This window comes from Actinia tenebrosa, unplaced genomic scaffold (genome assembly GCF_029948245.1).
Source record: "Actinia tenebrosa isolate PJP-AT-01 unplaced genomic scaffold, QUT_ActTen_1.0 PGA_scaffold7__59_contigs__length_16204524, whole genome shotgun sequence".
Classification (NCBI taxonomy): Eukaryota; Metazoa; Cnidaria; class Anthozoa; order Actiniaria; family Actiniidae; genus Actinia; species Actinia tenebrosa.
In genome coordinates this window covers 6,714,520-6,786,608 of record NW_028292584.1, presented here as the reverse complement: position 1 = coordinate 6,786,608, position 72,089 = coordinate 6,714,520, and the positions used below count along the sequence as shown (strand labels likewise).

Genomic DNA, 72,089 nt, shown 5'->3' with positions numbered 1-72,089 from the left:
GCGCGGGTAATACCCGCTGCCGACGCATACATTTAGAGGGGCCTGAAACGCAGGTAATACCCGTGCAATTCGATGCTTAGTGATTCGGATTTCGCGAGTCCCCCTTACTGCTGCTAGAGGTAGCCCTAGCAGTATGGCCACCCTATCTTAAGAGACCGTTTACATGAAGGTAGGGTGACCCTGGTGCCAGGGACAAGTCTTTTTCCTTACCCAGGGGACACCAAAAACAAGAGGTAGCCCTAGCAGTATGGCCCCCTTATCTTAAGAGACCGTTCACATGAAGGTAGGGTGACCCTGGTGCACGGGACAACAGAGACTAAACGGTTATAGTTTTGGCATTATGTATAGTCTCCTTGTATTCTCTTGAACGGGTTCGCTGCGCTACGTGTTCCATCAGTCTTTGAAGACTACGGATGTCTAAACCTAAGGAACTTAAGCTGCTAGGGAACCTTTGCGACGGATGTCTCGACACTTAAAACGTCATTGTCGGGTTCGGCAAAACTTAGAACATGTAAACTGAGGCCAAAAGGTATTCTCGGGAAATGACAATTATCCTCTATTATGTATTCATTCGATATATGAAACGTGTTAAAAGCCTCCATGCTTTCTGTCAATGCACAATGTATGAACATTCTATGAGTCGTATCACTAAATACATCTAATTGACGTACTTCCCATTTACCATTTCAGTCTCAGCTCCTGTAGAGCGTTTTCACGTGACGTCACAGCGGCATTATGGGGTACCAAAACAATACATTTTCTATTCTCCGGGAATTAAACTCTATTTTTATGCAAAAACTGTGTAGAAAATTTCTATTGTTTATGGCTGCCTTCTCACGTGAGTGAAAACAAACGCTCTATGTTCTATATTTTTCAACCTGACTGATTTTGCAGTTGGTGCGTGCTTGTAATCACGACTGATTCACTCAGTCACCGCGCGCGTCTGTAAATGGTTCTTATTTATCGAGTTTATGATTATCCGCTCTGAGCCACTAGAACTTGAAATTAAAAGTCGGGTTGATGCAAAGAAATTTTAGCAGAGATAGAGATCTCTGCCAGGAAAGCAGCTGTAAATATTTTTAGTAATGGGAAGATTTGGTTGGGTAATAAAGATTGGAGAGATCATATTAATACATAGATCGACTGTAATATACTTCAAGTCGTAGGCTATAGAGTTAATTTGGATTAAAAAAGAAAGAAAAAAAGAAAAAAAAAAAAAAAAAAAAAAAAGAAAAAAGTAAATACGAAGCGGGCATAAAAAAACTTTCCACGGCGATAATATCCCACTCTATTTTATTCCTGCGCCGGCACCCGGGCTACTTTTTTTTATTGCACCTCTTCAGTGGAATACTCAACTGAGTCACTAGACGGAACACAAAATATAACAAGGAATTATACTTAGTTCGTCGGCTATCCTGAAGGTATTGTTTATGCTGTATATCAAGATAATATCAATATACATTCAACTTATGGTAAAGGTATTAGAAAATTCATGGTTGAGCAACGACGTCGACTTTTAGTTCTAGAATCAAAACGAATTTTAGAGAATTTAGAAAATTTACGTTTGAGCAAGAACTAGGGAATCTTACTTGTCCCAGAGTCAAAATTGATCTTAGGGAATTGTTTTTCCATGCCCAGCATATAAATATCGAGTACTGGTTTTCAATGATAAAGTCAGTAAATCTACTTTTATAATCTTTTCTTTTTCTTATCTTTTTTCTTTCTTTTTTTTTCTTCTCGCGTTCCTACTTTATCGAATGCCCGATTATGGCGTTTTGCTTTGAGACAGTTTGAGTTTTCAGTGTACTGCATTATCATGATGTGAATGGCATTAACGTGTGTCTGTTAGCCCAATACACAGCGAAATGACGATTATCCTTGTAGTACATTTAAGAGGGAATTAGTGTGTGACTTGTTACTCATGGTGTTGTGCATACTATTGCTAAGTGTTAATGGCCAACAATATAGCTATAGTAAGAGAAGGAAGATATAACATTTGATATTCACTGATATTTTTTCTATCTATCTTTCCTTCTTTCTTTTTTCTTTCTTATTTATTCTATATTCATATCCTGAATCCTTGTCGTAATATTTATAGCCTTGCATTCAATAACCTGGCTATTGAGATCCAATTTCCTTCGTTCTTTTCGAATCTTTTCATCTTAATTTTGATCTGGAAAGTAGCCGGAACCTTTGATGTCTTTTGCATTCTTCTCAAACAGTTGGAAGTTTAGTTCATGTGGTGTTTGAGAGACTGTATTGAATTCACTAGCACCAATTTTTTATTTCTGAACACCTGTTATCGCGCTTACCAAGATGATTCGCGATTTTCTTTCTTATTCAAATTTGCATCTTATGAAAACAGTAAGGCAGTTGCTGCTAATGAACTGCACGAAAGAAAGTGTGCAAGGGATTCTGGTAATGGCGTCAAATGAAGTTAACGTGCAAACGCCGTATATAAATGCCTTTATGTTTTCTCTAGCACTTTGAATCAGTCCAACGTCTTATTATACCATTTCACCATCTCTTTACATATTCCTTTACCTGCATCTGGGATTGTGGAATCGGACCGATCTTGTCGTTTGAGAACGTGTCAAACTGTATACGTAGTAAGTTTTGACTGAATATCGAAGTATTTTTAACATGTCAAATTGCTAATCCTCAATATGTCAAGCTTTAGCACTAACAAATGGTTTATTCTGGGCCAATATTGGATTAGTCGATGTTGGATCTTACTTACAATCTTAGCACTTTTTGTGGTATGTTTTATAGTTGTAAAAAGCTAAATTCTAATCTGAGATTAGGGGATCAAAAAGCTCTATTTTGATATATATATATATATGTATTATATTATGTAAGCTTGATAAGAATTCCGCAGGCCATAGGCTCCCGGGCACGTATAAATTAACATCTAGGAATCAGTCGAGCTGGCATTATTAACTTGTAAGTAGTTTTCTTTTTTTTATTGATTTTGTCCCTTTTTATAAGGCTCATTATTTGTAAATTGTTTGCATTGGAAAAAATTGCCCATACATTTGGAATATAAATGCTCTTTTCGTTCTTTTTTCTCTCTTTCCAAACCAAAAGGTTGTTACGTTCTTAAAAGTAAAGTTATATAGCACAAGTAAACTGCGTGACAAAACATCCTAAATAACCCGTAAATCTTCTGGTTTTTTTTTTTTGTGCTAACTAGTAGTTAGCGTGTTTTCGAGGCTACGAAACCTCAGAAACCATAAGAGGCGAATGTATAGGCCAACAGATAGTATGAGCTTATAAAATCAGCAAAAATACGGTTTTAAATTTTAGTAAATTCCTATGAATTATATACCAAAATATCAAGGAAAGCCCGGGGTTTTCAAATCCACTTCTGTTTTTTTGACAGGTTCTGTTTTATTTCAAGGAGAGACGATTTTCTAGCTTGGTTATGTCATGCATTTTCTCTTGTAAAATACGTCCAATAGCGTACATTCAACTCAAAAGTACAGTGTTTTTTTTCAATAGAATTCAATCTAAACCATATAATACAGTCCGTGAATAGTTGAATTAACTGAATCCACTTCTTTTTTTGTCTAGATAGTCATTATTTTGAGAAAAGATCCAAAAACCGTGTTTTTGAGACATAATTTGTATGGGCTCACATGAGGGGTCGTGAGTTTGAAATCGTAGCTGACCAAATGTTAACAGATTTTTTCTGATGGTAGCGAATCGTGCAATCTTCTGTATAATCGTGGAAATATTCGTCAACTAGAATTAAATACACATGTTGGAGTGATAATGTGTTTGAAAGCTCGACCATTTACGTAGTTGGAGACTACATATTAAGGTGCCTATCACCCTTCTGACAATATTCTCAGTATTGATTCTACATGGGGTAAGATGTTGAATAACCCGAAAAAATTACATAGTTTGAGTGCTGCTTCTTGAAGTTATGAAGGTTTTTCCATGTCATATGAGGCATTTATGGTTATTTGTTGTTCCTCGTAATTCGAAACACCGGCTTCTATGGGAAAACTAACTTGCAATCATTTCTATAAGAGCAATGGGGAAAACAATGACGTATTTCAAATTGAATTTATCTGTACCAGTAGTGTTTTGTATATTAAATGATTACTCCCCATACGTCACAGCATTAGCATATGACATGGAAAAACCTTCATAACTTCAAGAAGCCGCACTCAAACTATGTAATTTTTTCGGGTTATTCAACATCTTACCCCATGTAGAATCAATACTGAGAATATTGTCAGAAGGGTGATAGGCACTTTAACTCTTGCTTGTCTAGACCACAGAAACTCACGAAGTAATCCTGTTCAACTAATGGGAACATATTTTCACTGAGTTTGCTTCTGTTTTAGAGGCATTTTAGAATTTTTTTTCCCTGAAACCAAAACACTCGGTTTTTGCCAGAAGTCTGTCTGTTGAAAACTTAGGTCTAGGGCAAACGTCGAACTTTCCATGCATCGAACTCATTAAAAACAATGGATATCAGGTGATAATGAGGCGGCATTCTTTGATGAAATTAAGTTCGGTGCATGGAAAGTTCGACTTTTGCCCTAGGCCTTAAAGTATTTAAACAACGAATGAGAGAAAAAAACACGTTTCGGAAAAAAAAGCTTTTGTACTAAAAGGAAACCATTGCATTTTCCTTTAAATTTTCCTGAATAATCTTTTAATCCTCAATATTCTAGACAAACAGTCTAAAAGCCTGTATCTTTATAATACTAGGATTTGTTTAATTTTGTACTCAAAGTAAATGATAACTCGACTTAGCGATCATTTATCAAAAAACATCCTCACCAACCGAGTCTTTCCACCGACCAATCAAATTCGGCCTCAAATCCTATCACGTGACGTTGAACCTTCAATTCGAGTTTTAGCATGATAGTTTTAAGTATTTCAGTGGCTTTTGGCCAATCAAGGAACTGTTAGGAAATGATATAGTAACATGTTTCCTGTTTACTAGTAAAACTATTAAATAGCTTTTAGCTCCTGGTTACTAGAATGATTTATGTGTAATAGAGTGCTCACACTAAATCCGTGAAACAAATACTAATTTTTAGCACTAAATAGTGATAACTAAACAATAGAAAACCAAGGATTCTGTATAAAATAGTACTAATTAGTACTATTTAATGTTCACGGTTTAGTGCGTGCACTCTATTACTTGGCTATTACTGTCGTTCTACTCTAACCCCGTAAACACTCGAGTTTGACAACCAATCAGATTACGAATCCAAAACAATAGAATTCGAGATACATGTATTGAAAGTCTATAAAAGCTATTCAAGGAGATGAAATGATGAAGGAGAAAGAAAAAATAGAATAATGGAGTTTGAGTTACATGTATTGAAAGTCTATAAAAGCTATTCAAGGAGATGAAATGGTGAAAGAGAGTTAAAGAAAAAATAAAAGTATATTTACACAAATGAAAATTAAATAAAATAAACTTGAGTGTTCACGTCTAGAGTAGAACGGCATTAACGATAGCGTGGCCAGTTTTAAGGTATTTGTAGGGAATTTGGACCCCCCCCCCCCCTTTGCATGTTACCTCAAATTGTGCACGGAATTAAATAAACCTAGTTTTCAAAAAAAAAATATTTAGAAAACAAACAATTTCTAAATGGATCTTCGAAAACTACGTTTATTTGCTTATTCAGTCACAGAAAATGTTTATTCCCACGGCAAAATATAATTGTAAAAGGTAGAGAAAATTTGAAATAGCGCGTAAAGGAGTCTATAGGGGACCACTGCAAATCCCGTCCTGACACCTTAAACGTTTGCCTTTCACCATTGTGAGTCCTACGTTCGATTCCTATCGACGAAGTTTTTTTGTTTGATGTGTTGTTCTCTCCCTTGCCACGAGGGTTTTGCTTCGGGTGCTCCAGTTTTCCTCCGGCCTTTCTTGAAAACCAATAACTTGTGAGTCGAGAGTTTTGTCCCGAATGCGAGGATAGAGTGTATCTATCGTATACAGTAGCCTTGGAGCGGTTTTCGTATGAGTGAGAAACGATACGGCAAATTTGTAGTCAGTAACGTAAGTTTTCCCACTCATACCAAAACCGCTCTAAAGGTGCTGACACTCGGTGCAACATTGCATGCAACAGGTCTGTTGCAGCGTGTGTCTACCCCTGAAACTTGTTGCATGCAACAAATCTGAAGTTGAATCGCGCTCTACTCTTGCGAGCAACAAATTTTATCGTGTGAACATGGCTGCAACATTACCTGTAACATTTTGAAATTTCCAGCCAATCAGCTTGCACCAAATTTATAGCTGCTGACCAAATATCTTAGCATAGCAGGCTGACACAAGTGATGTTGCATGATTTTGTTGCAATGCGTGTCACCCCGATTCAAATTTGTTGCTTGCAATGTTGCGTGCAATTTTGCGCGCAATGTTGCACCGTGTGTCAGCACCTTAAGAGTCCCTCGTAGTAATGGTGATTTCCCAACGACTTCCCGTAGTATAACGTAAAATGAAACTGGTTTTTATATTTGTCTGTCTTTTTTTATTCACCGATAAAGTATGATCCAGTGTTAATTCCCCCTCCCCCATATTTATTGACTATCACCGTCATTCCCTAATCGGGGGTGATTTCCAAACGACTTCCAATAATATGAATATAAAACGAGCCTGGGTTAAGAGCATGAGAAAGAGCATGAATTGGGGTACTATCGTCGTGTACGGATTAACGAAGTACGTCATAGGTTTCCGAACACACGAGTGGGACTTAGAAATTTTGGTTCTCCTCACTTAGAAAAAAAATCAAGTGAAGACACCAAGAATCGGACTCGGTACCTTCGGCACCAAAGAACTACTACAATGCCAACCCCAACCCTAACCCTAAACCTAACCCCTAGACCACGAAGTGAATTCGGTTGGGTGGTCTCATTTTTTAGTCATATTTAAACGATGTATCATCAGCGCGAGCACATAAATATTTATTATAGTTTAATTTATGCTATCGTAGGGTACGATTACTAGCCGATTACTTGAAATTTGAATTTGAATAGAATTCCCCTGACAATTCCCGTACACGACGATACAACCTGAATTGGTTGTTAAATATTCAGCCCTAATTTATTCAATTTACTCAATTTTTTCAACCATATTTACAGCAATCACCGTCATCCCTTGAGGGTGATTTGCCAACGACTTCCTGTTATGTAAAATGAAGCCCTGTTTTAATATATGCCTATTAAAAAAACAAAAAATTGATGTTAATATTTTTCAATGTTTTCACTCATAGTTACTGAAATCACCGTCACCGAGCAAGCAATGAGCGATGTCTACGGATTTGGCTCTTGAGTAGTGTTGGGCTGTAACGTACTTTTGGGTGATAAAGGAGGTATAACATTTTCTAGTTCCCCAAACGTTTCTACGCAAAAAGCACGTGTAAGTTGATTATGTATGAGAGCCAAACGTTCGTTAGCCCCTGTATAGTGTTAAGTGTCACGACTTTCGTGAACCAGGGACGATTTCTTTTGACTAAAACATTATTGAAGGATGATATGATGTAGCTAGACCTTGATGAAATTGGGCTTATCATTAATATTGAGGCTAACTTCGATCTTGTCCAAGTCAGTTCCATGTCAGAAAAGTATCGGGAAAGCTAAGGGCTAAGATTTTTTGTTGTTTCTTAATTCTACTATTAATTTTAGCTATATACACTAGTAACGATAACTAGATAGGAAAACAAAAGGAGAGGAGAGGAGAGGAGAGGAGAGAAGAGACTGATATAAAAGCGTATATAATTTTGAACTTATGCATGCACACATAAACTATATATCATATATATTTGGCTTCCATTCTAATGGTTTCTCACAGAGGATTATATTTTTCTCAGCAACTAATGCACAATTATCCAATCCTTGAACATTTTCTAGCTCGACAATTTTAGCTCTAGAGCAGCGTAACCAGTTTACTTTTCTGGACGTGAGGGCACAAGGGAAAAGAGAGGAGGAGACAGCCAATACATTTTTCGTTTCCAACTTGTGTACTTCCTAAGAACGCGCGCGCTCATTGGTTAATTGGAGGTGAATATTGTACGATATTCACCTCTGAATCTCGGAATATTGAGTCGGCATCAAAATGGCATCTGCCGACGATCGTTTTGCAGGAAATTGAAAAAATGAAAGTAAATGCCATTCCTATCAATACTAAAAAGGCAAAGAAGTATGGCCTAAAAAAATTTGCTAAAAGTTTTCTGTGAATTTGTCACGCAAACTAAAAGTTTCTGTTTGTTACTTTTTATTTGAATTATTGAATATAAAAATAAGCTACTCTGTACAGAAATTGGTATATGCTAAAACAATTATTCGCCGAAGGCGAAGTGAATATCGGGGAATATTTACCTCGCCGCTCGAAGACTCGCGTCTCGGTAATATTCCCCGATATTCACTTCGCCTTCGGTGAATAATTGCTAATTAGCATCCCTTGTTATACCACCAACATGTCTGTTATGTTTTTGACAGTTGACTTTTTTTAGGAAGGTTTACAAACTATCAATACTAGTTTTGGTTTGTCGATGCATGTCGCACCTAAATTAAGAATATATCCCGAATTCGACGGAATTAAAGGTCTATTAGGTTTAGCTTCGATCGATAAATATTCTAAGCGTATGCCCGATAACAGGCCCTTTGCAGTTAACAGTCACGTGTCTGTACTGGAGAGCAAACTTTTTGTTTTTCGTTTATTTAAACTGGTGATACTTGAGCTACTTGTAAAGAACTGAATGAAACGATGTGTAACCAGTCTGTTACGAAATGCAGTTTTATTACGATCTCTCGAAACAGGTTGTAGAAAGTTTGTTTGCTCAACAGTATATTGGAGATTGTTCCGGGTTTGTTGGAGCATAGAACTATGGTTGGAGCGATGTTTTTATATGATCATATCCTTGGCATCATATACACTTATTTCAACATAGTTAGTCACCTGTCAAAAGCTACAAAGCTGAGACCGACAAGGATTATGGGTAGATACATTTTACATGTTTTAACCGCTTGATATAACTGTTGATGGGCTTGAGATCTTCTACCAGTTTCAGCCTCACCTCCTCTGAGCATCCTCAACTGCTGCAGTTTGTGTCGAAACCTTTACTTGTTGGATATGAAATATTTCCCATGATTCTCAGCGATCACTGCTTTCTAGGTTTTTGGTGACTAACTTTATTGAAATAAGTATATATATTCGTGTATAAAATATTTGAAATATAACGCGCGTGCTGATTGGTTTTCTAAAGTACATGTATCAGAGGACAGAGACACGCTCGCACAAAATCGTTCATGAGATATTCTATGAAAGCAATATGTCTCTGTACTTAGATATAAACACTCTGAAATCTGTAGATCACTCAAGTAAGAGAAGCAATTGGCTACGCCTTTGTTACTAAGCTTGCTTTTCTCGTATCGATATCGTACTCCAAAGCTCCCAGCGTGTTTTTATCACGGTACAGAGACATGCGCGCACGTCCTATATTTCTTAAATATTATTTTCATTAAACATATTCTCTTAGTTAATCATGAACCATGTTAAGAACGGTTTCTATATTTAGTCTTTACCCTAATTGGATGATTGAAATTGCATATTTGCGGAAATTGGTCAAGTTTCTAAACGGTTTATTAACCTCGTTATTATCTGTTTGCTACAGTTAATTATTTTCCGTTGTCTCGGTTTGTTTACACGAACATACGCTAGGGAAATAACGAATATATTTTCCGTGGAAGTATAGCAGAATGATAAACTGACTGTCTATCTATCTCAGGCTAACACTTTACAAAAGCATCGATCATTTCGTTCGAACTCGTTAAATAATTATTATGGCGCACTCTGAACTTACCTTGTGAGAGTTTTTTTTGGAAAAAATAGATTATTTCACGTTTCCATTTGACTTTTTCACTCAGTTGCACACTTATTATTTCAAGACGCAGCAGGAACACTGATAACACTGAATTCTGGACATTTTCAACTGACGGGGTGAGTACTTCATAAGAGTTCAGTCCTGACTTATCAGCCAAGTAATGTTTAATACAGGGTTTGATCAGCCCAGAGGTTGTTTCAGGGTTCTATCTGTGAGTTAGCCGTGCCCTGACTTACATCAGCCCAGAGGTTGTTTCAGGGTTTGATCTGTGAGTTAGCCGTGCCCTGACTTTGATCAGCCCAGAGGTTGTTTCAGGGCTTGATCTGTGAGTTAGTCATGCTCTGACTTTGATCATGCAGCAAGGAGGTTGTTTCAGGGCTTGATCTGTGAGTTAGCCGTGTTCTGATTTTGATCAGCCCAGAGATTGTTTCAGGGTTCAATTTGTGAGTGACCATGCCCTCGAACTGTTTGTAGCTCGTTGATGAATAATCAGAGGTCTCATTTTGCATTTAAGAACATTTACGTTTCAATTTCTTAAAAAAATATTTTGTAATAATGTTTCAATTTTCTATCGCTCGCTTTAAAATACATAATTTATTTCTTCCTTTGCAAGAGTTTCCAGCTTTAACGAATGAAAACTAATTAAACCATGCACTGGACACCTACTAGGATAGGAAGGTGTAAATTATATCGCTTCTTTTTATTTTATATTTTATTTGCCTAGGAGAGAGAAGATGATTAAAAAAAAAAACAATTGGTTGTTGACCCAGTGTATTTCCTGGAAATTTCCTGGACATTCTTCACAGGCTTTGAAGAGCTCTAGGAAACTTGATATTGATATTTTTTATATCATAGCTATAATAAGTAATTGATGGGTTGCAAGCATTCCCAATAGAGTTCAAAGACAAAAACATGGCGGCCATTGTGGTACCGTTAACAATGGATGCTAATGAGAAATCTTTTGTTAAATGGTACCAACATAGCCGCGATGACGTAACGTGCAAACGAAGAATAGAAAGTCACATGATTGTTGTCCGCCATCTTGGCTGCAATGTACTTCAAATACTTTATGACGCAGTTTGTGTCATAGATATTATATAGCCTACACTTGCGGATGGCGTTTTTAAAGTAAAGTACTGTGGTACTTCTACTGAGCGGACATCACACTATTTACATTGGTATGCCCATAAAAAGGCTTTAAAATGCTCGTCGTATCAGCTCCAAATCGCGTACAGAGGCAAATAGCAGCCTAGAGCGAAACATTAGAGCGGCAAGAACACACAATTGTTAAATTAAATACAAAAGGCTTTTCTATTCTTGAGAATAAAAGGATAAGAAACGTGGTGGCTGACTTAATGGTTGACATGATAACAAACCAGAACCAAACCTTTTGTTTTGAGGCCTCATTAGATACAAAAGTTAATCACCTTGAGCCGTTGCGTTAGTCGTTTATCGGTAAAAGACTTATATGGACGCTCTTGGGCATTGCTCGATCGCGCGCATCCTTTCTACGCATGAATTTAGAGCACGCGTTGTCATCCGGTAATGACGTCATTCCAATGTTTCGATTAGCAAAAATATCAAAACTTCTTTAATCTCTTGTAGCTCGGCTAAAACCCCCATTTTGCCCATTTCATTTTCTTATTTTATTCTTAGAATGATATACTTTCATCATGCAAAATTTAAAAAAAAAATCTGACGATGGGATCGTTTTCCCATGAACGTCCTCAAGACATTGAAAAACAAATAGTTCTAGATGTGTTTTTTTTTTTTGGTACGTGCTGCATCGTTTGAAAACGCTGTGCTTTCATCAAGTAGCAAAGTGCTTTTTATAAATACTTTATCAGAATAAACAACCCAAGCACACCGTTTAGTATCTGGACAATCATCCACTTTACAATGCCGGAAATAATCAGGATATCTTTCGAGTTACTTAAACAAGAAAATTAATTTCCATAACTTGAACCTTTATTTCATTGTAAGGTCTTAAAGGGTTTCACATTTTCTTCTGGTTCTCTGGATTTCCTCCACTCACAATAATATAATAAACTCAGTCCTAAATTCCAATTCGATCACGGAATGAGGGCCGCAGGTTTGTTAACCACAAGTGCCACCCTCGTACAACAAGATCCACAATACGTGAGTGTCATATATTCATAGATTATAAAAAGGTTGAATCGTTTTTTCTTTAGACATAACACATACTGACATATTTTTTGAGTTTACGGCGGTCGCCCTTTAATAGAAATCTATACTAATATAAAGTTGAATCCCGTGGATAGCCTAGCTTGGGATCAATTAGTTAAGATGGTTAACCAATTAGTTAGAGCAACTGTTACTATAATATTAAATATCTAATAGTCCAAGTCAAGGTGTTCCTGAATCATTGGCCTCAAAGCTTAAATCCCACTCAGTGTATCTCAGTTTAGCTCAGTGTTTCCTTGGAGGTAAAATCGTATCGCTTCAAGTTCTATATCATCGAGGATATCTGGACAAATCTTCTTACGAGGAGTGATATGAGGTAAGAAAAAAGGCTTTTTTCGTACAAATAACAATTGAAATAGAATAGCAGTTCCATACAAGTCTACTGAACGATTTTATTACAAAAAAATGATTCCGTCATAAATATCGAATTTATGCACACAGATATATATTTACAGACAAAAACCGAGATTGGGCTGCCTGTGCTATTACAGTTTGTTAGGCCTCTCCTGTGCTTCGAGTGTTTTTTCAAAGTTTTAAGGTTTTCCTCCCGCCGCAAAACCTACCACTAGAATATTCTAATTCAATCTATGAGTTAGTCGTGCCCTTGTTTTTCATTTTTATTCGTATCAAGTTAATAAATTCCTACTTGATAATTTAGTATCTTGCTAATTTCATTTGACGACGTTATCGCAATTAGGTGTATCCTTAATTTATTATCTAGGAATTCAGTGTGTATCTATATATATATATATTTAATGGAGGCGAACGTTTTCTCTCTAATTGTTTCTTGCCTTTAGTTAAGTTTCATTCGCCATAAGTGTTTAAGAACCTTTGTCGAGCCAAAACGTTTCATTCGCCATAAGTGTTTAAGAACCTTTGTCGAGAAAATACACACACTTCAGTCAATCTCTTGTGCCTTTTTGTAACCACTTGCTTGCATTACCTCAATGGCACTTGAACACTTTAAAAACTGACAGTACTCTTCATAGATACATCCAGAGTTACAATCAAGGGCATAATGTTGCCACACACAGAAACAGACACATAATGGCTTTGTGAACAGTAGGAATACGAGGGGAGGAGGGGTGGGGGCGGGATGACATACGTTTTCTCCTTCAATGGATAAGCCGGCTTTTCCCAAAAAAATTTTTATGACACCGAAAACGTTTGAATGTCCGATGTCCCTTCATCTTTAAGTAGATCGAAAAAATAATTACGTAATAATTATAAACTTATTCTTTTGCACAAAGAATATATTTTCTTTTTTGATCGCTGCTTCTTCATCGTGTCTTGGACATGTGACATGTTGTTCGATCTCTGGGCTATTAACCGTGCCCTTACTATGATCAGCCTAGAGTATGTTTCAGGGTATCGATAGAATTTGAAGGCTGCTACCTCTGATTCTCCAGTTTCTAATTCTCTGTTGCTCAGCTAGGGTCAGCCTTGTATAAAGTATTCATGCGTTCCAGTGAAGGTCAGGGGAATTTGAAAGTGTTCTGTTAATTACATGCTTTGTTGAAGTCGTGCATTCGTTTTTTTTAAATACCTTTTGGTGATCGATTGTGAAAAAAAAAAAAGAAAAAAAAAAGAAAAAAAGAAAAAACATTAAAAAAAACCCATAAAAAAAAAAAAAAAAAGAAAAAAAAGAATAGAATAGAAGACCTTATTTAAACAGGGTAGGAAATTCAACCACGAAGCTGATGATCCATAGAGGCCCTGCAAATGAGACCAACCACAAGTAAATGAGTCCGTAATAAATCAAATTCATTATTATTATCATATTATTCATTACTATTAAATTCATTATTGTAGTAGTGAAGGAACCCAGATATATTTGATACATTTGAGAAAGGTCTACCAATCTGAGAAAGCGGCCTAAGATATAAAAAAAAAAAAAAAAAAGAAAAAGAAAAAGAAAAAAAATTAAAAAAGAAAGGTTGATCAATATTCGTTTAATTTGACACTCGTAGCATTTGACCTCACTATTTGACCCTTTTCTGAATTCCCCCTCAAGCTTATTCAGTTTTCTTTTACCTTGTAACACTCGAGAAAGTACGTTGTTATCAAGATGAAGATATGATCAAAACAAACAGTCGTGAAAGTTGAATTATTTATATTTTCTAAACGTTTAGTGACTAAATCAAAAAAAAGACGTCCATGACAAAAAGCGTTCACAATCTTGGGAATAGAGTTTTCAGCGCTCTGTCTTTTTTTATTTATTTTATTTATTTATTTTATTTTTATCTTTATTTTTATTTCTCCTTTAAAAAGGAAAATTATGCAATTAACAAAACTTACAAGCTTAACATAACATATGATAGTATCTTTAACCTCTCTTGGCGGGACTATTTTTAACTGGCTTTTCATATTAAACAACAAAATGTGTTCTTCCTATGAAGCGTGCTACCTTGCACGAGTACAATTTGACCAACGGCATGGCTATTTCAAAAACAAAAAAAAAAAAAAAAAAGGTCGAAGGGGCAACATTTGTTCATTGATTAATCCAAAATACAATGAAAAATAAAACAATAGATAAAAATGTTACAGTATGTATAAACCACACTAAAAATAAAGATGGAATATTCAGTGAAATGGATGGAAGGAACTGTGGAGTGATCCAGCTGAGTGATGAATTTTGTTTTAGCTAATCACAGGGCGTTTAGCTGTTTTGCGCCGTTCCTCATTCCCAGACTACAGTAACAACAGTCTATCACATACTGAGAAATTTAAAGTGCCTATCACCCTTCTGACAATATTCTCAGTACTGATTCTACATGGGGTAAGATGTTGAATAACCCGAAAAAATTACATAGTTTGAGTGCGGCTTCTTGAAGTTATGAAGGTTTTTCCATGTCATATGCTAATACTGTGATGTATGAGGAGTAATCATTTAATATACAAAACACTACTGGTACAGATAAATTCAATTTGAAATACGTCATGATTGTTTTGCCCATTGCTCTTATAGAAATGATTGCAAGCTAGTTTTCCCATAGAAGCCGGTGTTCCGAATTACGAGGAACAACAAATAACCATAAATGCCTCCTCATACGTCACAGCATTAGCATATGACATGGAAAAACCTTCATAACTTCAAGAAGCCGCACTCAAACTATGTAATTTTTTCGGGTTATTCAACATCTTACCCCATGTAGAATCAATACTGAGAATATTGTCAGAAGGGTGATAGGCACTTTAAGCAAAAGGGGGGTGACTACTCACCCCTTTTACCACCCCTGGATCCACCTCTGCAAGTGATATTGCACACGCACAACACACACATGCAAAACACACCCTACCCGGCCTTGGAAGGGATTACAAATGCATTGAAGAGATGAAATTATAATTGAAGACATTTGATTTTTTTTTTTCTCGTAAGAACTATCCGAGACTGGAACATTCTTCCTTCAAATATAGCTCTGATCCCTTCTATAGATAAGTTTTAGGATGAAATTGTAAAATATTTCCATTTTAGATATTATTTACTTATCTTTTAATTAGACAACAGGTGTCGAAGGCGCACTCAATTGCCTCCGGGTGATTGTCTCCGGCCGCAGCATACACCTTAATATTGGTGGGATGCTTCAGTCGGTTTGGTATGGTTTGGTGGGGTTTATAGTTTTTTTTATTACTATATATAGCTTATTATACAGTTGGTGTGATGCCTTAAGGCTTTACCGACTCAATAAAGATGATGAAGAGATTGAGCTAATGGCATAAAAAATATTTTGCATTTTTATAGCGTTTAGTAGGAAACAATAGGGGAGAAGGAATAAAGAAGAAAGAAGTGAATGAATGAAAGAATGAATGAATCAATGAACGAATGAACGAATGAACGAATGAACGACCGAATGAATGAACAAACAAATTAACGAACGAACAAATAAACAAATGAATGGACGAATGAGTGAACGAATGAGTGAAACTTTATGAATGAATAAATAAACGAAAGAGTGACTAATGTTAAGGGAAATGAAAATTAAAATATTTTTTTCCTTGATCATGTTAAGCATCAAGCCAATCCTCACTAAGTCAGCCTATATATCAATTCATCAATTTTGTGATATTGAAAAATATTCTCGAACGTAATATAATTTTATATAGATTTAGGGCGTTCATATTAACTCGTTCATTGTAATATAGCGGTTACGTTGACGATATCTGATTCTTCAAGGGTTTTCTTCAGGTTTTCAAGTTTCGTCCATCAAATTCTAATCCCATTTTACTAGATTATAATTGGATTCTTTGAGAGAAGAGCCACTTATTTTAACTTGTACTGAAGCCTTGATATTTATTTATTTATACTAACATGTAGTCGAACACGGAATCGGCCAATTATTCCAGTGATTCGTTCAATATAGCTTGTGATTTGTTATTTTTTTATCGCGTTTGTTCATCTCGTGTTATTTTATTTTATCCAACCGACAGTTTTATTATTTTGAATTGCAATATTTAATTTTAACGAATTACTGTCGGTTTAACACGACATGTCTCACTTATACTGGTGCACGATTTAGAAATTAGAATTAGTTAAAATTACAAACGCGTAGAAAAACTTATAACCGTGTCATACTTGAACGCGTGCTAACGGGTAAGTGTGTGATTTATTATTTCATTAGATGTGGTTGTCATCGTCTTCACTAGAAGGAAACGACCTGTAGCGAAAAGATGTTTCTTATAATGAGTCGAAGTACACGTTTAAACATGGCGACCTGACCGAGGGTTTATTGAAGCCACGATGTATGGCATGCTACTTGAAAGCATCCAGCATTACTTAAAAGAAATCTACGGTGAAGAGGTTTGGAATAAGATCCGTTCTTTAGCAGGTGTCGAGAATCGAGTTTTTGTCACGCATCATCGTTACAGTGATGATTTATTCCTCAAACTCGCTGATGGCGCTGTTGAAGTCGTCGGAAAACAAAACGGATGGAAGAAGAAGGATTTCATGAAATTTTTCGGAAACTGCTTCGTGAAATTTTTCTCCAATTATGGCTATGACCGCATTGTGCGAGTGACTGGAAGAAATCTTGGGGCTTTCTTAAACAGCATCGACAACATACACGAACAGATGAGGTTTGGGTACCCGAAAATGGAGTCTCCTAGTTTTTACTGTGAGGATGAAACGAGTTCAGGACTATCACTTCATTATTTATCAAAGCGGAAAGGATTTAAATACTATGTCATTGGCCAAATAGAACAAGTCGTTCGCGAGTTTTTCCCAATGGAAATTGAGATAACAGTAATTGGACATCAACAAACAGCGCACAACTCACATGTTATCTATCGTTTAAATTTCGACAACCAGTCATCGAAGCCTTTTATTCCTAAAGCACTGTCCCCTCCTGGGAAGACTATTCCCAAATGGCTCTCTCTGGATACTTTCTTCGAGATTTTCCCGTTTGGTTTTGTTATTTCTCGTAATATGAAGATAAGCATGGCGGGTTCGTATATTTTAACCATACTTGGAGACTCTGTACTTGGAATGGATGTATGTGAGGTGTTTGCTCTTAGAAGACCAAAGGTTGAATTCACATGGGAAAACGTAAGTGTGGGGACTGCATGATTTATTCAAAGTTATGAAGAATGATGTGGGCTGATATTTGTTTGTGATAGCCGAAGTGATTGAGATTGGGAGTGTCACGCTTGATAGATTAACTAAATTAAATAGACCTCTTTTAACCTGCGTAGCGGCCCAAAGGGAAGGGTATTGGGGACTGGGGAGAGGAAGAGGAGGGGGACTGGGGAGAGGAAGGAAGAAGAGGGAGGGCCTGCAATGAACCCCCTCCATTTTTCCTACCGCCCCCTAATTAATATACAAACTCTCAACCAATCAAATGAAAGAAACAAGGCATGTTTATTTTGATTTTGGGTTGCGCTTTATTTGAGGGATGCCAAACCTAAGATTATTTGATTTTACTTTGCCTTTATTTACTGCAGTTAACGTTATGGCTTGCTTTATACAATATGCAGTTTTCACAGTATTCATAACCAACCATTGAAAACCTTTTCGAAAATAGCTGCAATAGTTATTCGTAAGAAAGCTTTTTAAAAACCACATGAAACATTCACATTATATTAATGCTTGTCTATCTATGTTTTGAATATGTACCTATGGGTAATTTCCGACGGTAAAAACAAAAGAACATGTGAACAAAAGCATGAGTAAAGAGTAGATCATGCATGATGTACAAAATTTGTTTTGGCTTGGCATTTTCATTAAAAAATCAATATTTATCCTAATGTTGTTACAGCTGCAGAAAATTGATCTCTGCCGCTTAGCTCAAACACAGTAACCAAGGCGGTGTCTTCAAACAGCGGTTGGTTTGTGATATTAGGATTGAATTTCCGCTTTCTGAAATTGAGGAAAAGCGGTCACAGCAACACAAGGAATATTCTTTATTCTTGGGGTGCATGTTACGTCATAGACGCCATCTTGGTTGACGATAACGAAGCATTTCTGTTGGTTTGGGGTCATAGAATGATTGAATTTTGGTTGAGAAAACCTGTTCTGAAATTTAGGAAATGCGGTTGCCATACAAAGAATACAACGAATAGCTTTTATTCTTTGGGTGCATGTAACGTGATAGCCGCCATCTTGGTTGACGATAACGAAGCATTTCTGTTGGTTTGGGGTCATAGAATGATTGAATTTTGGTTGAGAAAACCTGTTCTGAAATTTAGGAAATGCGGTTGCCATACAAAGAATACAACGAATAGCTTTTATTCTTGGGGTGCATGTTACACCATAGCCACCATGTTGGTTGACAATAACAAAGCATTCCTCATTAACTTGTCTCGTTAATCCCAAATGGAAATGTTGTCACTCACTAAGATTAATAGAATCATAAATAAGATTCAAAGGGAAAATTTTGAAGATTGACTTAATTGTCATGGTTATGATGTTGAAAATGATGACAATGTTGGTGGTGGTGATGATGGTGATGATGGTGATGGTGGTGGTGATGGTGATGGTGATGGTGATGGTGATGCTGATGGTGATGGTGGTGGTGATGGTGATGGTGATGGTGATGGTGATGGTGGTGGTGATGATGATGATTGGGATATGATGATGATGTTGATGATGATGGGGATATGATGATGATGTAATGATGATGATGCTGATGGTGGTGATGATACCGTTGATGACGTTGATTATGATGATGTCGATGAGTAATTAAAGATAACAATGACATTAATGCTTATTATTATTTATATTTTATGGGGAAAATAAAATTGATAACTTATAACTGGGAAATTGTTTTCATATTTTACAGCTACAAAGGAATCCAGTCGTCTTCGAATTAATCTCCAAAATCCCAACCAAACCTGCATCATCAACAACTTTTTGCAAAGAATGTCAAAGCCCATCCTTAAAAGAATACCCCAAATGTACCTTCATGAAACCCAACTGTGACGTCATCGACAGTGGTTACCATAGTGATTATAAAGGTTCAACTTGTCGGACAAAAACTGCCACATTAAATGGTGTTAATGTGCACTGTAATGGTGTGAAGAAGTGGAATGGTTTTACAAGTGCCGGCACTGAGACGACAGACGACGAAAATCAAAACGAAGTTGGAAAAAGTTATGAAGGTTTGGCCAATAAGGACCTTGTAAAAACAAAAAATGGTTTTAATTGTTTGTTAAAATCGAATGATAAGACAGGATTGTGGAGAAGCAAGGCAAGATGGGATCTTCATACAGCAAGCAAGTCTAGTCTTGGATCATCAGATACAGAAGGTGACGAAACGAGCGCCAAACGACAGCGCAGTCTTCACCTCAAGGGAGAAATGAAGTATATCTCTTCCTGGGGGAAGGTGCTTTTTGTGTGTTCACCTTTGTAAGTACGTATACATCTCTTCCTGGGGGAAGGTGCTTTTTGTGTGTTCACCTTTGTAAGTACGTATACATCTCTTCCTGGGGGAAGGTGCTTTTTGTGTGTTCACCTTTGTAAGTACGTATACATCTCTTCCTGGGGGAAGGTGCTTTTTGTGTGTTCACCTTTGTAAGTACGTATACAATATTATTAATCTATTTCTTTAAATCCTATTTTTCCATTTCCCACTTCATTCATTCGTCCCCTTTCATATTTCATTTATTCTTAATTCTTTTAGTATTTCGCATGTCATTCTTCGTTACGTATTTCTTTATTAATAGAATGAATGGATGAAACCCTTATTTAAAAATAAATAAAGCCAGGGTTAGTCCCTTCAGAACTAATAAAAGGTCTGCTATCCATGGAAGCCCTGGCAATACAATTTATCCATCGTTTTACATGAGAAAGAATTCAATTCCCAAGCGCAAAGGAACTTTATCGTTTACCATCTAACCACAGGAAGTCCAAGCTGGATTATGGCTCCGGCACGTAATGGTGCAAAACCTCTATACTCGTCAAAGAACTTTTACATATAGTGTTGCCTGTTTTTTTCAGAATAAGTGACCTGGACGAGATGGTAGAGTTAGGTCTCTACATGAGTGACCTGGGTATTTATGACAGATCTCAAGAGATGGTGTTATCTGGTATCAAACCATTACCACAACTAGAGTATGCGCGTGATCAGGTAAAAGAATAATCTCCTTCACAATTCCCTGCGCCATCTTGAAAGGTAGCCGTGCCTTTGCATCGAAGCGAGAAGAACAGTGAGCTTGCAATGACAGAGACATCAGGGTGCATAATGGTTAAAGGTGTTAAAAAGTTCTCTATCATTGCAAGCTCACCGTTCGTGTAGCAATGGCGCAGGGAACTGCGAAAGGGACTAGCTATTACTCTAGAGAAGAATCGTATTATCAATTTTAAAAGAATAGTACTTACACCTATTTTTAAGAAGGTTGTCGGAACTAAAGAGGATAGCACTGACGGAGGGAGGGGGATAAAGTGTGCACCGCTGTTCAAGTTCTTTCTATCCTTTGTAGATCGAGCTTTCAAACCCTTAAAATGAAGCATGATAGAGACAGGGGAATAAAGTGCTCACTGCTCTTCGATTAAAAAGGAGCACTGATGGAGAGAGGGGAATAAAGCGCGCACCTCTCTTCGAGTTCTCTCTATCCCTGGTAGATCGAGCTTTGAATACCCTTAAAAAGGAGCACTGATAGAGAGAGGGAAATAAAGTGCGCACCTCTCTTCGAGTTCTCTCTATCCCTGGTAGATCGAGCTTTGAATACCCTTAAAAAGGAGCACTGATAGAGAGAGGAGAATAAAGTGCGCACCGCTCTTCAAATTCTTTCCATCCCTCTTGCTCTGCATAGCTAGATAATATAATATTGATTATCTTTATTTCTATAAAGCGCAAATGTTCATGTGCGCTGTTTACAAAAAGTGTATGTTAATGTCTTAATATATGTATTTCTACCTTCAGCTAATAGACAAAAGTGCAAAATTGGAAGAAAACTTAAGAAAACTTGAAGAGGAAAGACAACGAAGCGACGAACTTCTGTACAGTATGTTACCAAGACCTGTGGCAGATCGACTCAAAAATGGTGCAAAACCAATTAATACTTGCGAGGTAATAAAAACGATTTCTGGCGATCAGCTTGTGCGCAACTTACAGGTTTCCCCATTTCAGACCAGGTGTCATTCCCTAGAATATAATTTCTTTGTTTAACAGTTGCGCACGAGAAGAAACATGAAGATATATGAATATATATGGATACACTAGGCAATTCAAACAAAGGATCTTACTCTCAAGACCACGTGTCATTCCCTAGAGTATCATTTCTTTGTTTAACGGTTGCACATGAGAAGAAACATAAATATGGATACAACTGAAACAAAGAATCTTATTTTTAAAAGAATGACACGTGATCTGAAATATGAAAACGTCACGCATACTGAAGGGAAAAAACATTGTTTGTGACGCTTCAGGAGAATCATTAAGTAATATTTCAAAGCCGACAATGAGGACTGGACGGGATTTCAAGTCAAAGCAATTCTAACTGCGCGGACTTGAAATCCCGTCCAGTCCGATATTGGAGGCTTTGAAATGACTTCTCATCTCATTAATTATTCGACTTAGAGTAACTGGAACAAAATTAATTCAGTCCTGAATTAATTAACTAATTGCTTAGTCCTAGGACTGAATTAATTTTGGTCCAATTACTAGGACTGAATTAATTTTGTTCCTGCTACTCCAGACTGAATGCATTCCTTTCACAGCACTTTACCAGGTTTCAAGTAACATCATGTGACCCAAAAATAACCCATTGATTGGATGGTTTACTCATGAATTGTTAATGAGTATGAGAATGTGGTTTGAGAGTCAAAGAGTCTTTTTCTTATCATTTTGTTGTATTTTGTTTCAGTATTTTGAAAGTGTTACTGTCCTGTTTAGCTACCTGGATGGGTTTATCAAGCTGTGCTCTAGTGTGGATGCCATGGAAGTTGTCACTATTGTCAATAAGATGTTTATTACCTTTGATAACCTCAGCGAAAAGTATGATGTCTATAAAGTAAGTCCCCCAATATAAATTATGAAAACTCACAGAAAAACCTAACATACTGAATTCCAATTTTGTGAGTTAGCCGCCGTGCCTTGACTTTGATCAGTCAAGAATTTGTTTCAGGGTTCGATCTGTTAGTTAGCCATGCCCTGACTTACATCAGCCCAGAGGTTGTTTCAGGGTTCGACCTGTGAGTTAGCCATGCCCTGACTTACATCAGCCCAGAGGTTGTTTCAGGGTTCGACCTGTGAGTTAGCCGTTACCTGGCTTCGATAAGCCCAAAGGTCGTTTCAGGGCTCGATCAGTGAGTTATAACCGTGCAATCACTGGCTTTGATCAGCCCAGAGGTTGTTTCGGGGTTTGATCTGTGAGTTAGCCGTGACCTGACTTAGATCAACCCAGTGGTTGTTTCAGGGTGCGATCTGTGAGTTAGCCGTGCCATGACTTTCATTGTCCAGGAGTTTGTTTCAGGGTATCGATAAAATGTTTGAAGTTGCAATTGCTATCGTTTTAATTCGTACGCCGCGAACATAACTAACAATTTTATTCAACTGATATAGACTTAACAATTTGTTCTTTTATTCCAGTTTGAGACCCTAGGGGATGCTGTATACATGGCGGTCAGCGGGGCTCCTGTTAGGAAGGTGCGCCACGCAGAGCCTATGGCGGCTATGGCTTTAGCAATGATGGATTCGATGACGATGTTTCTTAAAGACATCACTAAACACACCTTAACGTTGTCAATCGGTACGTAATTATTCTAAGAGGAAGCTAGAAAAAAACCGTCCCTCTTTAAGAGTCAATAATCACTGGTTAAAGGAGTGCGTTACACTAATGTACTAACAAATCACTCGTGATTGTAAGCTGCACGGCTGCCAATAGCGCCAATTGTTGGTTTTCAGCCATTCCCAAGAAAATTAAATAACAAAAAAATGCATTGACAATTCTTTTGTTAAGTTCCTCCAACATGGCCGCCGTGAAAACCATCAATATGCAGCCCGTAAAGTCCTCCACTGGTCATAAATCTAAATCGCATTGAGACGATGTATAAATGCGCTATATAAGAACCTCCCAGTATTATTACATCCGCTACTCAACATTAAACATGGCTTTTTTGCTTGGTATTAATAATCAGCTGGTAAAAGTCTATGCATCTCATTATCTTCACCAAACACTGACCACTATGTGCTGTCAACCAGCCAAAAGAATTATATTGATAACTTATCTATATTTCTATATCTTCATGTGTTTCATAAGTGCTATGCGGTCCACATATTCTCATCTTTGCATCACAATTACCGCTACCTAACATCTATTTCACCCCGGCTCAGTCTGACCTCTAGCCCAGCTGGTAGAGCATCGGTAGTACAATTCCGAAGGTCGTGGGTTCGATTCGAGGTCGGAAATTAATTTTTCCGAATATAATTCCAAGGGCTTTCGCCCGGAATAACCTCGTTCCTAAGCACTATAACTTATCTATATTTCTATATCCTCATTTATTTCATAAGTGCTATGCGGTCTACATATTCTCATCTATATTGATAACTTGTGATTCAGCTGACGAACCTAGGCAAAACAATTTCATGCAGTTACAACCTCTCCTTTCGGTAAAGAAATATCGCGGAGCAAACACAAAAACAGTTGCGTGCAGGCGTTGTTACGAAAAAAGTAAATATCGTGCGCATTTATTTTATGTATTTTATTTAAATCTTTATTTTACGAGGGTAAAATAATTAACCTCTAAGCTATCTAACTTATTACCCTCGAAAATATAATTATTTTGATTGCGAAAAGAGAATACTGAAAAAACACAAACTAATTTTATTTCATTCTTTATTTTACGAGGGTAAGATAATTAACCTCTCAGCTATCTAACTTATTGCCCTCGAAAATATAATTATTTTGATTACGAAAAGAGAATATTGAAAAAACACAAAATAATGTTCACCGAGAGTTGAGTGGCGAGTACACTGAATAAGCCAATAGGGCGGCCAATCGTGATTCAAGAAAGATGACGATAGTAGACCTGTTGGAGTCGTAATTAGTTTCTTCAAATTACAGGTTTCAAGTGTCTGATATGCCCATAATCGTGCTTCAAGAGAGATGACGATAGTAGACCTGTTGGAGTCGTAATTAGTTTCTTCGAATTACAGGTTTCAAGTGTCTGATATGCCCATAAATCAATTCTTGCAAACCTCCCCCTCAATCATCTAATGGTCCATCCCTTATTAAGCCAAGTGGTTTGCGGTTTACCAAGTTCAAAGCATTAGTCATAAAAAACACATGCGGTTTGCTTTTCGGTACGAAGGATTATATTCATTGGAAATACCAATCGATGGAAAAGTTAACCTTGAGATCCCCCGGGTATGCGCATATCCCTTAGAGCATTGGTCACAAAAGACACATGCGGTTTGCCTTTCGGTACGAAGAATTATATTTATTGGAAATACTAATCGATGGGAAAGTTAACCTTGAGATCCCCCGGGTATGCGCATATCCCTTAGAGCATTGGTCACAAAAGACACATGCGGTTTGCCTTTCGGTACGAAGAATTATATTTATTGGAAATACTAATCGATGGGAAAGTTAACCTTGAGATCCCCCGGGTATGCGCATATACAGCGCAATCCCTTAGAGGCGTTCTGTGATGAGCCCACGTTGTTTTTAGTTTCGAAAATTAAGAAAATAACGATAATAAAATAACATGAATAATTCCTGTCAGGAATGAGATCGAAATTAATTTTTTAAAAACTGTTTCTTTCCGTTCAGGCATGCATTCTGGCTCAACAGCCGCTGGAATAGTAGGACAGAAGATGCCACAATATTGTTTATTCGGAGATACTGTAAACATCGCTGCAAGACTACGAACAACATCCTTGGTAATTAATATAGCACGTGATCAAGTCACGTGATAGATACTTTGTTCAAATATCTGTCTGATTACTGAGTAAGATTTCCCCTTATTTCCAAGTCAGAGAGCGGAGAGAGAGAGAGAGAGAGAGAGAGAGAGGGGGGGGGGGGGGGGGGGGTGGGGGATTCATTTATTATTCAAAAAGCCACAGTTTTAAGTGACTGCTTTTTCTGCGTCACAATTCTTGGGTACACGTGACGTCATAGTCTCCAAGTGACTTTTACAAAATCTTACCTTTTTTAATTTCTTGTAATATTTAAGAAAAAGTCTTATAGAACATCAATTTTGATTTGAACGAATACATTCTCGTGCAAATATATGTAACGGCTAACACAATGTCCAAAACACTGTATTGAATGCGTGTTGTGGTTTATTATCTGCACCAAAACGCTAATAAAATTTTGAAAACGTTAATAAACCCACGCAAACATATTCATGATTGTCAAATTCAATGCTAAATTTCTTAATGAAAGTTCCATCGCACTCTTGAGACTCCGTTCGCCTTATTGTATGCCTGTTCGCTCTAACGACAATGCTTTTTTGCTTCAATGAATATTCCTTTGCGGTTAATGAACAGCAAAAGGTGTATTACATGACTATCTCAGGGCCCAGTTGTTCAAAGCCCGATTAGTGCTAATCCTGGGTTAACTCTTAATAAGACCTATAGAGTTAATCCTGGATTAGCGCTAATCCAGCTTTGAACAACCCGGCCCAGTACTAGAAACTTTTTCACGTTCTGACAAAAATCACTAGCTCAGAAACCAAATTTCCAAGCAGATTTATTAATTTAGTTCAGTTTTCAGCCGATGAGAATTCACATCAGTGATAGCTGCGACGCCTGTCTCAAGGGCACAGAATTTCAGACAGAGTTTCGGGGATACATACCCTTAAAGGTTAGTACTGAAAGCTGCAGTGCGGAAAACACCTAAAATTGCGTCACCTCAGATTGAAACCCTGAAACAACCTCTGGGCTGATCTAAGTGAAGGCAAAGCTAACTCACAGATCGAACCTTAAAACAATCTGTGGGCTGTGCGATCGAACCCTGAAACAACCACTAGGCTGATCAAAGTCAGGCATCCCCGGGGGGCACGGTTAACTCACAGATCAACGTGTAATTTAGCTTGATAGGTTTTGTGTAGGGAGGAAAACCGAAGAAACCGCAGAAAATCCCTCTAATCAAGGGAGAGAAATATGTCGAATTCTACTCATACATGATGCAAGTCCAGTCCAATCCTAACTATATTTACGTTGATTCGTAGGGACTCAAGGAAGAAATGAAAACCCATTGGTTAATAGGAAGGAAAGATGAGATATTAAAGGAACAGAGAAGCTAACGTATGACTAAATTGAGTGAATCTCGACAGCACTGCGAGTGGTGTAGCTGCGAATAAATGGTAGATCTTGACGAAAAACCTCGAGCAGGGTGGTGAAATACCTCCCTGAATCGAAGAGTAATCTTAATTTGTACAATTGAGAACTTTTTTAAACATTCAATGTTTTTGTATACCGGAAGAGCAATGGGTAAATGGGCTTTCAAATTTGTGAATTCTAGCGACAAAGCCAGGAAGCTTTGGGTTGGATTTTCCGAGATGAAAGGAGGCGATAGTTGATTGGATCCTTGAAGGAGCTAAAGTTTGAGTGGGCAAGAACACTCTTTCTCAAATAATAATCCTATTTCGTCTTTTGTATTCAAATCTTTTTAACCAAGAATATGATTTTATATTTTGGACTTCGCTGGTTTTACTTGAGAAAATATCCAAAGCGCAAAAGAAATGATTTCTAAGCATGAAAACAATATGGCAGCGATAAAATTTTAGTCAACAAAAAAAACAAAAAAAAAACAAAACAAACAAAACAACAAAACAAAAAAAAACAAAAAAAAAAACAACAAAAAAAAAAACAAAACAAAACAAAAAACAAAAACAAAAACAAAAAACAAAAAAAAAAACAACACACAAACCAATAACAAAAATTTAGTATTTCTGGGGGAAAACCAAAACTTTTATTACTCAGATATTTACAAAATTGATGTATACATCATGCCTTCTTAATGTATGATGCGTTATTGATGTATATACCGTATTGATGTATATACCTACATATTTATTTTTCAACTCTCGCTTTCTGAGTCCAGATACTGGCCTCAATAGGAAAAATAGATGCGTTACTGATAATATAGAGCGTTTTCACGTGACCTCACAGCGGCATTATGGGGTACCAAAACAATACATTTTCTATCCTCCGGGAATTGAACTCTATTTTTATGCAAATACTGTGCAGAAAGTTTCTATTGTTTATGGTTGTCTTCTGACGTGAGTGAAAACGCTCTGTATGATAATTTGAAAAAAAAACTAAATGCCATAGTTCTGTTGGAAGCCAAATTGTATATTTGAAGCTAAATCGTTTTTCATTTTTTCATTTTTTTTCCATTTTTCATTTTCATTTTTTTAATTTCATTTTTTCCCTCTTTTTGTTTTTAAAAATTTTGGTTTGTTTCTTGTTTGTTGTTCGCTTCTTAAAAGTGTCTTGAATGCGAGGTTAATGACATGGAAATACAAAAGAATTGCCACACACACATTCCATCGAGAAAAAGAGGGATTTCTTTTTTATTTCCATGTTAGCCTCGTATCTACGATACTTTTGAGTAGGGTCCATTGTTTTTTTCTTTTTTTTTTTTTTTTTTTTTTTCTTTATTTTCTTTTCTTTTCTTTTTTTCTTTCTTTCTTTCTTTTTCTTTTCTTTTTCTTTTTCTTCTTTTTTTTTCTTTTTTTTTCTTTTTTTTTCTTTTTTTCTTTTTTTCTTTTTTTTTTCTTTTTTTCTTTATTTTTTCTTTATTTTTTCTTTTTTCTTTTTGTTTTTTCCTTCTTTTCTCTCTGTGTCTCCTATTATTCTTCATTCCTGATTATTCTAACTTTCCGTGTATTATCATTTATTTATTTGTTTACAGGTTTATGCGGTTTCTTTAGCTATTCGTTATTTATTTTAGGCAGGTTTGAGGAAAATGTTTTTGAGCAAATTCTCTACAATAAATTTAGTTTCTAGAAGCCGGAGAAAGCATTGCTTTGTAATGTAAATATGTAGTTGGCTTTCAAAGAAACTGTTATCCTAACTATCCTGTTATCCTGTTATTGCGGAACAACGACCATTAACCCAAACGTCTTCAAGCATGACTATTCTTGGCCAACATTTCAAATATCTTTCCATGCAGTTGCATTGAAGACACTCGAATTTAACCCGGTGAACACTTCGAGTTTTTTGTCACTTCTTTTGTTGAAAATGCATCATTGTAAATCATCCATTGAGCCAATCGATTGGAAAAAGTTTTATTTTGATCACTCGGTGTATTTCAACTCAGTGCTTAATTTTAGAGGTTTTGAAACAGAAAGTTCAGGAAATCAGTAATCTTGAATCTCTAAAAATTTCGAAGTGTTCATGATTCGAGTGTCCACATTAAAACGATCTGAACAGAACGAAAACTAGCATCGGTTCGTAAACAAACAAATTAGTTCAGGGCAGTCTACGGGGTTTGTCTTATTAGTTAAAGACAATTATGTATTACCTCATAGAAAGTAAGCTTACATTTGAACAAAGAAACCCTAGGAGTTACTCTTGGTTGATTAACGATAGCTATAATGCTGGTCTAAGCGATCAACATGGGACTTACACGTGGTCACGTGGCCCTAACAATTAAGGACAGCACAGCACGGGAAAATACAGTGAGTTAAGAAGAAAGAACCTGGCGTTATTATCAGGTGTTTCGCTATCAATCTTTTCTTAGTTATGATCTTTCGCGCGTGTTCCAAAACCATCCAGAGAATTAGGCTATCCTTTGTGATCCATTACGACACTTATGACTCATTTATGATTCACTGATTTTGGATTTCTCTCCGCTCTCTCTCTCTCTTGACCATCTGTAAAATATCGGCAGACGTATAATATTATTTTGGCAACAGAAGACACACACGTTCACTTGAAGATCATATCCACACAAACATTCAAACCGGCTTTTTTTAGTTCAAATTGAGCTTTACACCAATTTTTACACTACTAGACTCAGTGCCAATAATAACAGTTCTATTACAGGAACATCATATTTTTGGCACTTCCAACTTTCCTCTAATATTAATTTCACATTCTGACACGAAACGCAAAAATATCAATATTCACGTTACCGCATTATTCAACAATTCATTTACAATTTGCAATTGTTTTGTTTAACTCCAGGTGTTCGAGGGTTTTTTTCGAGTACTTCGGATTTCCTCCCTCCACAAAGCTAACCAGTGAATTCTAAATTACGGTCAGCGCCGTACCCTTGACATTTCAGGTCAACTCCGAGCCGTTATTATTTCCAGCATTTCACTGATGCCGAATTATAGTTTCCATATATAAATTACTTGTCAATGGCAAAGTTTGCTCACATAAGACTGTTTATGAGTTCAAATCAACGCCTTATTCAGTAATTATCTACAATTAATCATTTGGGAAAAGCAATTTATACCTGTCATTAAAAAAAAAAAGGTTTTACATCTCTCCACCCTATTTTTTTTGTTTTTACAATTTGCGACGTGCGATATATTTCCGTTTAGGATTTTAATTTAAGGTGTAAGTTGTTGTCGTTAACATCTGTGGATATTTTTATTCCCAAAACATATGTTTATAGTTTAGGACTTGACTGAATGTTTAAGTTGGGGGATGAAAGTAAAATAATGAATAATGAATAGCGGTTTAGAAATATACGTAACTTTGGATTCGCGGGCTCGGTGTTGCTTTTAAGTAGATATTTTCTCCGGTTTCTTCATATTGGAATCCAGTGGAAGAAGAGCCACTCTGTGGATCCCCTGTTAATTTTCATTTATTTTATTTATATTTATTATTATTATTATTATTATTATTATTATTATTATTATTATTATTATTATTATTATTATTATTATTATTATTATTTCAATGTGTAACAAACTTGCCATTTGCTGCAAACCGAAAGAGAGTTTTTTAATTACACTTGTTCGACTTGTATGTTTGCTTTTTATCAGATATCATTGTTAAGGATCCACGTTGTCAGGTTCTAGGACTAGACAGCAGATGGCTCACAAAGGCTTTAATCTCCTGATGTTTACGATTTGAAAGCGTTGTTCTAGAAAATCACGGAACGAACAATTTAGACTTCAATTTAAACTTGGTCAATGTTTTGCCATTTTTTGTAAGAAGAAACAGAAAGAGTGAACGTATCAGTTTTAATCGATATTGTATTGGATCTCAATTATCCTGTTTTGCTGGAAGGCGATCGCGAATTTCCTCAGCTCTTCTGAATCAGTCTTTTTGTCCAAAAAATGTAATTTAGATAAGATAGACAAAAGATAGAAAGAGAAAGAAGAAAAGAAATCAAAAGACTTCAATTAGACTTTAATTTAAAGTGTGTGTGTGTGTGTGGTTTTTTTTTACGAGACAGAAAGCTAGTTAACATATCGGTTTTAGTCCCACCTATTGGATTGGGTTTCAGTTATCGCTGGAGGTGAATTTCTTGAACTCTTAATGTAATTTAGATAAAATAGACAAAAGATAGAAGAAAAGAGATCGAGAGACAAATTAAAAACCGTGTCCTGCGAATTTCAAAGACTTCAGTTCAAATCATTAACAGAATCAACACGTACAACAATTCATAACTTACCATAGACGCTTGCTGGGCGATATGATCTGGTGAGCACGGGAGGCCTATGAAAGCGATGCTAATGCGCTGTCACCTCCCGAGCTCGGTGTACACATTGCCTGTTGGTTCTCTTCTGTGTTCTCCGGGTTCTCCGGTTTTCCTCCCTCCTTAAAAATTAACTACTATAAAATTCCAATTTGATCTTTGGGCTTCGACCTAGCATAGTTCTTACTAAGTCACCGTTTGTGACTGTTACGCGCTGTGATATCATAGCCAAAGCTGGTAGATTAACATGCTCGATATGTAAAAAACAGTCTTACCATTTATTTCAGTTTCAAGTTACTATAAATTTTTGAACCGATAATCGATTGTTTTCAAAGAATTTTTTACACGGTGGTAGACGATGCTGCTCAAAGTACTCAGCGCTCAGTATTGATAAAAGGGTAAATCTTACACCGTTAAAAAAATGAAAAAACTCAGTTTTGCATGTATGTATAAATATGTACATACAGTCGCTTATGGCTTGCCAATATTATGGCTATACACTCAATAGTGATATATATATTTTTAAAGGGCCCGGCCATAGATTTGGACAGGAATTTTTTTTGGACAGGCAAAACGTTTTGACGTTTGTTTTTTTTTCTTTTTTTTTTTTTTTTTTTTTTTGAAAAATAATTCAGTTTGATGACCGAAACATGATATACATTGATTGATGGTGACAAGAAAGTATATCTATGCATATATGAATAGCCATAAGAAGAGATAACTAGCTAAAAACTAGTGTGAGCTGCGTCGGTGTTTCTAATGAAACAGTAATGATAAAAAGGTAAATTATACACCATAAAAAAATGAAAAAACTCATTTTTGCATGTATGTATAAATATGTATATACAGTCGCTTATGGCTTGCCAATAATAATAATAATAATAATAATAATAAACTTTATTTCAACTGATGAGACCAATCAGCTATCTAAAAAGATTAGCTGGTATTAACTGGTGATCAGCATAATAAATATATAATAATAAAATCTAAAGTCTAAACTACAATACAATATCTAAAAAATCTATATAATAATAAAAATATATATATATATATATAAATATATCTAAGACACATATATATAAAACTAGACTAAATAACAAAATACTATACTTATCTTAAACTACATGAATGGCTAGACTCATCATGTTCAAGAAAATATTTAAAAACACTAGACTTGAACTTAGATAATGATTGTATTTCACGAATGTCCCTTAGTAAAAGATTCCAGTCCCTAGCAGCAGCACATTTAAAAGTCGTTTGACCCATTTTGGACTTAGTCGCAATGATATCTAATAATGTGGAATCTCTAAAGTTCCTATTATGAAAGGATGACCTCTTAAAGAGATAGCCCTCTAACTGCAGTGGGCAATTTATAAATTCAATATTATGGTTACACTCAATAGTGATATATATATTTTTAAAGGGCCCCGCGGCCATAAATTTGGACATGCACTTTTTTAGACAGGCAAAACGTTTTTGGGTTTTATTTTTCTATTTTATTTTTCTTTCTTTTTTTTTTTTTTTTTTGTGAAAAATAATTCAGTTTGATGATCAAAACATGATATACATTGATTGATGGTGACAAGAAAGTATATCTATGCATATATGAATAGCCATAAGAAGAGACAACTAGATGCGTCGGTTTCTAATGAAACAGTAATGATAAAAGGGTAAACTTAACACCGTGAAAATATGACAAAACTTACTGATTTTTCGAAGTCCTTCGTCGGAGTAAAAGAATAAATAACCATAGTTCAGCTTAAAAGGTGCGCTTTTATTTGTTTTTTTCAAGTCGATTATTTTTTCAGTGTAAAACTGATTTGACTTTTTCAACTATAGTACACGTTGTAGGCTATGCGACATAAAGCTAAAACGATTACAGAACTGAGAAGAACAAATAGCAAAGAGCTAGAATGTACAGAAAATGAAAAAAAGAAATTGCGAAAAGGGATATATCTTATTATATATTTACAACGACCCCAAGCCCCCGACCCCAACGATCTAGAGTGGTCATCTGCATGATACTATGAATAGATTAAGTCATTTTAGCAAAATATTCTCAAGTTTTCGCGATTGAAGTCTTTTGTTTTAGCATGTAGTTATCTCGCAAATAGCTTTATTAATGTCTTAGTATAGTTCTCAATTATAATGCAATTCTTCGATTCGATCTGGAAGTGTTTGTGGAGACCCTGATTCACTTTTTTTCGAGGCTTGAGATCCCCTTTGCTTCAGTTCTAAATTCCCTTCCTCTTCAACCGAAGACAGCTTGGATCTTCTCATCTTCAAACTTATTCTTTCCTTTAAACTACGGACACCATCGCCCATGAAAGAAATCCCTTTCACAGCTTTTCCCTTGAAAAGTGCTATCATCCCAGCTCGGATTCCTCGGCTGACAAAGCAATAAATTAGCGGGTTTATAGAGCTGTTGACGACCACGCAAAGAGCGACAACATATATTAAAAGAGGATAAGAAGGCAAGAAAAGAACCTCATGCCAGTAAAGTATAACAACCCGAAAGATATTGACAGGCATCATGGTGATGCTGAAAGCAAGTACCACAGGCGTGAGGATCTTTTTAACCTTCTTATTTTGTTGAAGTCTGCGTTTTTGAGTTCCCGAGAAGGGAGTGTTTCTTCGTTTTGAGATTTCCCGAGACAAGTTGTCCACTCTATTCATGGTTTTCAGGAAGATGTTACTCCGGTGAAGTTGCACAGATATTGCGATGTAAGTCCAGACGATGAAGCTAACAGGTATCGCGTACCATAAGAAAAAAAGCATCAGAATATAAACTTGCTGGACCTTTGGATCTTTAAAATACAAATGACAAAACCTCTCTTCACCTAGCTCCATGAATTCAATCCAGGCAAAAGTTGGCGCGCTGAAGACCAAGAAGCTCCCGATCCAAATACCAGCTGCGAGTCGTTTGGCATTCTTTAATGCTCGCTGCCTTCCTCTTTTGATAGGGTTAAACAAATGGCGGTAGCGTTCTACTGCAATACTAACGATCGTCCAAACGGACACGCCGTAAAACGTCTCTGTAATAGGGTAGAGGTATAAACAGGTGAATTTTCCAAATGGCCAGTGAAATGGCATCTTCTCTTTGATGATTGCAAGCGGGAATATGATCATTAGCACACCAAGATCTGCAATGGCTAGATTCCTTAGTAAGTACTCCGTGGAAGACCTTTTCTTTCTGTTCTGTGTAATAACAACACACACTGCAATGTTCCCAATAATGCCAAGCAATGCCACGATCGTTTCGAATATTATTTTAAACGCTTCAAGCTCAAGGAGTTTTTCCGTATTTCCAGTCACGTTGGTAAAATTATTTGTATGGTTGCTACTGCCATTAATATTGCCGTGGTTGAAAGTCAGATCTTCCATGATATACACTCAAATATCTCCAGCTAGAGTTATTTCCATGCAGTGTGTATGTTTAAACGTCTTGTATAATTTGATTTTATAGGTGACGTGTCTTGAGTCTTCTATTCTTTTCAGGAACAGGTGTTCAAAAATTCAACTGGATGCTGTTTGTTTTGATCATAAATCAGTTGTGTTCAACAGACTGTGCATTGATCAACGTACGTTTCTCTGGCTTTCTTTAAATATCTTTTTTCTGTTGTTTCACCAAGGCAATCTTCTTCCAATATTCTTCACCCGCCTCGCTTGAAGTTATCTGGAATAATAAATAAAGACAATGACAAAGATAGAAATTCAAAACAGCTCCCTTAAATCTTTTTAGATATCGATAACATTAACAAAGCTATCAACTTCAACTCGTGTCAAGGAAATAATGACCTGGCTTTGAGTATGGCACATCAGCTTTTCAGTAATTTAGCTTTCGTTTTGAAGGGTATAGGATCAATGTATGAAAACTTGCTAGAAACCACAGCTCGACCTCAACTTCTATTCTGAATTTCAAGAGCAACGTCTCGGCCGTTGTTATCCGACTCAACTCAGTTGTATATTAATTATTGCTAAATGATTATTCGTCGACCCATGTGGTGAAACGCTTTATGCATCGGCTGACAACGCCATTCTTATTATGCATGCTCGTGAGAGAGTACCGTCTCCATGGGGAAAATTTGGCTACAATAGAGTTATCAGCATTTAAGCGGTTTTATTTGAATGAAATTGGTTTTTCAAGCATAATTCTAAGCTTTAAGTGTGCAGTTGGACACCACGAATCTTTTAAATATTTGTATTTAAGTTATAAAATGAGTTGTGGAGGTCATTTGAAAAAATATAGTATAGGCTAGCTGCATGTCAATTGGGACGTGAGCTTCCTTTTCCCGTCACAACAGTTCTTTCTTTCTTTATATGATTCATGTTTTGTAAAATTAATACAATGATAAATAAACTAAACTGTAAGAAGGATTCAGTGGTTGTTTGACCTTCACTAGAATTGAGATAAAATCAAATACTAATGTTTTTCAACTTGGTCTTTACATAAAAGCGGTTTTTTAATACCGTCGATATTTCTGTTGCGACTGAGAAAGAAAGAGCGAGAGCCAGTGAGGAAAGGATAGTGGGAGAGAAGAGAAAACTTAGTCATCTATAAAAAGTTGAATGAGTTGATACACAGTGTTCAACTTATCATTATAATGGTTTTACATAACACGTGAAATGGATAGTAACCTAATAGAGGTACATTAGATCTTGGGTTCTTCTTTACACGTGAAATGGATAGTAATCTAATAGAGGTACACTAGATCTTAGAAACAGGTTATACTTAACCCGCGGAATGGATAGTAGACTAATAGAGATTACTAGATCTTGGGTTCTTCTTAACACGCGAAATGGATAGTAACCTAGTAGAAGTACAGTAGATATTAGTGTCTGTTTTAGTATGGTACAAATTAGCAAGACTGCCCAATACCTTACTTAGGTTAATAGTGGATTACCGGTCTTCAGCTTGGGATTCCCACACGCAATATGTGAAAAAACATTCAAGGGATTGAAAAAGAAAGGAACCTACCAAAGACGTCTTTCAGCACAGTCACAGTCTAGTTACTTCCCCACAATGTCGGAGTTATTATTGTAGTACAGTTGAATCTCCCTTAAGCGGACACCTTTGGGCAACGAAAAAAGTGTCCGTTAGTTGAGATGTGGACTTTTTGCAATTTTTTCCACAAACTTGATATCCGTCTGGTCCTTTTGTAAAAAGCATCGAGACGTTATATGATGCGTTTGTTAAGAACTTTATATCATTATTATTATGTAAGGGGTCTTTAAACGGACAAATAATGTTGAATGGTGCCGTTTTCCGTTAACGTAAGCATTTCTAAAGATTAATAATAGCATTTAGAAGAATAACCTGGCTAAATAATATACGGATTTATTCGAAAATACTTGTATTTTGACTATAGTTAAGCATTAAAATACAGACAGTTTTTTTTCTATTCCGAGTCCGTTTATAAGAATATTTGAAACAGTGTCCGCTTGAAAACAATAGAAACAGTCAATTGGGATTCGCTCTGCGGTGTCCGCGTCCGCTTAAGAGAAAGTCCGCTAAAGGAAAGTGTGAATACATTGTTTGTATGGGAGGAAAAACGGGGTTTTGGAAAGCTGTCCGTAATTAGAGCTGTCCACTTAAGAGAGCGTCTGCAAGTGGAGATTCAACTGTCTAATATTTGACTAGTGTAAGACCATTCAAGAGATTGAAAAAAAAGGAACCTACCAAAGACGTCTTTCAGCACAGTATCAGTCTAGTTACTGCCCCACAATGTCGGGAGTTATTATTGTAGTATAATATTTGACTAGAGTAATCTACTTTAGACTTTACTTCTCATTATCCTACCATCTTCACAGCCGTGATATGACCTTGCAGACAACATGACTCCACTCGGACTTTCAAGAGAGAAATTCCAAAAACAAAACAAAAACAGAAAAAAAAAAACAAAAAAAAAAACAAAACACTTTTTGAATAATTGGCTTGGTTGCTTAAAATCTAAGACGACAAATTGAACTTTTATTTATTGTCATTGCTGAACATACTTTAAAAAATATCCTCAAGTAGCAAGCTTTGACTCACATCAAAACGGCTTTAAAACTGAGGGAAATGTTAACCAAAGACGAGACTGAAAATACCTTTTTTATTTTACTGCAAATTCGTTTGAGTTCCATGAATGAATGCTCCAAAGCGTTACTACGCAACATGGAAGCTATCCTCAATGGAATGACACTTACACGGGCAATTTTTAGGTCAAATTACGAATATCCTTTTACAAAAGGTGGACTATTTAACTCTCATTACGATGGAAACTCATGTTTTGAATTATATTCTCTGAGCTGAGATGAATAGGAAATATCATAAGAGAGTCAATTTTGGAACGGAATCAGGTTATGATTAAATTTGGAGTTTGTGCTTATCCTTTTAGTCAAAATATAATGTTCTGAAAAAGAACTCACAGAAGAATACCAGAAAATACACACGGACAATGTTTCTTCACGTAGTTTGTATTTTCCTGAGAGCAGCGCAATAAAATAACCAGTTGAAATAGAGATGTTGACTACTACTTTTTACGCCAATTGCCAATGAACAGTTAAACCCCATCCAAACCCTCTGAAAGGGATCCTACGAGCTTGCATTTGAATGAGCATTAAAATATCAAAGCGTACACATCCTCCTTGGTGATTCTAATGCAGGGCGTGCCTATCACGTAGATTGAACCTTACAACAATCACCGTGGGGCTGATCTAAGTCAGGGCACGGCTAATTCACAGATCAAACCCCGAAACAACCTCTGGGCTGATCTAAGTCAGGGCACGGCTAATTCACAGATCGAGCCCTGAAACAACCTCTTGGGCTATTCTAGGCAGGGTGACTAACTCGCAGATCCGAACCTTGAAACAATCGCCGTGGGGCTGATCTAAGTCAAGGCACGGCTATAACTCACAGATCAAACACTAAAACAAGCTCTTGGGCTAGATCGATCTCGAAACAATCACTACGGGGCTGTCGAATCCAAAAACAGCCTCTGAGCTGATAGTAAGATCGAATTTGAATTTGGTATGTTGGGTTTTGCGGAAATCAAGAAATGAAAACCGGATAACCCTTAGAAAATTCCCTCGAATGAAAAGAGGCAGCACTTACCACAGCACCGCTGTTACAGCGCTCGTTAGAGCAGTTTTCGTATGACTGTGAAAAGTTCACGGCACAAACACGGCACTGCAAAGACCCAGCCAATAAAAAATCTAAAACACATTACAGTCGCGGCAAGACATGAACTCTTCATGCAATCAAATGCACGAAACAGGGCACGAACACGACACAGACATGGTAACGACAAGACATGAACTCTTTATCCAATCAAATGCACGAAACAAGGCACGAACACGACTCAGACACGGTCACGACATGGACACGGCACTGCTAGACCAATCACATTGAGAAAGAGAAAAGAAAGGCAATCAAAATTCTAGGAAACATCACGGTCGCGTCACGGCACTGAATGTTTCACAGTCATACGAAATCTGCTCTAATCACACGCGTGCACTCGTACAACTTGCCATCGTGACGAAGTAGGTTTTGGTGGACGTGTATCAATGCGTTTCCAAGACATTCCATAGGCACGTGCTCTTACAAGCTTTGTGTTTTCCGACAATGTCGGTAAACACTTTGATTGACGTCCACCAAAACTCTATTGCATCTCTAATTTTTTTTTCATGATTTCGCGCGTATAAGGAGCACTGTAAAGTGAGAATTCAAATTCCACGCCATTTGACGATTTGGTGCATCATGCCTAAACATACCGCATTCCAGCATTTTTTGGTCTATGCATAAGTGCGTGGCGGCCTTACAGACAAGGCACATCCATTAGATTGTGGTTCTATCGGTTGCAGCGATTGCTTCAAACTCAAATAAGTAGAACAAACTCACCAGTTTGGCATGTGGTCAACACACTAATTTTCACAATTTCTGTATCTTTTGGAGACAGAAGGTACGATGAGTAAGTTCAAAAATCAGCTCTAACAGCTAATGACAGAAAGACAGGACGACGATGGAGTGTTTATTTATCAGGTAAATTGCTGATTTTGTAAGGAAAATATATCATATATTAGTTCTGAGGGAGTTGTAATGCTCTGAATACATCAGTATGGACTTTTGGAGTTGCATCAGACAGATATATGAAGGCTCAGGGCGAACGTTTCAATACTAACTATAACAATCTCGTACACAGAGCCTGCGTTTCTCCTGGACTACGGCGAAGAACGAGGGCTCTGGCATAATCCATTTTTTGAGACCAGGATATCTTGGATTTCAGGTATAAGAGCGCATGCGTTCAAAGACTTACCAAAAATTAAAGTATGTTCCCGATTTCTATTTTGATGGGAAGTAAACACACAACTCTGTTTGAAAGCATGATATTTTCATTTGATTCTATTTCACTTCCGGAAAATTGCACATGCGCCAAAAATGGATTATGCCAAAACCTTGTTCATCGCCGCAGGCCAGAAGAAACGAAGGCTCTAGGTAAGAGATTGTAGCTATAAATGCGACACGAGAGAATATATGCACTTCGCATTCTCGTAGACTGTGTGTAGTCGAGAAAACGTCTTCGTGCTTTTGTAAAATACTTGACTTTTCAAACAGACTCATATACTACTAATAATAACAAAGATAGTGGTTATAATGATGATTATAGCTATTTATTTTTATATATTAAGAGGAAATTTTTTTAAATAATGAGCAATGGCAAAAAGCGCCAAGAACTAGAGGCTTTCGTATGAGTTTTGATCCCAATTTTCGGGCTAACACTCCAAACCGTTTTTAAACAGTTAGAAACTGATGTACTATGATAAAATGCCTGTTTGAAGCGGTATTTTCAATTGTACAAAGATGTTTTGTTGCATTTGTGTTTGCTTTTTTTAATAGAAAATGTATGGGAAATAAGAAAATGAAGGCCTAAACCTCATTTTCGATTCAAATTTTGCTTTGGGTTAACACTTTGATTCCACTTTCATCGGTCATCTCCACTTCCAAACAAGTTAAACTTTCTGAATAACAAGATTTTAGCCTTGTACAACAGCCTTTCTTCAAAAAATAGGTTTTGGCGCTCACTGCTTGAATACGAAAAAAATTCTCTCTTAATGCGTAAAGTGATTCCGATACTTCAATGAGGGTTTGTTGTGAAATTGTTGTTTTTTTACTTTATAGTACACTCAACAAAATTACTCGACTCTGATTTTCCGAGAGGAGTATAATTATAGCGTTAATTGTACTCCGTAGGAGTACCGAATTAAGCCGCTATAGCAACACGCCGGCCAAAAAAAATGTCAAAACAATTATTTTCTATCATTTTGTACTTAAAAAACATATAAATAAGATTTTAAAGCCGTAAGAACTAATATTTTTTATGCATTTCAGCTGCGCGATGGACTGAAAATCGGCCGCCAAATAGACAAAGATGAACGGCGTCGCTTCGCATTTTTTACTGAAATTTTGTTGAGTGAACTGTAAACAAAAAATCGCACGATCTTCTCGTACAATTTGGAATTAATAGACACTCGTAATGTTTTGAAAGTTCTTTAATTGCACTCGCCTAAAGACTCGTGCAATTACAAGAACTTACAACACATTACGAGTGTCTATTAATTTCCAAATTCTGCTCAAGATCGTGCGATTTCCTATACGAATAACAATTAAAATAAAAGGTAATTACTGATTATTTTTAATAGACGGCAACGAATCTTAAAACCAAATTTCAAATTTTAGCCTGCAGCTTACTATTACAGATTTCTCAGAACATCAAAAACCGCAATAATATCATGTCTCGAACTTGAACTATCATAATATCTACCAAAAAAAAAAAACTATATGTCTGTGCGTGTGTTTTCAAAGCATAAGAACCGGCATTACATTTTACCGGTTTTTTTTATGAAACACATTTGATATTACCGTAAAAAATCAGAAAGGCCGTCATTTTCTTGCCACGAATGAAGGGCCCTGCCCCCCTGGCCCCCTAGCCCCCCCCCCCCCCCCCCTGGCTACGTCTTTGCTTTACTGCCACAAGAATGATTCATTGCATCATTTCATTTCCTTTTGTGATCCTTTCGTTTTGAAAATTCTCTTATGTTATTATTTCACGATTTCCTGTTTAATAAGGAATTGTTTTGGTTTTTTCTCTCTCTCTTTTGTCATTTCTCCTCCCTCGAAGTCTTTCAACATTAATTCTTGCTCTGCGAGCTTTTAAGTAGTACACCTTTTGCTGTTCATTAACCGCAAAGGAATATTCATTGAAAATAAATGTCCAAAACACTGTATTGAATGTGTGTTGTGGTTTATTGTCTGCACCATAACGCTAATGAAAGTTTGAAAACGTTAATAAACCCACGCAAACATATTCATGATTGTCAAATTCAATGCTAAATTTCTTAATGAAAGTTCCATCGCACTCTTGAGAGTCCGTTCGCCTTATTGTATGCCTGTTCGCTCTAATGACAATGCTTCTTCGCTTCAATGAATATTCCTTTGCGGTTGATGAACAGCAAAAGGTGTAATAATAATGATTCCGCTGGATTTTTGATACACTTTACTCAGCACAAGAATTTTTTTCTAAAGCCTCCAACTTCTCTCTCGGTATTAAAAACTTGGCTCGATAAAGCCTTTCCGAAGTCCTTATGATTTACCAGTGAATATAGAGTAATTAAACTGAGTACTAAACTAGTAATAATATATTTTGGAATTCAAATGAAAAAATATTATTAAAAGATAAATAGAAATAAAAAACCGGAGTACGAGATACCGTAGCATTGAAATGGCTTTCCATAAGTTATTGTTATTGTATGAGTGCGAAACAAACTATACTGACTTTCAGCACGTACGCGGTACGGAATGGCGAGAAATGAGAAATGGCTTCCCTTAAGAATGGTTATCCGTATTAGCGGGAACGATACGGTAATGACTTACATTACGTACGTGGCTTCATGACTTACCGTAACATTGAAATGACTAACGATTGCCTTCCAGTAATTCATCCGTTATCAATGTGATCTTATTGAGAAAATTACATACGACTAATAGACGTATACTCAATGCGCATGCGCAAGCGCAAGTGATTAGCAAAGACCAAATGAATGTCATGACCTTGGAAACTGAATAACAGAATGATCTAGACAGGAAAGTAGATAAGTTAAGCCTTAAAAAAACACGAAATACAGTATGGTTATTAATAGTTAATCTAAAAGATAAAAGGAAAAAGCATGTACATCAATAAAACACAGGTTGACTGACAGAAGAAAGTAATAATAAATATATGTAATAGGACTCCATGCTGCATTAAGAAATAATTGGACGAGGAAAATTCCGAGGACTTCCAAAATTGGATGAGGCCGTAGGCCGAGTCCAATTTGGCAGTCAGAGGAATATTTCGAGTCTAATTATTTCTTGATTGGGGAGCATGAAATCCCATTACCTATTGATTATATAGCTGCCTAATTTATTCCATATCAACAAGACCTCTCCAATTAATGATGGTAATTGAACTGAGTGGAGTGTAATTTGGTCTGAAATCAAACGCGCGATTGCAAAATCGCACGACCGCGTAGCGGGAGTTCGATATGTAATTGCAAGTTTGATTTCAGACCAAAATTGCACGACACGATGTTCAGTTACCACTTAATCATATCCTTTTTGTAATCATACACAAGAAAAAGACACAATAAAGAGTGCAGAATAATCAATTTAATGTAGTAGAAGAACTAAATAGCGAACAAAAAAAACATCTAAATGGAAAAAGAATTTTTGTTGATTTTTTTGTTTTATTTTGTTTTATTTTATTTTTTAAAGAAAAATAATTTTTTAGGATGCGATTAAGAGCTCCTAAGGATGCGATTTGGGAATTAATCGCACTCCTTTGAACCCATCAGATCGCAGGGTTTGGTAGTGATTACAAAAAGGGTATGATTAAGAAAATAATTGGACAGTTACCTATATGGGATTAATGAGAAGCTGTATAATAATAATAATAATAATAATAATAATAATAATAATAATAATAAATAATAAATAATAATAGTAATAATAATTATAGTAATAATGATAATGATAATAATAATGCGCTTTACATTTTGCATTGTGACTTTACCGCAAAAAGATTTTCAATTGTGGTTCTGTAAACTGAGCCATCTTGTTGTTTAACCGAGAGCTGCATTTTAATTGCTTTAGACAGGTATTTAATTCTGTTTTATTAATCTTACTTTTTTATTTATCAATTTTAGATCGCGTTCATCCAGTCTAGAAAAAAAATATAGGGACTTCTCTTCTTATTGATTAAAATGATATTTGGACCCGCGACTTTTAATGAAGCCACTTGGTCGTAAAGAACTTTTGTTAATTGCTTTCGCTTTCAACGATTGGAAGTGACCTGAGTTAGAGAGATTCCAAGTGGTTCCAAGTTTAATCATATCCTTTTTGTAATCACTACCAAATCCTGCAATCTGATTGGTTCAAAGGAGTGCGATTAATTCCCAAATCGCATAATAGGAGCTCTTAATCGCATCCTAAAAAGATTTTTTTTTTAACAATAAAATAAAACAAAATAAAACAAAAAAATCAACAAAAAATTTTTTTTAGCTTTTTTTTTGTTTGCATTTAGTTGTTCTACTACATTAAATTGATTATTCTGCACTCTTTATTGTGTCTTTTTCTTGTGTATGATTACAAAAAGGATATGATTTAGTGGTAATTGAACTTCGTGTCGTGCAATTTTGGTCTGAAATCAAACTTGCAATTACAAATGGCACTCCCGCTACGCGGTCGTTCGATTTTGTAATCGCGCGTTTGATTTCAGACCAAATTGCACTTCACTAAGTTCAATTACCATCATATATTTATGCTATTATTAATTTGTATGAATAGTTTTTTGGCAGTAACATTCCTAGCTGCTAGTTTAATCACACTGAACTCTTTGTAAACGTTATTGATTTCTAAAACTATATTACGTATACACATATAAATTTTAATTAGGGATCTTGGTTACAAAACGCCTGTTTAGTTTTTTTCTTTATTTTTTTGAATTTTAATTTTGGCCTATTCATTATTTATAATTAATGTCTGATCTTTATCCGTGGTATATGAATGATATGAATGCGAGGAATCCTAAGGAACAGACTAAACATTTGTCACACATAATAGTCATACACGGGTACGTGTGAACGATGGATTACTTGGAAGATGGCGACAAACATGGCTGCGTTTTGAACTGATACTAACTGAAGTGCGATTTTTCTCGAAATTCTCAGAAGAGAATATTTCCGAAAAACCAAATTGAACACATCCTCGCCAGTATTGTATTTAGAAATGGCGTGGTATTGGTATTTTATGTGTTCTATAGCTTATCCGTTTTTCCGTAATTTGTGGACGAAGCTTTACTCTAACGCTATTATACAAGGGCGGATCCAGGGGGGCAAAGGGGGGCTGAAACCCCCCTTCAGCAGAAAAAAAAGCAAAACAAAACTGAAGAATTAGATGTTTTTTTTTATTGTTTTCCGTTGCCCCCTCCCCCCCCCCCCCAAACTCAATTAACCCCCCTCCCCCCCAAAAAAACTCAATTAACCCCCCCCCCCCCCCCCTAAAATTTTGGCTGGATCCGCCATTGTTATATACATATGATAATACAGATTCGAAATAAATATCAGACTAAAGAAACGATAAAGGACAAGACAAGGACAAAATGAAGAACAAGAAAGGAAAGAAGCTTGTTTGTCAATAAATACGAAGGTATAGCTTTATGATAAAGACGTTTTTTCCCAGAATGACAGCTTTCTAGTTTAAATAACCACTGTCATCTCTAATGCAAATTCTTTTGGAAAGTCACATTTCTTTTGAATAAATATAAATATTAACAGAGTAATGAAAGTCCAAAATTAGAGCGTTTTAAATGTATCATGAAGCCTTCATATCCTCGTTTGGCGTATTTTGACATCTTTAAATCCTCATATTTTTTTCAAGGGTTTTTAAATGGATTCAAACCTCACGCATGTTATCTATCGGATGTTGTTAAGCCCTATCATTTCAAAGGGTTACCATCCTGAAAAATTATTTTTAATGATTACTGCAAGTTATTTATAGTAGCCGCCATTATGACAAAGCCGGTCTTTATCAGAGTACACACTGAGCTATTTCAAAAAAAGTTGTTGAAGGTTTTGTTTCGTGTTGCTTACTAAGCTCGAAATGTATTATATTCATATGTAAATAATGTCGGCGCAGAATGAAATATACCTAAAGAACTTGCAGACAAAAATAAAAATATGATGACGTTTGGCTGATAGCATTTACATCCCCATAGTGCATTTAGGGCGTGGTATGGAACATGCAACATACAAAATGCAACAACATTTTGTATGTTCCATACCATATAGCATTCACTGGTATTTGAATGTAACCCTAGCTAGGTTACCAGACATCTCTAAAGTCATTCAATCTAACATAAATCTTTTAGAATCTTCACCAAGTTTAGCAGCTATTTTCCCACCCAAGGCTAGCATGCAAGCTTATAATAATAACTATTAATTTTTTTAAAGATATACATTGGTACCATCTAGAAAAAAAAGACCCATTTCATGCATTAGCTTCAACATTAGCATTGAGGCCATATATTCGGACTCTCATGAGACCTTATGTGCTTAATAAACGGGCTTAATTTACATCTCAGATTAGGAATATTTACAACTAGGAAGTTTTTAGCCTTTGTTTAGACATTATTGCTGCACTTTCATACTTACATTAATATCACCTTTTCCCAGCGAGGTCGGAAATTAATTTTTCCGAATTTAATTCCAAGGGCTTTCGCCCGGAATAACCTCGTTCCCAAGCACTACAACTTACCTATATTATCTTTTCTTAATATCACCTTTTCAGTAACTCGTCGATACACGAAGCGTAGATAGTATGAGTATAGTAATCAAGTTCCTTGATCATTATATGAATATGACGATAAAAGAGCCAAGCTAGCCATCTGACACTTAATCTTTTTTAAAATTTTATGAAGATTGGCAAATAAAATCGATAAGAAATAATAATCTATTAATGATCAAAAGCTTCATGATTCTCATTAAAAGTAATGATTGGTACGAACCCTTTTGTCAGCGATCTCGTTAGTAAAGGCCGGTAACAATCATATTAACGAGCAATTATTGGAATCTGACTAATCCTGGTCACTGAACGGAACTGTAAAATGGAGTATTAAGTAAAGCCGGCGGTTATCTCTATATGTAAATATTCATAATTTCCTTAATTTTTGATTTCAGTCTTGGGCAAATCTGCCTAAAGCTGGCGCAAAACAGAATTTTGTTGATGCAATAAGATACATCAATCAATTAGTGCCAACGTACGTACACTCAGTTTTCAATATGCTTAAAATTAAAATAAAATCGAACATTTGCAACAATTTTTGTTTTGGTGAGAAGGTCTTGGGAGAAATGATTGACATATCTCTGGATTTTCCTTTCGCCCTGGCGTAGAAACAAAAAAATCTGAATTTTTCGCTCAGTGTAAGCCGGGACAAAAACAGAATTGCAAATGATTTGGCAACCACCTTGGCATTGAAAATTTATTTTATTTGTCTCGAGAAATACATAAACTACTTTATCCATGTAAAATAGCCCGAAAATTTGAACAGACAAAAATATAGTGGACCATTTTGGGACCATCGTAGACTATTATATGTTCTACGTTTAAGTCTTTCAAGGAGGAGGAGAAGGAGAAGAAGAAAGAGAGGGAGAGGGAGAAGGGAAAGAGAAGGAGAAGGAGAAGGAGAGGGAGAAGGAGAGGGTAAAGATGAAAGTGCAGGTTAGTGTGAAGGTGAAGATGACGTTGAAGATGAAGATTAAGATTAAGAAGAAAAAGGAAGAAAAAAAAAGTGTAGTTGTAGTGTTTATAGCAAGAAAAGTAAAGAGACAAAAGTCCACGACTTTTTCCTGACATGGGATTACAACTAATTGGAAAGTTGGCCCTCTTATAATATAAGGTATTATTCCTTAAAAGAGTCGTGGCGTGGCACGCGGCGTGTTCACGGCAAATAGTCCATTTATCCATTTATGTTTAACAATCATAGACTCGCAGCCCGAATGGTCATTACAAAACAATAGCTTTTGTATCGTAGACCATTGGACGAGAGTTTTTTTTCTTCAGGGTATCGATCGGGTTTAAAATATTATGGCTTTAAGAGCGACGGTCTGTAAAAATGAAACATACGGCGGAAAGGCTCAAATTTTCGAATTCGCTCCACTTCTGGATTGTAGTAGTGTATGATGAAGTACGAAACGCTGTGTGGTTAGTTATGAAAAATAATTTTTTGTTTTCGAGAAAAAGGGAAAAATCGGTTTGAGCTTCAGGGACGATTTTCGCTGCCAAAAGATGGCTGAAAATTGCTTATGTTCGCTTGGTCCATGTATCAAAACTATTGATCCAAATAGCCTTCTTATGCTTTCTGCCAAAAGTACAACTCTTATTTGCTCAATTAAGAGTAGTTTCATAAAAATCGAACAACTCTGAATTATTTAACACAATAAAAAGCAAAGGGCACTGAGTTACAATGCTTGTCAATGCATCTCGAAAACTGCGAGTTTTCCTATGTGCCATCCTTCCAAATCTTATGAGATTACAGTAAACAACTATTGGGAAACTGCTCTTTTGAAAAATGTATTTTTCATTTTGGGGAAATAATTGTGCGCTTTTTGCGAGAGCTTTTATTTTGACTCATTAAATATGCAGAAATCATTGTTTGGCGATTGCGTGACTAAAGACTTCTCGAAATAAATTCCCTTGAAACATCATTGTTTTTCAAATCTAGTCTATACAAATAGAAGAAAACATTAATATACTAACCTTCAAAACGAAAAGGTCTTTTCCGTTGCTCCATTCATCGGAGTTATCAAGAAATTAGAATTGGCAACCGTGGCGTTGGCTTGTTTTATGCAACCGATTTTCGAAAATATCATCTATCAGTACCAGTCGACAGTTCGTGTTTGTTTACAAATAACTAGTCAGATTTCAATTAGAAATATACAGAACAGTATACTAAATTCGATTCCTACAGAGTCCAGTAGGTTATTCTAACTTCACTAGCAAGTTGTTTAGTATCTCTAATTTGCATATTGTCGGAAAAGTCACAGTTGGCGCGAGAAAAGAGCGTACCGTAGTTTTTTTCCGGTTCTGTCCATACCCTAGTGGTGTTGGAATTTTATGTATTATCCAGCTTGGCAAGAAAAAGAGTCGAGATATATATTATTATGCCATTTTAACATTAAAAGCCCTTTGTGAGCAATTTTAAAAGTGGTTCTCTCAATAGATTATGGTGGAGCCGGCTAGGGGCACCTGTGCGAACTACTATGCCATACTGCTCCGTTTTGATATAATTCATTAAATAATTTTGTTTCCTGTGAATAGTTCCTGCACTAGATTTTTCTTTAAGAAGCCAGCTTGTTGCAAGACAAATCCCTGTTTCCTTTCTTTCTCCTTCATTAAAGAACAATGGTCGTTGCACTATGGTCCCATAACACGATCTGCACGCTGGAATGCTGTCTCGGTATAAGTTTATGACAGTCACTCGCAAACAATTGCCGATCGATCTGTTAAATATTACAGACCAATTTATCAAAGCGCTACTGACTAGTAGTTCTTGCAAGGAATAGCCAAAGGTGGATCCCTGGCCTTATACTGTTCTGTATATTTCTTATTGAAATCTGACTAGTTACTGATAGATGGTATTTTCGGAAATCGGTTGCATAAAACAAGCCAACGCCACGGTTGCCAATTCTAATTTCTTGATAACTCCGATGAATGGAGCAACAGAAAAGACCTTTTCGTTTTGAAGGTTAGTATATTAATGTTTTCTTCTATTTGTATAGACTAGATTTAAAAAACAATGATGTTTTAAGGGAATTTATTTCGAGAAGTCTTTAGTCACGCAATCGCCAAACAATGATTTCTGCATATTTAATGAGTCAAAATAAAAGCTCTCGCAAAAAGCGCACAATTATTTCCCCAAAATGAAAAATACATTTTTCGAAAGAGCAGTTTCCCAATAGTTGTTTACTGTAATCTCATAAGATTTGGAAGGATGGCACATAGGAAAACTCGCAGTTTTCGAGATGCACTGTAACTCAGTGCCCTTTGCTTTTTAATGTGTTAAATAATTCAGAGTTGTTCGATTTTTATGAAACTAATCTTAATTGAGCAAATGAGAGTTGTACTTTTGGCAGAAAGCATAAGAAGGCTATTTGGATCAATAGTTTTGATACATGGACCAAGCAAAAGTAAGCAATTTTCCCGGGGGGAGGGGGGGGGGGGGGTACTACCACCCCAACTTGGGTAGGGGTGTGCCGCCAGGACCTCAAAACCCTGACCCTATCCCAGACCTAAAATTTTGATTTTACATACCCTTTTCCAGACTAAAACTAAGAATTGTACAACCTATCCCAGTCTAAAAGACGGAAAATACGGTCTTGCAATTGCAATTTGCAATCAATATCTACTAACATTGTTATTGTTTTTCTGTCGGCAGAAAGCGTAGCGTATTCGCCAGACAAAAACGACCAAATCGTTAACCCTATCCCAGACTAAAATGATACCCTATCCGAGACAAAATGTCAAAAAATGATACCCTACCCCAGACCCAAAAGCCCAAAAGCCAGGGCGGCACATACCCGTAAATCAAATATAGGGGAGTACCCCCCCCCCCCCCCCGGGGCAATTTTCAGCCATCTTTTGTCATGATATTTAGTGGAGGCTTTGATTATGATTGCTTGCTTTAATGATGATTAATTCGGCATACTTATTCTGGTGCTTAACTTGATACAATGTGTGTAGAGAGAGGGGAGAGAGAGTCATATTACATTTGTTACATAATAGAGCCTAATGTTGCGTGACAAGTATATATTATTACATCCCCCTTTCTATTAAAGGAAAAAAAAAAAACTAATTTTATGAAAAGCTAAAAATTATCTTAATAGAAAAAAAAATCATATGTAATAACAGTAATACTACTTGCTCATGCTTGCAAGTGTCAAATTTTTTTTTTTTTTTCTTTTTTTTTTTTTTTTCTTTTTTTTGTCTTTAAACGTATCTGTTGGGCGGTCTTACGATTCTTCCACTTCGGGTAACTGTGGTCCCAGGTGCGTGGCTTCCGTTGTTTTCCAGAGGTTCTGCATTGCCTCTGGTCTCTGTTAGTTCTTGATATTCACTGGTAGGTTGCTCTGCCGCTGGGGGTGCTTCTCTGATGTGACACCTGTTGCGTCGAAGCTCACTTCCAGTTTGTGACGTCACTAAGTATGAGCGTGGTGCTTCAAGCTTTTCCTTGACGACTGCAGGCTCCCACTTCTTGGTCGAGGGATTCTGAATGGTGATGTTGGTACCTCTTGCTAGCTCGGGTAGAGGTCTGACATTACGATCGTGGTAGAACCTTTGGATTTCTTGTTTCTCCCTTAACCGGTCGGTTATTTGATCACTGTTGGCACTCCTGTTGATGGTGCGGGGTAGGTTATCTTGTAGCTTTCTTCCGAAAAGTAACTCAGACGGCGATGGGAGTTTATTGTCAATGGGTGTGGTGCGTAGACAAAGCAGTGCCATACTGGGATCCTGTCGTTTCTCGAGTGTCTTCATGAGAACACCTTTGACTGTTTTAACTTGATTTTCTATGAATCCATTTCCTTGTGGGTAGTGTGGAGAACTGGTTACGTAGTGGAAACCATATTCGTTGGCAAATTCTTGGAATGCTACACTGTCGTACTGAGGGCCGTTATCTGAGCGGACTATTTTTGGGATTCCCTGCTCGCTGAAGATTTGCTTCATCGCATTAATGACAGTTCTGCTATTACTCTGCCCTTTGGGTATCTTCCTGACGAATGGGTATTTGGAGTAAAAGTCAGAGATCAGAAGGTATTCAGAGTCGTGTAAGTGGAACAGATCAGTTCCTATGGTGTGCCACGGCCGAGGAGGTATCTCAGTTGGCAGCAACGGTTGTCTGGCATTAGATGCCTGATGTTGTTGGCAAATGGGGCATGATTGGGCAATCTTATCAATATCGTTGTTAAGGTTCTTCCAGTACACAGAAGTTCTGGCTCTGAGCTTTGTCATTTCAGCTCCTTGGTGTGCTGCGTGAAGCTTTTGTAGAATGTCATTTTGAAGCGTTACGGGAATGATGATTCTTTGACCTTTTGTTAGTATTCCGTCATCTATTCCTAATTCGTCTCTGAATGACCAGTAAGGCTTTAGGCTCTTTGAGATTTCTTTGATGGTTGATGGCCAGCCTTCGTAGATGACTTGCTTGAGGGTGGCTAATTCTTGGTCTGCGCTGGTGTTTTCACGAATCTTCTCAATCATGGTCTTGCTAAATTGAGGGTACACCTCATGTACTTGGACTTCCATGTTTCCAATGGGATGGTGATCTTCTGGTGATAGACGTGAGAGTGCATCTGCTATCAACATGTCTTTGCCGGGTATGTACTTGATTTTCAGGTCGTATGGCTGCAATCTTAGTAGCATTCTCTGTAATCTGGGTGGTGCAGATATCAGATGCTTGAGGTGAATACTTTCTAGAGGTTTGTGGTCGGTAAACATTGTGAATGGTCGCCCGAATAGATAAGTATGAAATCTCTCACAACCGTATACTACTGCTAGAAGTTCCCTTTCGATGTTAGCGTATCTTGCTTCGGTTTCAGTTAGCGACTTGCTTGCAAAAGCGACTGGTTTGCCATCTTGGAGTAAGGATGCTCCAAGACCCTTGGTCGAGGCATCAACTTGTAGGGTTACTTCCTTTCTATCGTCGAAATATGTTAGGGTGGTTGTATCAGTGATTGACTTCTTTACTTGCTCAAATGCTGCTTGGTAGTTGGCGTTCCAAGTGAAGACTTGGTTATCTTTGAGTAGACCTCTTAAAGGTGCTGTAAGTGTGCTTAAGTTGGGTATGAAAGGACTCATGTAGGTTGCTAGTCCTAGGAAGGTTTGAAGATCTCGGCGGTCTCCTGGCTGTTTCATCTGCTTCAGGGCGGACACCTTTGCAGGGTCGGGCTGTATTCCAGCTTCGCTACAGATGATGCCATAGAATTTGATCTTATCTTGCTCTATGTGACATTTGTCTGGATTGAGCTTTAACCCAGTCTTCTCACATCTTTGGATCATGCTGTGCAAGTTTTGGTCATGTTCTTCTTCTGTTTGGCCATAGACTACTATGTCGTCGACGATTCCAATGACTCCCTTACAGCCTTCGAAGGTCTGGTCGATTTTGGATTGGAATACGTCTTGTGACATACGGAGGCCGAATGGCATTCTCAGAAACCGATACCTGCCAAACGGGGAGTTGAAAGTTGTGAGGTAACTTGATTCTTTGTCGAGGACGACGTTCCAGTATCCGCTTTTGGCATCTAGAATTGAAAAATGCTTGGCTCCGCTGAGTTTGGGAAGAATTTCTTCTAGTGTTGGCGTAACGTGGTGGTCACGTTGAATGGCGGCATTAAGATCTTTAGAATCCAGACATATTCTTATTCTACCGTTGGGTTTGCGTCTATAGACTAGGCTGTTGAGCCATGCGGTTGGTTCACCTTCTCGGACCTTTGTGATTATTCCTTGTTCCATCATCTCGTCTAGCTCTAGCTTGATATCATCCTTAAGGCTGATTGGTACTCTTCTTGGTGGGTGAATCACAGGGGCTATGTTGGGGTTCAGCGTGATATGGTATTCGCCTTGGAATTTTCCGATGCCGTCGAAGCAGGTGGGGTATTTGGATAATAGCTGTGCTTTACTTTCTATCTTCTGGCTTGTAGCGTGGTTTGTATGACTTTGGTCGTGTGGTTGTTTGGCATCGTCCTGTGTTTCCACAGAACAGTTCAGTGTAATTAGCCTTAAATCTAGTGCTGTTGGCAAGCCTATGATTGCACGGCCTGGCGCGTTGGTGATGTAGAAAGGTGCTTTGGTTTGCAATTTATTGTGTGTGCATTCTATATCATATATGCCTAGTTGACCGATTTCTGATCCGCCGTATGCTGTGAGCTTTGTTGCTGATGGCTTTAGGGCTTTAGGTAGAGGGTTTCCGTCTGGACCAATTTCCTCCGGAAACATCTGTTTGAAAAGTCGGATTGGTAGGATGTTGGCTTGTGCTCCTGTGTCTACCTTGGCCTTCAAGTTTGCAGCTTGTGCGTTTCGCATGTTGGCCAATTGAACGCCTAGTGTTGCGTATACTTCATCTCTGGGTTTAGTATTGACGTTATCGACACTTATTGATTCAAAATTCAATGAGTCAAAATGTTCATGTAAATCATTTGTGTTCATCATCTCATGGACGCGCTTGTTTTTGTGACGTGCGTCTTGTGTGCTGTCTTGATATGATGGTTTTTTGTCTTGTGTCGTATGTTGGTTTGTGGGCTGTTGTGTGGACCTGTTCTTTTGGCGGCACATTTTACTCCAGTGGTTAGCTCTTGAGCAGTAATTGCATGTAGAGCCATATGCGGGACATTTTCGGTATTCATGAGTGTTTCCGCAGTTTCCACATTTTCTCATGTTCCCGGTTCCGGATTTTCCTATGGCGTGCACGCTTTGGTTGTCAAGCGGTTTGTTGGATAGCTGTGCTACATGCGCCATCGTTGCTTCGTAAGTTCTGGCGTATTCGATTGCTTTGTCAAGCGTTAAGTCGTTTCCGTGCTCTAGTATTCGCTCTTGAGCTTTAACATGCTTAGTGCCTATAATCAATTGTTCAATCAGGCGTTCTTCTAACTCCTGTTGATCTCTAAACTTGCATTTATTTGCATGATTCCTGCACCTAGTCATGAAATCATCAGTGCTCTCATCGTTATTTTGTTTTAGATGTTGTAGCTGATATCTTTCTAATCTAAAGTTAGTTTTAGGTGCAAGATGCTTTTCGAATTTGGACCAAATAAAGTCGGGCTTTGTTTTGTCATCGTCGTCGGCCCACGTGAAACTGTTGTATATATCTACGCCTTGACGGCCTATCCAAAGTAATATATATGAGGATTTTTCTACATCTGATTTCTTTGAGAACGGACCGGTGCATATTAATTGGCAATATTGTTTAAATCTAGCAAATTCGTCGGTGATATCGGCTCCAGCTTGCCAGTTCATAACAGGGGGCGTGAACCCTGTCGCCATGCTTGATGTGTTTCTTGCCGAAAAAACGCTTATTTCTTAATATTACTGACCTTCCAGTGTCTTGTGTGTTTAGTGCTTTACTTCTGACACCATGTCATGATATTTAGTGGAGGCTTTGATTATGATTGCTTGCTTTAATGATGATTAATTCGGCATACTTATTCTGGTGCTTAACTTGATACAATGTGTGTAGAGAGAGGGGAGAGAGAGTCATATTACATTTGTTACATAATAGAGCCTAATGTTGCGTGACAAGTATATATTATTACATCTTTTGGCAGCGAAAATCGTCCCTGAAGCTCAAACCGATTTTTCCCTTTTTCTCGAAAACAAGAAAAGTATTTTTCAAAACTAACCACACAGCGTTTCGTACTTCATCATACACTACAAAAATCCAGAAGTGGAGCAAATTCGAAAATTTGAGCCTTTCCACAAATTTCTGATTTTGTTTGATTTTTACAGACAGTCGCTCTTAAAGGTTTTTAACTTCAATTTGATTCGAGAATACTTACTATAAGAATGTACTTTCACTTATTTCTATAAATAACAATTAACTGACACGTAATGGTCTATTATAAGAAAGCTAAGAGACAATGTGCACACTATTATGCGGAAGAAAGGCTTTTAGGTATTTATCCGAATACATGAGAGCATAAATAAGAGAGGGAAACTTCATCATGACGCGCGCGCCATGTAAATTCCCGGTTGAGTATTTCTAGTAACCGGTTGCAGCTTAAATTTCGCCTTACCCAACTCCCGTGCGTCATCAACTTGCGTGAACACTAAAAAAGTAAAAGGAGAAACTACAAGCCTATATCGCTTCGAAAGCGATGATGTTTCGGCCCGTTATCTATTTATTGTGTGGCATTGTTTAATAAAGAACTTTGGTCTTGCTGTGGTAAATGAATGGGTCTCCTGTATTTTGAAAATGGCAGACAAGAGCGATTTCGCGGTACGCTTTCACGTTGCAAAGTCTTACGCAAATTTCGATGGAAACATTTGTTATAAAATTCTCTTGGACGAAACACATCGTAATTAAGTTTTTTGAAGATTTTAGTGGTTCTTGCTTTGAAACAGCGTAGTGTTTTGGGGAAAATCAGGGCAACGTACATACATATAACGTCTCGCCGAACAAATGAGAGATCCGACAATAGATATAAACATTACAATGATCGAGTATCGCAGAGAGCAGAGTACAAAGTTCAAAATATTTTGGCACATGAGCATTACTGTACGCGCTATGTTGAATGTAGGATACTTTTTAAACCTTCTTTCTGCTCTTTGACATTTATGGTAAATGTATTTAGCTCTTATATCGTAGTTTGAAGAAAATGCGAAAGTCTCAATTCGAACGAAAAGATACAAGGCTTGTCTTTGACCAGTGCGCCGTCACTTTTCAATAACTTACCTACTTGGCGACTTGGACCTAGATACTGACCTAGGAATAAAATACGCATTGTCGTAGGGTTAATCAAAAATTTTTTTTCCCCCAAAAAATGGCGTCATGCTAAAGGGCATAATATAGTCTACACAACTACCTCAAAGAAGATTCACCGCAACTCTCCGAAATGCTCCGCATGGTGAAATGTTTTACATTTTCCCATTGCTTACGATGGAAACGGCATATGATTGGATTAGGTCCAAAACTCTGACAGCTAAATGACACGCACGGGGACTATTATGGGCCGGCAAACCGAATGTAGTGACTGTTTCGGCCTGAGGGCCGAAACAAAAAATAGCCCAACCGGGAATTTACATAGCGCCCGCCGAACATTATTACTGCAGGGTGTCGCAGTGGGCTATTTTTTATAGCTGTTTGCGAATGATTTTGAAAAATTGTAGCCAAATCAATATTTATTTCAACATCAATTCAGCTGTTTTGTTTGCCCTCGGTTTATTTTTTCATATCTATAAAGATAGTTTTGCAAATGAATGTAACATTAATATAAGTAGTCCTTTCACCTTGAAGTGATCTTACATGGGATCCGTCGTCGCTTCAACGTATGTCATTCTCTTCACATTTTCAAGCTTTGCCTTAAGGGTATCGTAAGTTTAGATTGGACAGAAGGGACTAGATAGAAAACTAAAATTCTCGTAATTGATCAAGGAGATCTATCACTACAAACTGTCTTAATGGCAATTTATTATACGAAACACTCAATTTCCTGTGTATAACGACCATTTTCCGAGTCCAATTACAGAGCGATAACACTATACGCGGTTTTGTGAACCGGTTTTGAACAACGTTTTTTGCTGATGTCAGTGTGTCATAGGACAAAATGTTTGTCAAGTTTGATTATTGTAGATCATCATAGAAAACAGATTATCAGGCACGAAACTTAAGTAGGAATCAATTAATCAATTAAGAAAAGTAGGTCTATTTGCTCTGAGTGTTATTTCTAGGATTACATGAATAGGCTCGACATTTTGGTTCCACATGTCACAAGGGAGAACAGAAACGCGTGTCAAAGTTAAACAGAATCAATTGATCGGTAAGCAAGAAACGTGTTCTCGGAACCAAAATGTCAGTCCTAATGGTTTGCTTGAGGTTAAGGTCGACAGCTCAGCACGTGGAGTTGTTGGCCATCTGAGCAAACATTCTATTCACTTTTGACATCTCTAAAGCTTTTGTTCTCTGATAGTACTGCATAATCGGGTGTGTCAACAATCTATTGACGCCCCAACTTTAGTCTCAATAATCTCCTTCATTTTTGTTTCAAACTTGAATCACCTTCAAGTGGTAATTAGTTAAGTTAAGTGTATAGCGACTACTGTATGATCTATGCGATTTAGAGTTGAGGAAATCATAGAAATTTGGGTAAGTTCAAATTCCTCCTCGGGAATTGGGAACTAGCTCATTAACTCCTCTGAGTCGCATTGACCAATCACAGTTAGCGTTAGGTCATTATCGGCTTGACGTCACTTTCTATAGACCACAAATAATACTTAAGTGCTTGTAGCACACACTAAGAGTTAGTTGTTTTGAGTTCGAGTTCGTGTTCAAATTCACACTAAGAGTTAGAAGAGTGAAGAAAACAACCAAGCGAATAAAAGACCAGAAAATCCATAAAGTCTACATGTGTGTACGTGGGATGAGCTACTCCGCCCCATCCCAGTCATCGGGAAAAACATCCCACGTCACAAGTGCGAGGAAATTTTCTCCTTTTCGTTTGTTCAGGTCACGTCAGTGACAAAAGTGAAAAACGTCTGCGCATGCTCTGAATCCTTATGCGAATTAGTCAAATCATATGTGAATTTGACTTTCAAACATGCCTGTTAAATTGTACTTCACAAAATGTCAAAACTTAGTGTCCATGCTTGAAACTTAAGGCTAATTCTTTCATATTGTTTAATTTGATACAGTATCGTGGTCTGACAAAAGTATACTCGCGAAATTTTTTGTATACTTGGAGAAAACAAACATTTATTTTCTCACTCGAACTCTTCAAAATTCTTAGACGACGTGCTGAAATGCACGCATGCGCAAACATTTCTCTCTAGTGTACACGTCAGTGGTTTGAGTTCGTGGACAAAATCAATCATGAAACTGTATTTTTTCTCGTCCCTGCGGGGCTCGAAAAAATACGGCCGTTTTCACTCGTAAAATTATGTGGCTGTAAAACACAAACTAGCAGTGTAATGACCTCTATTTAAATACCGACAAAGCTACCCTTGTTCCTTTACTGTCAAAGAATGTTCACCGCTTTCCTCTTATGACTCACCATGCATTTCCTTAAGGCTCGATCAATAGCATCAAATTTGAGGAGCACTATCTAGCTTTACATGAACGTACCATTTTTCAATAGTTTTCAAAATTAGTAAGGCAATTCCCGTGTGCAATAAAAGATTGGTAGGCTATCGTATCTATATAAAAGTGGTTTTCGACGACGAAAATATGAAACTCGTGAAAATAAAATAAAGATTTCAATTATAAAATTATAAAAAAGGCTTTTATGCCACGACTGCCCCTAGCGTATTTCTCAGGATTAAAAACTCCGATGGGTGAAAATAAATTTTAGTTGTTTCTATTGTTGATTGTCCTGTGAAAATAATATAAAATTGCTTTATAAACCTTTTAGACTCTTTAAAACAGGTACTGTGTAGTTGTTCGTGGAACTAGATTAAATTCTATTGGGAAAACTGTTGCAAAAGTGATTAGCATGGTTCGCTATTGTTTCTGCGTTTGTGCATGTTTACAAAATTCCCTAGCCTTACTTAAATTTGAAGCCTAAATGGTACATAACAGCGACGCAATGAGACCAACATCCGTGGTCTTCATCAGAACGATTGATGGTTTGCGTTGCCGGGAGATAGACACATACGACGACACAGACGGCAGGGCAAAAAAAACGGGTTCTACTCGACGTTTATTCGTTAGTAAGCTTTATATTTCATAACAAGCTCTTTTGGGGCTGATTAACAAAATACCAAAATTTGTGGAAATTAAAGGAATTCGTATTTGAGATATAACGCCCTGAATGTTGGGAGAGATGATATTTTAATCAGTACAAAAACTAACATTTTCGCTAATACCTCAAAGTAGAATTGCTCGAGGTTCTGAGCAGAATTTTGTGAAAAGTTTAAAGCACAAGAGACACAAATGAAACACTAACGGTTTTTTAGCATGAATGAGAGAGAAAGAAAAAATTGCGAAAGTAGCAGCCTTGTCGTTTTTCTACTCTGTCCACATAGAGCGCATAGCATAAGTAAATAGACTTTCTCTGCTCAGGCAAGAGTTTAGTTCTCTAAAAGAACGCCAATCACACACGGGTAATATTTTCTCATTGTAAGATCTAATTTTCTAGAGCTTGGTGCAGAACACGTTTTCTCACAAGCATTTACTGGGAAGGTGTGACGTAAGGTAGCGGGGGATAGCTCAGTGTGACGATCACTCTAAGTCTTACAAGTCATGTCTGTAATAACCTGTAAAGCCAGAATTGAAAATAAAAATGGACATGAAATTTACGAAAGCAAAAGCAAAATACAGGACGTTTTCGATGTTTAAAGCTCGCTGAATAAGAATTGCAATTGCCTTTTGTTAAATTATATTAAGGCTACTAATGTGTTTTCAAATAAATAAAGGTAATATATATGTATATGCATATATTGAGATAGCTTTACGAGAAAGTAGTTGTCATTAGCAAATATCTCAAAGCAGAATTGCTCGAGGTTCTGAGCAGAATTTTGTGAAAAGTTTAAAGCACAAGAGACACGAATGAAACACTAACGGTTTTTTAGCATGAATGAGAGAGAAAGAAAAAAATTGCGAAAGTAGCAGCCTTGTCGTTTTTCTGCTCTGTCCACATAGAGTGTATAGCATAAGTAAATAGACTTTCTCTGTTCAGGCATATTGTTTTCCATTTTAGACCATGTCTTGTGCATGTTTAACGGTTACACTCGGTTGCTCAAGAGAAGACACTTGAATATGGATACAAACCAAACAAAGAATCTTGTTCGCAAAGGAATGAAACGTGGTCCAAAATAGGAAAACATTACGCCCGAGTCGAAGAAGTTTATTAGGAGGAAAAAAATTGCTTGTCTTGCTAAGATACTGATCACACAATACTGCACACAGAGTGAGATAGATATTAGACTAATAGTCACATTAGTAGACCCTAATTCCATTGTCTTCTTTAGTGCCTATTTGACTATAACATGTTGACTAGTATTTTTTTCATTTCTCGGTTTTAAATTCCTTCACTCTAATAAAAGAACTCCAATCACACCCGGGTGATATTTTCTCATTGTAAGATCTAATTTTCTAGAGCTTGGTGCAGAACACGTTTTCTCACAGGCATTTACTGGGAAAGTGTGGCGTAAGGTAGCGGGGGATAGCTCAGTGTGACGATCACTCTAAGTCTTACAAGTCATGTCTGTAATAACCTGTAAAGCCAGAATTGAAAATAAAAATGGACATGAAATTTACGAAAGCAAAAGCAAAATACAGGACGTTTTCGATGTTTAAAGCTCGCTGAATAAGAATTGCAATTGCCTTTTGTTAAATTATATTAAGGCTACTAATGTGTTTTCAAATAAATAAAGGTAATGTATATGTATATATATACATATATTGAGATAGCTTTACGAGAAAGTAGTTGTCGTTAGCGATGCCTCCATAGAATGAGATTATTGAACTTCTACAGGATCCCAATGGATTCTTCCTGTAAAATGTTAAATAGATTAAACTTAAGCACCGATTGTTCAGAATCTTTTGCAACGAAAACATTGGGGTTTCTTTCTTTGTGACAAAGAATTAGACACCGCAATGTTTTCGCAATATATATGTATATACATATATCGAGATAGCTTCACGAGAAAGTAGTTGTCGTTAGCGACACCTCCATAGAATGAGATTATTTAACTTCTGGATTCTTCCTGTAAAATGTTAAATAGATTAAACTTGAGCACCGATTGCTTATGCTTATGAAGAAATATGGGGACGAATTTTGCAAACATCGTACACACTTCAAAATCTTTTGCAACGAAAACATTGAGGTGTCTTTCTTTGTGACAAAGAATTAGACACCGCAATGTTTTCGTTGCAAAAGATTATGAAGGGCACCCTTGCGTTAATGATCAAGAGGGTCGCAATTTTCGTTAGCCATAAAGTATTACGTAATATTTATATAAAATATTTTTAAATAGCTGTACGAGAAAGGAGTTTTCGTTAGCGTCGCCTCGGAAGGATGGATGGAAGTATATTGAATTTCTGTGGATCCCAATGGGCTCTTTCCGCCTCTAAGGCCCGCCCTTCATAAGCAAACATATTGCTTGTAAATATGCATTAAGATAGCCGTTTTCCCCTGTAAATATAATATGCTTTGTATTTGTTTCAGTTTTAATAATATGTATGTAAGATATGTCTAGGAAGCACGATTAGCGTAGGTAGCGGTGAGAGTCCCGCAGGGCTCGTCGTCGCGTGTTAGTCAGTAGAGTTGCTTATAGGTTTTATATATCCTGTGCTACAAGTATTTTTCTACGGTTTTCCTCCCTCCACAAAACCTAACAATCCAAAATCCAGTTGTTAGACATACCCTGACTTAGGTTAGAGTTTTTTATATTCAGTTATATTTGTTGTTTTTATTTAATTGAACCGCATAGAATGCCTCAAAGAAAAGAAATCACATGGTTGCAGTTCAAACGATATCGGAAATAGAATCAATGAATTCTAAAACGAATTTTAAGATAACAATAAAATCTGGTCCTAGCTAAACTTGTAACTGTGCATCTACGAAATACACAATAGATGCGTTGTCATTATTATCATTATGTATTTATCAGGTATTTATATACCTGCGGGGTCCTTCAGGACTACTGATAAATACTAATTACAATCATTAAAGTGCTAATCTTTCCTTCAACACAATATTTCCAAAGAAGTGATGGGGAGGGGCGGGAAAATGTTTAATGCATGAATTAGACCATATAAAGTGCGCTGCTTCATGCTCTTGCTTCATAGATGTCATCAGCTGAACACTCTTAAGGAGCACCAGCAGTTAAGGTAATAGATGTTTCTAAGTATTGGTAACTTGTTCATTTTCTATTTATACTATCTCTTGTCCCTATCTGTTTAATCCCTTGTGTGTATATCCAATCTTTCTATACTACAGAATATTATGAAAGGGAATCTATGGATGGTGACTAGTGCTCTCACCTCTGTGGTGTAGAGTTTCATTCCAGCAACCCATGTATAGTTTTTTTGTCTCTTTCTTGATTAAAAGGTTTTTCTTCGGGTTCTCCGGTCCTTTCTTCACAAAATCCTAACAAGCTATATTCCAGTTTAATCTGTGAATTAGCCAAGCTCGGCTGACTTGTACCAGCCTAGAGATTGCTTAAATCTTTTGATTTGATGGTTACCTTTTATTTAACTGACATTTTAACACGAAAAGTGATAGGATTTTGTTATTATTAATACAATAAAAATATTTTTCAACAATGATTGAAGGTATCCACGAAGCCACGATCGAGGTAGTGAACTCGCCATTTCTAAAACTCATGATTCGTTTTTATTTAACATTTTAACACGAAAAGTATTAGGTTTTTGTTGTTATTAATACAATTTTTAAAAAAAATTCGGGTTCCATCTGTGAGTCAGTAAACGTGCCTTGACTGAGATCAGCCCAGAGGTTGTTTCAGTGTTCAATCTGTTAGTTAGCCATGCCCTGAATTGGATCAGCCCAGAGGTTGTTTCAGGGTTCGATCTGTGAGTTAGCCATGCCCTGACTTGGATCAGCCAAGAGGTTGTTTCAGTGTTCGATCTGCGAAGTAGCCATGCTCTGACTTGGATCAGCCCAGAGGTTGTTTCAGGGTTCGATCTGTGAGTTAGCAGTGCCCGACTTAGATCAGCCCTGAGGTTGTTTCAAGGTTCGATCTGTGAGTTAACCGTGTCCTGACTTAGATCAGCCCAGGGATTGTCTAAGGTTTTCATAAAATAGCACTTTTGAACGCTAAATCGAAGTTATCGAAACAATACAAATTTCGATAAGCATATACACTTACAAAACTAAATTATTATTACATATTTTGTACTGTTTCACGGATTTAGTGTTTGTCCTTTAATTCTCGAAAATAAACTGAATTTTGAAACAAAGACAAAAATCATTTTGAAAAAGAAAGGAAACGAACCACTTTATCCGATTATCATTTTTCGTTGCCACCACCAGCAACGAGACAGTCTTTCAGGAATGTCCTGCCTAAGGCGCGTTCGTATAGCTATATCTCTCGACCTTCACCTATCTGCTTCGAAGCAAGTGACACGTAAAGGCTTCTACAGTAGCTACACTTCTAGGTTATTATTATTTTCGTTATTATTAATGCAATAAAAATTATTTTCAGTGTTAATTGTTGAAGTTAGTCGGAACTCTTCACTTTTTAAACTCGTGATTCATTTTTATTTTAAATTTTAACACGAAAAGTGATAGGATTTTGTTATTATCAATACAATAAAAATACTTTCGATAATTATTGAAGGTATCCACGAAGGTACGATCGAGGTAGTGAACTCGCCACTCTGAAACTATTCTCACTGCATACGTAATTGGCGTGTCACGTAGGAATTTAGCAACCCCCCATATATGGACATTGGAGTTTGCGCAGTGCAGGTGTAATGCTTTGCAACCCCTGCATATATAACACCACACCCAGATCTTTGAGTCTTTACGTCGGAAGCTGCCTAAGAAGAGAGTAGAAGATTCACCCCACCCACCTCCCCTGGTAGCGGTTGACGACGCATCGCATGCTTTTCGCATGCTCATTGCCAGCAGTCGCGGTCACCTTCAATATCTTAATTCCCTTGACTCGGTGATGAGTATGCAGTGAGGATAAAATACTCATGATTCGTTTTTATTTAACTGACCTTTTAACAGGAAAAGTGATAGGATTTTGTTATTATTATACAAAAATATTTTCGAGAATTGTTGAAAGTTTTCTAAAAGCCACGATCGAGGTAGTGAACTCGTCATTTCTAAGATCAGATAGATCTTACAGATCAAGCCCTGAAGCAACCAATGACAAGTCAGGATACGGCTAACTCACAGATTGAGCCCCTACCCCTCTAAGTGGCACGCCGTATACAGATGAAAACACACTGACCTTGGACAATTTCATTTTTCAGTTTTGATTTAATTTTTCTCCCATATCTTTTTGGCTTTATTAACAGGATGTCGTCTCTACTTGGCTCAATTTTGGTTCTGTTGTGTTTAGACACTGCGAGTGCTCTTGGTAAGTACGTAGCCCGCCTGCTTTTTCAGTTAGCTGATTTAACCAATCGCTGTTAAAGTGCTACTTGGACGAAAATCGCTCCAAAATTAAAACTCTTTCATTCGAGCTGGAACTTTGCTGAAATAATCTTGAATACATTAAGAACCACTCACTGGAATATCTTTCTGATATTCAAAAGAAAAGGGCCAAAATGTTACGATTTATTTTCGTCCGCCATTAATTTCTTGTTACAAGAATTCGGCTCAAGAAGACTGGCACGAGTAACGTATGACGTCATACATTTAACCCAAACCAAAACGTTGGTGGCTATTGTATGTGCCATGTTCGTAAAGCTCGGCTTATTTGGTTTATTCAGAAAATATATGTTTCATTCGATTCCTTAACTACTATATGACCAAACAATGTCTAAGCGCTAGTTTCAATAATATTGACGATCATAATTGGGAAATTTCAATACATCTCGGCACGCCAAGAATCACAACAAAGTTCAGGACGCAAGAGAGAGATTCTAGCGGCTCTTCCGTGCGAAGTGTCAGGGAGATTTGGGATTTATTCGAATCATTCTAAGGATAACACTAAGGATAACAACTTTTCAAGATATATTTACATACAAGCGCAAAGAGCAACCTCACAATTTAGGTCCGCGAGACATCCGACACAAAAGTAAAATCTACAAGCTGAGTGACAGAAGCCGCTGTCGGGCGGGTAATAAATAAGAAACCTTTGACGTTTTTTTACAAAGATAATATTAGATTATCTATGTTTTTACCTATCAAATGCAGAATAAACATTTTGGAGCAAATAATAAACGTTCTGTAGCAAATCAATTATGAGCTCCTCACATTCTGAATTATTCGGCACATTGATCTAAGTATAAATTATCACAAATCTTTATATCACAACGCAGAATTCAAAAGGCAATCAGATATTTTCATAACATCAATAGCTGTTAGGTTATATTGAGACCTCAATTTTAAATCTTTATATCATGGACAGTATGTAGCAAATACAAATCATGGAATGAAAGTAAGGAATTCTTATGAAAACCATTACACAAGCATTGCTTCTTCTTCTAGTTCGGCTTTCTTCGTTGGTAGCAACTGTTTCTAACTTTTCAGGATTGACAAAGAGAGCGTGCGAAGAACTTTCCACCATTTGGAAAGGTATCAAAGCTTTAAAAAAAGTCAACTGAGTTCATTCTTTTGACGATAACGCGTATAAAACATCAAATAAACTTCAGGTAATCGAACAAGAAATGTATGGCGAAAGCGACGCTAACTTGAATGGGTTGCATGTATGACATCACAGAGAGAAACCGGTGGACATAATGACTCTTTGGACGTGAGACAAACAAATTAATGGCGGACAAAAATCAACCATAAAATTTCGGCACTTTTCTTTCGAATATCAGAAAGATATTTCAGTGAGTGATTATTAATGTATCAAAGATTATTTCAGTAAAGTTTCAGCTCAAATGAAAGAGTTTTAATTTTGGAGCGATTTTCGTTCAGCTTCCGATACGGAAGTCACAGGGAGAACAATTTGCATGAAACTGAAAGGTAAAAATAAGATCTGGGGGAAAATCTTCTATTATTTTTTATTCGAGATGAAGATCCAAAAAAAATCAGGCTTAGTGAAATTCACCTCGAATGTCTTTCATTGAAATGGAAAATCTGGAGATTTAGGACAAATCGAGACCAAAAAACAGATTGAAAACTGGTTAAGGTGACTCAAAAAACTTAATAGCGGAGCCCCATACTTAAGAAAAAATGGTAAACCATCGAGTTGATTTTTCATGGTTTGGCTGACGTCACTTCCGTCCGTCCGTACGTCCGTCCTTCCGTGTACACAACACAGGAATCCCGCTTGATATCAAAGCAAAACTACTCACAAATGCGGCTCTCAAATGCACAGAAAAAATCGCTTTAGGACAAATTATAGACCAAAAACAATTAAAAAAACACTTTCATGTAGTCAAAGATAGATCAAGAAGTGTTCTTCAAGAATTCAGGTGTGTGTTTTTTAGCAAACAATCTTATATATATATATATATACATATATATATTTTTTTTTTTGACAAGCATTTTTCTCGACGAATCGACAAATCAAAGACTTTCTCTCAAAACGTTTTATATTTCTATCGATAAGATTAATTTATTTTAATGCTGGAGTAAATATAACATGAAGAGCATATTACAACAAATGTTCGTCCTTTTTTTAGCTTTGTAAATCTTTAAAAATTCGGTTGTTTTTAACCAGCTATCGTATGTTTTTCGTTCAAGAAAAAGCTTTGTTTGCCTCCTATCGCGGGGTCCAGTCGGCAAAACAAAGAAGACTTTCATTTAATAATTTTATATCTTTCTACACGGATAATTTATTTAATCATTAAATGAAATATAAATTTTTACCAAATATTCAACTGTTTATTAAGCTCTTCGAGTAAGTATGATTATAAAAATGAGCTTAAATTTGTGTTGTTGAAAGATGTTATTGTATAAAGACCTACTAGGCTTTCACTCTAAAAAGCTAAAAAATATTCAAAAACATTTACAAACGCCAATTTACTGCCAAAGAAATGAGTCATTTTGTATTTTGCATTGCCTTTTGCATTATTTTTTATTTTGTCTCAGTTGTTCTTGTCAACTGTTTAAATGAATGTAAGCTCTTTTCTTTTAAGTAAACCTCATTTTTTGCTCACCTTAACCAGTTTTAAAGTCTGTTTTTTTGGTCTTGATTTGTCCTAATTTTCGATCTCAATGAAAGACATCCGAGGTAAATTTCACTAAACTTGATATTGTATTGTATTATCTGTAGTTAGCTTTCGTTTTTCTTTAAGTAAAAGAGATTCAAAGCCTAAAACTGTCGGCCTTGGAAAACTTTTTGTCGAAGAGTCTTCCAAGAACAAAACTAGCCCCTGAGGGTGGTGGTAAGTTGTGTACAAAATTCCTAAGTGGGAGAGTATGCTCGCGCGAAAAAGAAAACAACAACAACAAAAAAACAAAAACAAAAAACAAGCAAACAAACAAAAAACGATGTAGTGCATTTTGATTCGATTTCACTGCATGGTTTTTATTATGGGAGAAATTATCATCATTTCGAATAAAAAATAATTGAAGATTTTTCCCCCAATCTTATTTTTACCTTTCAGTTTCATTCAAATTGTTCTCCCTGTGACTTCCGTATCGGGAGCTCCGCTTTTAGGCAGTGCCTAAATATATATATTTACGTCTTTTACAGAACGAGACGAAGTTTACATTCAGTTAAACTTCAGAAGGACAACTGAGACAAAATAGAACATAATGCGAAAGGCAATGCAAAATGCAAAATGACGAATTTCTTTGTCAGTAAATTGGCGTAATTTACCTTTTTTTCTTACGTATGGTGCTCCGCTCGCGCAGGAGCTCCGCTATAAATAATTAGCAATTATTCGCCGAAGGCGAAGTGAATATCGGGGAATATTTACAAGTCTTCGAAAGAAGTAGACCTTTGTGGACGGAACAAAACTGGACAATCCGGGAGAAAATATCTCAAACCAACAAGCAACTCTACTGAAAGCAAAAACAGGGATCGGAAACAGAAATAACCAAGAGTTCTAAAATTGCATTGTCGCTTCCAGAAGCATTATTGAAGGTTTCAATATGAAACTAATGGCGGAGAAAATGCTCAATGATATCAATTACATGAATACTCGTTCCGGTCTCGCTCCACAAATAGCCTCTTATTCAAATAGTTTGTGCAGTGTTGTCAGTGCCATGAACATTAATTGTACTTATGATTTTTTCCCAGAGCCTAAATCCACTCGAGGTCACTTTGGAATAGCATTGGGTAAAAGAACGCCTAGTGGGTCGTTTGATAAAGGAAAGGAAAATCCCAGTCTTAGTAATGATCCTTTCTTTGGTATTGGAGGAAAAGTAGGAATCGGTCATAATCATGGTGATTGTGATGGTCATTGGCATGGAGTTGGCGTTGGCGCAGGCGTCGGATTGGGTAAAAGAACGCCTAGTGGGTCGTTTGATAAAGGAAAGGAAAATCCCAGTCTTAGTAATGATCCTTTCTTTGGTATTGGAGGAAAAATAGGAATCGGTCATAATCATGGTGATTGTGATGGTCATTGGCATGGAGTTGGCGTTGGCGCAGGCGTCGGATTGGGTAAAAGAACGCCTAGTGGGTCGTTTGATAAAGGAAAGGAAAATCCCAGTCTTAGTAATGACCCTTTCTTTGGTATTGGAGGAAAACTAGGAATCGGTCATAATCATGGTGATGGATATGGTAATTGTCATGGAATTGGCGTTGGCGCATCCGTCGGAATTGGCAAAAGAACGCCTAGTGGGTCGTTTGATGAAGGAAAGGAAAATCCCAGTCTTAGTAATGATCCTTTCTTTGGTATTGGAGGAAAAGTAGGAATCGGTCATAATCATGGTGATTGTGATGGTCATGGTCATGGAATTGGCGTTAGCGCAGGCCTCGGATTGCTTGGCAAAAGAGCGGGTCGTTTAATGAAGGAAAGGAAAATCCCTGTCAAAGTAAATAAATGATGCGATTTCATTGAATACCTAGCTAGAAAAGCAATAAACTGAAATGGTAAATAAACTAGATTGGCATGGAAAGATTTCTTTTTTCCCTTTTTACTCTGACTGAACAGCAGCAGTAATAATCATATTTGGTGTAATTAATACTTTATCCGGTCCTGTCCCGTCCTGTCCAGTCCTGTCCTGTCCTGTGCTGTCCTGTCCTTTCCTGTCCTGTCCTAAAAAGCCATGTAGGCGAACGATGTAAGCCATAATGCAAAACTGAGGAGTACTGAAAAATGTCCAGCGTTCAATATTAAAAGTTGCCACAAAATAACTCAAATCCTTTATGTTACGTCATAGTCATTAACATATTGGAAATATAAAACTTCGTATCTCAAAGACCCGACATTAAATGAACGAATTATTTTCACAATCAACTATTCACTATTTAAAGAATCAATTCTGAAAATATTGTGTAAAGGCTTATAAGCACTTTAATATTGTGTCACTATTATCAAGTGCTCATTAGTTTGGTGGCCTGATTTATCTGTCGCTGATTTATAATGGTAATTGAACTGAGTGGAGTGCAATTTGGTCTGAAATCAAACGCGCGATTTGTAATTGTAAGTTTGATTTCAGACCAAAATTGCACGACACGAAGTTACCACTTTATTATATCCATTTCGAAATCTTTTTTGAAAAAGACGTTTTTTCCAGTTAAACCGAGATGACTTACAATCTACAAGCAGTTGATTCAAACATGCTGTCAAGAGAACTTGTTTATACTGATCGAGCAATGATTCTCATTTTGAAAAACAACACTTTCAATCCAAAAAACTAAAATGAATTTATATAGGACCAAAAGGCATTACATGTATTAAGAATCATTTTCTTACATTAAATAGCAAGACAATCCTGCCCAAAAGGGTTGTAATGAACTGGCTGTTGTCCATACAGCCAATGCTCACTGCTTGTATTTTACGATTTCTGTTCAACATGCTAAGATCACACTTGTGCCGAGAAAACAGCAAAAATCAAAGGTTGTTTAGTCCTTCGGTTGTCCTTAAGAAGTCACGTAGCTCAGCAAAAATCTTCTTCTTAAGAAAAACTTCTTTTAATGACTGTATTTTCGATGTGTTGTTATGCTTTACAGATTGAAAAGGAAACCACTTTCCACGATCAATCGCAAAGAAGTCACATTCAAAAGCTGCCGATTGCACTTTCCCCACACTGCTTTTCGCTGTAATATCTTCAACTTACTTAAGCAGTTACTTTACAAAGATGCTTCTGACAATTTTAAGTTATCAGTTGGTCTTTTTAAGTCCTTTTGCGGCTTTCTAAGTCTTTTTTTACGACTTTTAACGGTAAAATCGTTCTTCAGAAATTTTTTTTTTGAGCCGTGGCTCTTTTTTTTCTCAAGAAGCGTTGAGCTCAACACTCAAATGGATTCCTTAATATAATTGGCTAGAAAATGACATGTCTCTCTTCTGATTGGTTCATATCAGATGATGTACAAAATCGTGCAATTTAGAGCTCAAAATCGTGCAATTTATGCTGAAATCACTGCTGCAGGGAACCAATCAGATTGCAGGATTTGCTTGTGATTTCAAAATGGATGTAATAAGGAGAGGAAAAGTTACACCTCAGTTTTGAAAATAAGTGTTCTTGATTTTGATTGCCTAACATTTTTTTCCAGATCAGCTAGCCTTTCTCGTCAATCTTTGTCTTTTAAAAAACTCGGAAAAATTGCGGCATCCTACATATTTTTGAATGTACTACATGGTAACCATTGTCCCGATCAGATAGAGATTTGCAAAATTAAACCCGCGTTTAAGAAGTCAGCGGTTCTAGGTCATGTCAACAAAGCCGGATAGCGATTGATCGAGCTCTAGAGCAAAAAGTGTAGCAGATAATCGCTTAATTTCAAGGATTTCATAAAGTTAAACTCGGGATCTGAGAACATGTATAATGCAGTTTTCTGGAGAGAAGGATCATTGAGCTGTTGTGCTGAAGGGATTTTGAAGGCAAAGGAAGGATTAAACATGATATTTGTGGCTGTCAAGGCACGAGTGGAAGGGAAGGGATGGCGCTGAAGGGATTTTGAAGGCACTCACTCGCTCACGGACTCGCTTGTTTGCAATATGACATGGAAACTCTTGAATAAAAACGATATCAAGCTCTTAACATGTGATAATCTCTATATATTTTACAACAATTATAAATGATAAATTTGAGATTATAAAAAAGTGCAGAATGAGTGTTTGATAAAAACACGAATTGCTAGTTTTCAAATGATCTTTACATTCGACCTTTAAACCTTCACATTTTATCGATAAACTGGACCAGCCTCTGGGCTGTCTAATCCAGGACAATGCTAACTCACAGGCGCTTTCAAGAGCCAAATATTCTTTATAAAAAAAATGAAAATGCATGTGAAAACGTTATTGACAAACTATAAAAACTATATAAGCTGCATATTGAATAAATTAATTAAAAAATAATAAATGAAAAATAAAAAATAAACATTTTAAAAAACTGGATACCCGAATGATGGGTGGTATATGCATGCCTAATAAAAATCTAATCAATAACTATTCATTTCTATAAAAACTATTTACAATTTGTGCATTGTCTATGTCATAATTTAATTTCTTAATAGTTCTCGTTCATCGTGTATACTCGTATATATTCGTTATAAATAGTTCCCATCAAAATTTTGAAGATTCAGACATAGAGTTAGCAAAAATCTTCCAAAAGAAAGTATTACATGCCCAGTTAAAGATTGTCTTTCAGTTATCCAAGACCTTACTCATCCTTAGAAGATTTCAGTGCGCAGTCACTGTACGTAAACCTGAGAAGCCAAACTATAGATATATATCCATAAACACAAGAAAAAGAAAAATTATGCGGTTTTGAATGAAAATACGTTTACCTGCAGATGTTTTCTTTGAAATATTCTTTCTTTGGTGATTACGAACACTGAGATCTATATGTCGGACGAATAGAGCTTGTATTTTAAGCTTCCATTCTTGTTCAAAAAAGTCGACACACGCTCATTATAGCTTTGCATCTAAACAAATTCGGTGACTCCCATTTTTAACTTTGTTTTCTACTCTTGTACTCAAAAGCTAACTTAGTGCCAATTTTTATGACATTTTTCATCAAGAACAAATTAATGATTTAATGATAATTATTTATGATTGATATTATATTTATATTTATATAGCGCTTTACAATGAATATGAGTATCAGATTGCTTTTTAGGTAATTTACAAACATGAAAAAGCAAAAAGTGTACGATCACAACAGCTTAATTTAGTGGGCTAAGAACAAATGGGTTGGGATATTTCCTCTATCAAGGAATCATACATTTTGACAAGCCTCAATCTAAAACTACTAATGTCGATCTTAAACACCCAAGAAATTGCCGATTCAAAACTATTCGCTTCAGATTGCCTTGATGTTTTTTGCAGCTCTCTCTTGCACGGCTACGCTGATGAGCGCATCGGTGTGCTTCAGGAATATATAGGTATAGGAAGCACACCTGTTTTAAGCATTGTTAATATATAAATTTAGGCACTGCCTAAAAGTGGAGCTCTAAATAGCACAGGGAACCCAATTTAGATAAAACTGAAAGATGAAAATAAAATC

The 72,089-nt window shown here is 36.7% G+C and overlaps 3 protein-coding genes across 6 annotated transcripts; 2 read left to right on the top strand and 1 right to left on the bottom strand.

Annotated features, from left to right (window-relative positions):
- The first annotated feature begins 16,689 nt into the window (after positions 1 to 16,689).
- On the top strand, positions 16,690 to 27,137 carry LOC116290240 (soluble guanylate cyclase 88E). The gene is made up of 9 exons (XM_031697249.1): positions 16,690 to 17,604; positions 19,337 to 19,902; positions 20,494 to 20,623; positions 21,419 to 21,565; positions 22,362 to 22,508; positions 23,087 to 23,246; positions 25,269 to 25,378; positions 26,214 to 26,303; positions 26,671 to 27,137. The coding sequence occupies exons 1-9, from the start codon at positions 16,801 to 16,803 to the stop codon at positions 26,743 to 26,745; spliced, it is 2,229 nt and encodes a 742-aa protein (XP_031553109.1). The 5' UTR covers positions 16,690 to 16,800; the 3' UTR covers positions 26,746 to 27,137.
- A 5,719-nt stretch (positions 27,138 to 32,856) lies between these two features.
- On the bottom strand, positions 32,857 to 42,161 carry LOC116290204 (neuropeptide Y receptor type 6). 4 transcript variants are annotated; one of them, XM_031697226.2, is made up of 2 exons: positions 42,042 to 42,161; positions 32,857 to 34,779 (listed from the first exon to the last, which is right to left on the bottom strand). In XM_031697226.2, exon 2 carries the CDS (start codon positions 34,485 to 34,487, stop codon positions 33,243 to 33,245), a length of 1,245 nt encoding a protein of 414 aa, XP_031553086.1. In that variant the 5' UTR covers positions 34,488 to 34,779; positions 42,042 to 42,161; the 3' UTR covers positions 32,857 to 33,242. The 4 variants fall into 4 exon arrangements, with proteins under 4 accessions (XP_031553086.1, XP_031553090.1, XP_031553081.1 ...); XM_031697230.2 differs by lacking the exon at positions 42,042 to 42,161 and adding an exon at positions 38,200 to 38,269; XM_031697221.2 differs by lacking the exon at positions 42,042 to 42,161 and adding an exon at positions 36,082 to 36,190.
- On the top strand, positions 39,092 to 68,534 carry LOC148905425 (uncharacterized). Its single transcript, XM_089040420.1, has 4 exons — positions 39,092 to 39,126; positions 61,667 to 61,708; positions 63,866 to 63,927; positions 67,714 to 68,534. Exons 1-4 carry the CDS (start codon positions 39,107 to 39,109, stop codon positions 68,460 to 68,462), a joined length of 873 nt encoding a protein of 290 aa, XP_088896546.1. The 5' UTR covers positions 39,092 to 39,106; the 3' UTR covers positions 68,463 to 68,534.
- The last annotated feature ends 3,555 nt before the right edge of the window (positions 68,535 to 72,089 follow it).

Coding starts and splice junctions, on each gene's coding strand:
- LOC116290240 (XM_031697249.1), top strand. CDS start 16,801: ATGTATGGCATGCTACTTGAAAGCATCCAGCATTACTTAAAAGAAATC. Junction 17,605..19,336: donor TTGAATTCACATGGGAAAAC/GTAAGTGTGGGG, acceptor CATATTTTACAG/CTACAAAGGAATCCAGTCGT. Junction 25,379..26,213: donor GACTACGAACAACATCCTTG/GTAATTAATATA, acceptor TTCAGTTTTCAG/CCGATGAGAATTCACATCAG.
- LOC116290204 (XM_031697226.2), bottom strand. CDS start 34,487: ATGGAAGATCTGACTTTCAACCACGGCAATATTAATGGCAGTAGCAAC.
- LOC148905425 (XM_089040420.1), top strand. CDS start 39,107: ATGGAGTGTTTATTTATCAG. Junction 39,127..61,666: donor ATGGAGTGTTTATTTATCAG/GTAAATTGCTGA, acceptor CTTGCTTCATAG/ATGTCATCAGCTGAACACTC. Junction 63,928..67,713: donor AGACACTGCGAGTGCTCTTG/GTAAGTACGTAG, acceptor ATTTTTTCCCAG/AGCCTAAATCCACTCGAGGT.